The 72,089-nt window shown below is 46.7% G+C and overlaps 1 protein-coding gene across 1 annotated transcript; it reads left to right on the top strand.

Moving 5' to 3' along the window:
- Nucleotides 1-30,508: 30,508 nt before the first annotated feature.
- On the top strand, nucleotides 30,509-61,761 carry LOC115464291 (oocyte zinc finger protein XlCOF6-like). Its single transcript, XM_030194687.1, has 3 exons — nucleotides 30,509-30,523; nucleotides 32,267-32,380; nucleotides 59,031-61,761. Exons 1-3 carry the CDS (start codon nucleotides 30,514-30,516, stop codon nucleotides 60,746-60,748), a joined length of 1,842 nt encoding a protein of 613 aa, XP_030050547.1. The 5' UTR covers nucleotides 30,509-30,513; the 3' UTR covers nucleotides 60,749-61,761.
- Nucleotides 61,762-72,089: the final 10,328 nt, after the last annotated feature.

Below are 72,089 nucleotides of genomic sequence, written 5' to 3'. Positions count from 1 at the left end.
GAGAAATCGTTTGTCTTCTGGAAAAACGAGAAGTAACTAAAATTTTAACTCTTTACTTCCACACAGTGTATGATGATGTTTTGTAAAATACAATAATTATGGGGTTACCACCACATAATATTCTATTTCAGATCTGGCAACACTCTTTCAACCCCTTTACAACCAGGAGTTAAACACAGATCCAGAAGCTGAGACCATTTACCAGCCAGTTATTCCACTGCAATTGCTGTCTTTGTGCAATTTCAAGAAGCAGTTTGCACACAAAAAAAAAAAATTTACAGAAGTGCCTGAATAAACTCTAACAAGATATAAATGTAATTCTCCATAGTGAGAGGACCAGAATTTGCGGATAGATTCAGGTCTCAAGAACCACAGGGACGTAGATGCAAGAGGACTAAGGCTCCAATTACCAGGGCAGAACTGTGCGTTATAGACCGGTTTAGCAAGTACAGTACTTTGCAAGACATGCACAAAGGGGTCCTGTGGGCTCTTTTCTGTCCGTGAAGGTAGCCAGTGGGAACTGAATGCAAATCTATGCAAATGAGGTGATTAGTATTTAAATGTGCACAGCCATTTACGAGCGATGCACATGAAGAAACGCCTAGCTCTTACAGGGGAATATTTACGGGAGGTCAGGAGTTGTCGTAGCATGCTGGCGGCATCCCAGCTGTATATAATTTTTTTCTTGTAAGATGCAAAATTAGAATAAATTATTGAATTTTCCTTGATGTTTGCTCTTGTGCCTCTGCCGCCAGTGACCAGGAGGGCGGGTCTTGTAGCAGAGAGTACAGGTGGGGAGGAGGTGTGCACAGGTGTCCCATTTCGGAAGCTCGTGAGCGGACTGCTCCGGCTTCTTCTGGCTCCATGTGGGGGATGGAAAAAGAAGCCAAAACACTGCAGCATGAAGCCAAGGAAAGCATCAAGGTGGCGCAGAATTATGGCTGTGAGCTGCGGCAGGTACGCGGTGGAGTCCGGGGACTAGGGTATGCTCAGCGCCTGAGAACTCCAGGGGTTGTAGCAGGTGGGTCAGTGGCCCGTAGTTGTCTGGGACTGACATGGGCAGCGCTTGGGAGCTCCAGGGGTGCTCAGAGTAGTCTGGGAATTTTTCTTGTCATGAGCTCTTCAGTCAGTGCATCCTTTTGCTCCCCCTCCATCCTTTGAAACTGGCTCTTTTGAGGGGGAGGAGGTTAAGCAGCTATTCATGATGACAATACACATGGCTTTCATACACACAGCTCATATGCATGTGCAAAACACGTATGGGTAAGCACATAGCAGCCACACTTTCCACACTTTCCATACCTGAGCTGCACCATAAAAGTTCGCAGCTCTTTTGCATGCAGTTTCTTTTATTGAATCGCTGGTTATTTCCACCTTGGTAATTTTTACTGAGCTGGAAATAGGAAGCGTCTCTTTCCAGGGACTTTTATGCATCAGGCCCTAAATCATTTCCCTGATGTGTTCTCCCTGTGTAGGACCCACTGCCTGTTATCTACTACTACTACTACTACTAAACATTTCTAGAGCGCTACTAGGGTTACGCAGCGCTGTACAATTTAACAAAGAGAGACAGTCCCTGCTCAAAGAGCTTACAATCTAATAGACAAGTGAACGGTCGGTCCGATAGGGGCAGTCAAATTGGGGCAGTCTGGATTCACTGAACGGTAAGGGTTAGGTGCCGAACGCAGCATTGAAGAGGTGGGCTTTAAGCAAAGACTTGAAGATGGGCAGGAAGGGGACTTGGCGTAAGGGTTCAGGAAGGTTGTTCCAAGCATAGGGTGAGGTGAGGCAGAATGAGCGGAGCCTGGAGTTGGCGGTGGTGGAGAAGGGTACTGAGAGGAGGGATTTATCCTGTGAACGGAGGTTATGGGCGGGAACGTAAGGGGAGATGAGGGTAGAAAGATAGTGAGGGGCAGCAGACTGAGTGCATTTGTAGGTAAGAAGGAGAAGCTTGAATTGAATGTGGTATCTGATCGGAAGCCAGTGAAGTGACCTGAAGGGGTGATATGAGTATATCAGTTCTGGCGGAATATGAGACGTGCAGCAGAGTTCTGAACAGATTGAAGGGGGGATAGATGGCTAAGTGGGAGGCCGGTGAGGAGTAAGTTGCAGTAGTCCAGGCGAGAGGTAATGAGAGCGTGGACGAGAGTTCGGGTGGTGTGTTCAGAGAGGAAAGGGCGAATTTTGCTGATGTTAAAGAGGAAGAAGCGACAGGTCTTGGCTATCTGCTGGATATGCGCAGAGAAGGAGAGAGAGGAGTCAAAGATGACTCTGAGGTTGCGGGCAGATGAGACGGGGAGGATGAGGGTGTTATCAACTGAGATAGAAAGTGGAGGAAGAGGAGAAGTGGGTTTTGGTGGAAAGACGATAAGCTCGGTCTTGGACATGTTCAGTTTCAGGTGGCGGTTGGACATCCAGGCAGCAATGTCGGATAAGCAGGCCGATACCTTTGCCTGGGTCTCCGCGGTGATGTCTGGTGTGGAGAGATACAGTTGGGTGTCATCAGCATAGAGATGATACTGGAAACCATGAGATGAGATCAGGGAGCCCAGGGAAGAGGTGTAGATTGAGAAGAGAAGGGATCCAAGGACCGATCCCTGGGGAACACCAACAGATAAGGGGATGGGGGTGGAGGAAGATCCATGAGAGTGAACTTTGAAGGTGCGGTGGGAGAGATAGGAGGAGATCCAGGAGAGGACAGAGCCCTGGAACTCAAATGAGGACAGTGTGGCAAGAAGTAAGTCATGATTGACAGTGTCAAAAGCGGCGGATAGATCGAGGAGGATGAGGATGGAGTAGTGGCCTCTGGATTTGGCAAGGAACAGGTCATTACAGACTTTAGAGAGTGCTGTTTCTGTCGAGTGAAGAGGGCGAAAACCGGATTGAAGCGGCTCGAGGATGGCATGAGAGGAGAGAAAATCAATGCAGCGGCTGTGGACTGCGTGCTCAAGTATCTTGGAGAGGAAGGGTAGGCGGGAGATGAGGCGGTAGTTGGAGGGACAGGTAGGGTCTAGTAATGGTTTTTTGAGGAGTGGCGTGACTACAGCATGCTTGAAGGTGTCGGGGACAGTTGCAGTGGAGAGAGAGAGGTTGAGGATATGACAGATGGAGGGGGTGATAGTAGGAGAGATGGTGTTAAGTAAGTTGGTGGGGATGGGATTAGAGGAACAAGTGGTGCATTTTGAGGAGGAAAGAAGGTGGGCGGTTTCCTCCTCGGAGATATCAGGAAAGGAGGAGAAGGAGGTCTGGGTTGGTTGGTTGAGGGAGAGGGTTGAAGGGTGAAGAGGAGGAGGTGGATTGGTAATGAACTCAAGGTTGATCTTTTGCACCTTGTCGCGGAAGTAGTCAGCCAGTGATTGAGGAGAGAGTGAGGGGGTGGGTGGGAGCGGAGGGCACTTTGAGGAGGGAGTTAAGGGTGGCGAAGAGACGACGAGGGTTAGAGCTGAGAGAATTAGTCAATTGGGTGTAATAGTCCTGTTTGGCAAGGAATAGTGAGGACTGGAAGGAGGATAGCATGAATTTGTAGTGAAGGAAATCTGAATGGGTGCGAGATTTCCTCCAGAGGCATTCAGCAGATCGGGCGCAGGAGCGAAGGTAACGGATGCAAGGGGTCAGCCAGGGCTGGGGATTAGTACGCCTTGTGGGACGGGAGGTGGATGGTGCAAGGGTATCCAGAGCAGAGGAGAGAGTGGCATTGTAAGCGGAGACAGCCTCGTCGACAGACTCTGAGGACATGATGGAGGGGAGGAGATTAGAAATACTAGATGATAAGGTGGGAGGGTCAATACCCTGGAGATTCCTATCTACTTCCTATACATTACAGATCTACTTTAAGGAGGTGGGAAATCTTAGAATGACCTCACCCAAGGAGGTTTGATTGAGCATGCATGACCCCATTATCTGACCTGAGGTCAATAGGCGGAGCATGTCACCCTATGTTTTGGGTATACAAAGATGGCAGTGGCTGCTTTGGAGAGAATGAAAACTTCCTCGGTGAAGTGGCTTCAGCCTTGTGACATCATGCCATCTGCACTTCCTTGACCACACCAGGAGGAGGAGCTCTGCACGTTTCTGGGAAGACAGAAAAGACTCAGAACAAAAGCAGAAGCTTTCTGCCTTTGGGGCTGGAAATACCTGCAACACCCAGTCTCAGATCTGCAGAGAGAATTTATCTGAGACCTGGAATCAGCTCAACCTCCTCCTGTTTTATTTGTCTTTGCAGGAAAAGGGAACTCTCCAGCCTGAATCCATTGCAGCAGCTGCAGAATTCAGAGGGGAAACAGCAGGGAAATGTCTGCCCTGGTTCCTGATCAGGTAAGAAATTATTCTCTCTCCTCTTGTACCCAGGGTTCCAGCACTAAAAGGAAAATATTTCTGTGCAGCTTTTCCAGCTTTCTCTTCTCTCTCCTTATTTGTCTGTGTTGAGTGAAGCACTAATTATTAAAACAATATTCTGCTAAAGTAAACAAAAGATTACATAATCTTAAAACACACAGGAAAATTAGAAAACAACTCCAATATAAGACTGAACTGAGATCAAGACATCACAACGGACTATCAGTGTAGCCCAGCGTTTTTCAACCAGTGTTCTGCGAAGTCTGTGGGGATCCCGTGGGCATAGGTGTCGCTATAGGATGGCAAGCGCCAGGCCAAGAAAATACTTTGCCACCCCAAAATACCCCCTGTCTCTCCAGCCAGCCCCAAGGTCCTTCCCTATGTCACAACTTTCTGTTGCCATGTTGGAAGGAGGCAGCAGAGGGAAAGCTTCAGGCCAGCTGGCTGGAGAGAGCAAGACTGCAGACCCTACCTGCCAATGCTGCTGAGGAAGGGGACAGTGGGAAGTAGGAAGGCATGTGAGACCCCTAGGGGGGAACAGGAGAGGACAAGAAACTGCACATTGATGGAAGGGAGAAGAGGAAATTCTGCACATGGGTGGAAGGGAAGTGAAGTGGGGGATCCATGAGGAAAAGAAAGAGGTGAGGGGGAAATGCACAGGGAAGGGAGAGGAGCCAATTTTGAAGGATAGAAGGAAAGTGTTTGTGTGTGTGTAGAAGAGAAGGCAGAGGGAAAAGTGCATATGGATGGAAGGGAGAGGGGGAAATGCACATGAACATAAGTGTTGTGTATATTTCTTCCTTCTGCTGCTTGTGTATAGAGGGCATAAGCTTTGTGTTCCAGAAACTAAGTGTAAGTTTTGTTTTCCTTTAAATAATAAGTGTTATGCACTTACAGTAAGTCACATGATAAGCAGTAACTTATGAGGACATGAAACTCTATGACCCATATATGGTAAGCAGATGTGGTATAACATGATTGGTGAGCGAGGCTGAGGACCCTCCTCCCCCAAATAAGGAGATTTTTAGGTGATAAGGGAAGGAGGAGACAGGAAGTTTATGCTATGTGCATGCTGTAAGAAAGATGTATTGCACTTGTATTGGAATTGGAGAAGCTGGTAAGAATACAGGAAATAGCCTCTTATGTACTACTAGTAAAAAAAAACAAAACAGTTTCTGACACAAATGAAATGAGCGCTTGCAAGGTTTTCCTCAGAGTGTGTATGTTTGAGAGAGAGAATGAGTGAGAGAAAGAGAGACAGACAGACAGACAGAGTGTGTGTGTGTGAGAGAGTGTGTGAGAGACAGTGTATGTGTGTGTGAGACAGAGAGAGAGACTGTGTGTGTGTGTGACACAGAGAGTGTGTCAGAGAGAGTGTATGTGAGAGACAGAGTGAGTGTGTGTGGGGCTCCGAGTTACATGACCCCTTCCTCCCCTCCCCTTTCCTCCAAGTTCCAGGCCCCCCTTCCGTCCGAGGTCTATGCCTCCCTCCCTCCCCTCCCTCTCTCTCCTCCCTCTCTCTCTCTCCTCCCCTCCGAGTTCTTGGCCCCCCTTCCCTCCAAGTTCCAGGCCCGCATTTTCTGTATTTATTAACATGGCTACCGCACTACTTTATCCTAAACTTAAAATAAAATTCATTTTTCCTACCTTTGTGGTCTGGCTGTTTACTGTTTCTAATTGTGTTGGTCCCAGTCTCTTGTTTCTTTTTTCCTCGATTTTAACTTGCCCCCCCTTTCCATCCAGCGTCTACCCCCCTCTCCTCTTTCCTTCCAGCATCTGCCCCCTCTCTTCCCCCTTTCCATCCAGCATGTATTTTCTCCATCCATGTGTAGTTTTTCTCCTCTTTTCCCTTTCCCTCATCTCTGTCAGTATGCATCTCCTTCCTCTTTCTTCACTCCCCTCCATCCATATACATCTCCTTCCTCTCTCTCTTCTCTCTCCTCCATCCGTGTCCACCATTTTTCCTTTCTCTCCGCCCTGCCATCCATGTGCATCTCCTTCCTGCCTTCCCTCTCCATCCATGTCCAGCATTTCTCCTGCCCTCCCCTGCATCCATGTCCAGCAATTTTCCTCTCTCCCATGCCCTCCCCTGCATCCATGTCCAGCAACTCTCCTCTCTCCCCTGCATCCATGTCCAGCAACTTTCCTCTCTCCCCTGCCCTCACCTGCATCCATGTCCAGCAACTTTCCTCTCTCCCATGCCCTCCCCTGCATCCATGTCCAGCAACTCTCCTCTCTCCCCTGCATCCATGTCCAGCAACTTTCCTCTCTCCCCTGCCCTCACCTGCATCCATGTCCAGCAACTCTCCTCTCTCCCCTTCATCCATGTCCAGCAACTCTTCTCTCTCCCCTGCCTTCCCCTCCATCCATATCCAGCAACTCTCCTCTCCCCTGTCCTCCCCTGCGTCCATATCCAGCAACTCTCCTCTCTCCTCTACCCTCCCCCATCCATGTCCAGCAACTGTCCTCTCTCCCGTCCTCCCCATGCATCCATGTCCAACAAATCTCCTCTCTCCCCTGCCCTCCCCTCCATTCATGTCCAGCAACTCTCCTCTCTCCCCTCCCCTCCATCCATTCATGTCCAGCAACTCTCCCCTGCCCTCTCCCCCATCCATATTCAGCAATTCTCTTCTCTCCCCTGCATCCATGTCCAGCAACTGTCCTCTCTCCCCTGCCCTCCCCTGCATCCATATCCAGCAACTCTCCTCTCTCCCCTGCCCTCCCCTGCATCCTTATCCAGCAACTCTCCTCTCTCCCCTGCCCTCCCCTGCATCCATGTCCAGCAACTCTCCTCTCTCCCTTGCCCTCCCCTGCATCCATGTCCAGCAACTCTCCTCTCCCCCCTGCCCTCCTCTCCATTCATGTCCAGTAACTCTCCTCTGCCCTCCTCTCCATCCATTCATGTGCAGCAACTCTCCTCTCTCCCCTGCCCTCTCCCCCATCCATATTCAGCAATTCTCCTCTCTCCCTTGCCCATCCATACCCAGCAATTCTCCTCTTTCCCTTGCCCTCCCCTCCATGTTCAGGGACGCCCCAAACCCCACCTGCCCCCCGGGCCAGTTCCAGCCCCCACTGACAATTGCTGTCGGTCTGGGTTGCCTCCGGTTCTTGATAGCCCAGCGTCTGCTGGAGACTTTATTTCTTCCCCCCGAGCTTCCCCCCGAGCTTTTGGCTGACGCTAAGAGTAGATGCGTGAATACCACGTCTGAGGGGGACTCTTCACTCTGTTCTTCCCCTTGGTCTAGTTTTGGGGAGTCTGATGGGTCTGGCAGGCCCTCACAGACTGATGAGCCAGATGAGGGTGGCTGCTTGCCACAGGAGTTGGATGACCCTAAAGCGGTTCGGATTTTCCACTGCGACGAGCTGCCAGCTCTCATTTCTGATGCCTTACAGGCCCTTTGTATTGAAGATCCTGATGAGGACGCTGCCTCTTCTATTAATCCTAGGATGGCTAGCACTAAGAAGCCTTCTCGGGCTTTTCCCATGCATGCTTCCATCCAAGAGCTTATTTCAGCTCAATGGTCTGACCCTGCAGGTCCCTTGAAGGTGGCCAGGGAAAGTCAGTTGACCCTCTTTGGGATGCCTAAAGTGGATGCTTTAGTCACGGCTGTGACTAAAAGGACTACTCTCCCGGTGGAGGGAGGGGTAGCTTTGAAAGATATGCAGGACCGGCGGCTGGAATCTGCGCTGAAGCGGTCCTTTGATATCTCGGGCCTTTCCTTAAGGACGGCTATTTGCAGTTCCTATGTAGCCCGGGCCTGCCTTTCTTGGTTTCAGCAGGCGGTTGAGCAGGCCGCCGATGGAGCGGGTTACCTCGATGAGGTCGGCCCGCGTATGGAGTTTGCCCTGTCTTTTTTTTTTGTCTGATGCCCTTTATGACCTGGTCAGAGCTTCAGCTAAGCAGATGTCTGTGGCGGTTGCTGCCCTCTGCCTTCTTTGGCTCCGGCATTGGGCAGCTGACATGGCCTCTAAACAAAGGCTGGTGAGGTTACCTTTTTGGGGCCTTCTTTTATTTGGGGAGGATTTTGAGAAGATTGTTAAAGACCTAGGGGACTCTAAGTCCCAACGGTTGCCTGAGGATAGGCCAAGGCCTTCTTCCAAAAGTCCTTCTTTTCCCTCCTCTTCCAGGCCACGTTTTCGCGAAGCTCACAGGTATCACCCGGGGCGCTCTGCGGGGTTGGGTCAACGTATCTGTTTAAAGCAGAGGAACTGTATTCGTTCGGGCAAACGCACTGCAGCGTCCGGGCAACGTCCAGGAGTTCATGGGCGTCCTCCACAGTGATGGGGTGCTGGTCCACTCGTTGGTTCCTGCAGTGGGGGGGGGGGGTCATTTCTCCTTCTTTTTCAAGGAGTGGACCAAGATTACTTTGGATCAGTGGGTCCTAGACATGATCAGAGAAGGTTACCGGCTAGAATTTGCCGCCCCAGTAGGAGACGCGTTTTTGGAATCCTGATGCGGCACTGCTGTCAATCGGGAAGTGGTATACGAGACCTTGCAGGTGTTGCTGAAGCTTGGAGCGGTGGTTCCGGTTTCTCCCGCCGAACGCGGCTGCGGTCGCTACTCTGTCTATTTTGTGGTGCCTCGAAAAGGCGGGTCATTCAGGCCTATTCTCGACTTATGCAGAGTCAACAAGGCCTTAGGAGTGCAACACTTCCGCATGTAAACCCTGCGCTTCGTCATTGCTGCGGTACAGCCAGGAGAGTTTCTTACGTCTCTGGACCTCAAGGAAGTGTACTTGCATATTGCCATCTGGCTGCCGCATCAGCAGTTTCTCCGAATTGCGGTATTGATGAGCCAACATTTCCAGTTTCGTGCCTTGCCTTTCACCCTGGCGACTGCCCCTCGGACATTTGGTGATAGTGGCTGCCTTTCTCAGGCGAGAGGGTATCAGAGTTCACCCTTATTTTGACGACTGGCTCATCAGAGCGGGTTCGGCAGACGAGAGTCGACTTGCCACAGCCAGAGTTGTTACAGTTCTTCAGACTGAGCTGGGTAGTCAATATGCCCAAAAGTCACCTGACCCCATCTAAGGCTCTCGAGTATTTCGGGGTCCAATTCGACATGGCTTCGGGGTTCGCTTTTCTTCCCGACAGCAGGCGGCTCAAGCTTCAGAATCAGGTCCACCTGCTCCTGCGGATGCCTCGCCCTCGAGCTTGGGACTTTGTTCAGCTCCTGGGATCAATGACAGCCACCATAGAGGTGGTTCCCTGAGCGAGAGCTCACATGAGACCGCTGCAGCTTGCTCTGCTTCAGCAATGGTCTCCGATTTCCCAGGAATACCAACGCAGTCTACGGTGTCTTTCTGCAGCTCAGCGCAGTATGGATTGGTGGCTTTCCGACAGCAGGCTGCGGCAGGGGATGCCACTGGCTCTTCATAAGTACATAAGTAATGTCACACTGGGAAAAGACCAAGAGACCATCAAGCCCAGCATCCTGTTCATGACAGCTGCCAATCCAGGCCAAAGGCACCTGGCAAGCTTCCCAAACGTATAAACATTCTACACATGTTATTCCTGGAATTGTGGATTTTTCCCAAGTCCATTTAGAGCGGTTTATGGACTTGTCCTTTAGGAAACTGTCTAACCCCTGTTTACTCTGCCAAGCTAATCGGCTTCACCACGTTCTCCGGCAACGTATTCCAGAGTTTAATTACGCGTTGGGTGAAGAAACATTTTCTCCGATTTGTTTTAAATTTACTACACTGTAGTTTCATTGCATGCCCCCTAGTCCTAGTATTTTTGGAAAGCGTGAACAGATGCTTCACATCCACCTGTTCCACTCCACTCATTATTTTAATGATCTTTGAAGAATTAACACCTAAAGCAACACTATTACAACGATGCACTACAACATGTCTGCCTATCGGTTTCCTCTATCCCTTCCCATCCTCCCCCCCCCCTTTTAACTTCCCCCAACTCCCCCTCCCTCCCCCCCCCCCCCCCCCCTTTTTCTTCAATAGTCTACTATCAGTCTACAGGTATTCAAGGTCTCTCATCTACCCACACAGTTTCTCAATTTAAAATTTTACTTTTTGCAGCTGGTTGTAGGGTATCCCAAAATTTCGCCCAGGTGGTTTCCAGCTTTTTACCCTCCACAGAGGCGATATCTGTAATTCCACAACGTTCTAGTTTTAACAGTTCAATCATATTTGCCCTCCAAGCCCCAAACGTAGGGCCCTCGTTCTCTCTCCAGTTTAGCAGAATTATCTTCTTGCCGATCAGCACCGCCCTGTGCAGGAAGGAGTTGAGTCCCGGAGGGACAAGCCCCGTATAGCAGTGTTTTCCAAAAAGCAGTAATGGCTGCCTCTGTATTATACAGTGGGGGAAATAAGTATTTGATCCCTTGCTGATTTTGTAAGTTTGCCCACTGACAAAGACATGAGCAGCCCATAATTGAAGGGTAGGTTATTGGTAACAGTGAGAGATAGCACATCACAAATTAAATCCGGAAAATCACATTGTGGAAAGTATATGAATTTATTTGCATTCTGCAGAGGGAAATAAGTATTTGATCCCTCTGGCAAACAAGACCTAATACTTGGTGGCAAAACCCTTGTTGGCAAGCACAGCGGTCAGACGTCTTCTGTAGTTGATGATGAGGTTTGCACACATGTCAGGAGGAATTTTGGTCCACTCCTCTTTGCAGATCATCTCTAAATCATTAAGAGTTCTGGGCTGTCGCTTGGCAACTCGCAGCTTCAGCTCCCTCCATAAGTTTTCAATGGGATTAAGGTCTGGTGACTGGCTAGGCCACTCCATGACCCTAATGTGCTTCTTCCTGAGCCACTCCTTTGTTGCCTTGGCTGTATGTTTTGGGTCATTGTCGTGCTGGAAGACCCAGCCACTACCCATTTTTAAGGCCCTGGCGGAGGGAAGGAGGTTGTCACTCAGAATTGTACGGTACATGGCCCCATCCATTCTCCCATTGATGCGGTGAAGTAGTCCTGTGCCCTTAGCAGAGAAACACCCCCAAAACATAACATTTCCGCCTCCATGCTTGACAGTGGGGACGGTGTTCTTTGGGTCATAGGCAGCATTTCTCTTCCTCCAAACACGGCGAGTTGAGTTCATGCCAAAGAGCTCAATTTTTGTCTCATCTGACCACAGCACCTTCTCCCAATCACTCTCGGCATCATCCAGGTGTTCACTGGCAAACTTCAGACGGGCCGTCACATGTGCCTTCCGGAGCAGGGGGACCTTGCGGGCACTGCAGGATTGCAATCCGTTATGTCGTAATGTGTTACCAATGGTTTTTGTGGTGACAGTGGTCCCAGCTGCCTTGAGATCATTGACAAGTTCCCCCCTTGTAGTTGTAGGCTGATTTCTAACCTTCCTCATGATCAAGGATACCCCACGAGGTGAGATTTTGCGTGGAGCCCCAGATCTTTGTCGATTGACAGTCATTTTGTACTTCTTCCATTTTCTTACTATGGCACCAACAGTTGTCTCCTTCTCGCCCAGCGTCTTACTGATGGTTTTGTAGCCCATTCCAGCCTTGTGCAGGTGTATGATCTTGTCCCTGACATCCTTAGACAGCTCCTTGCTCTTGGCCATTTTGTAGAGGTTAGAGTCTGACTGATTCACTGAGTCTGTGGACAAGTGTCTTTCATACAGGTGACCATTGCCGACAGCTGTCTGTCATGCAGGTAACGAGTTGATTTGGAGCATCTACCTGGTCTGTAGGGGCCAGATCTCTTACTGGTTGGTGGGGGATCAAATACTTATTTCCCTCTGCAGAATGCAAATAAATTCATATACTTTCCACAATGTGATTTTCCGGATTTAATTTGTGATGTGCTATCTCTCACTGTTACCAATAACCTACCCTTCAATTATGGGCTGCTCATGTCTTTGTCAGTGGGCAAACTTACAAAATCAGCAAGGGATCAAATACTTATTTCCCCCACTGTATTGCATCTCCAGTATTGTTTGATGGCCGTTAAAATCTGGGACCAAAATCGCACTACTTGAGGGCAAGACCAGAACATATGCCCCAGTCCTGCTAGCGCCTGGGCACAATGAGGGCATGCGCCTGTGCCACCATACCCTGCCTTGAACGCCCTAGCTGGTGGGATGTGAAGTCGTAATGCAAATTTGTATTGTATCTCCCAGTGCCTAGAATATACTGAGGTGCGCAATGCCAGGTTTAAAATGTTCTGCAACACCTCCTCCGAGACTTCCGCCCTCAGGTCAATCGCCCATTTTTGTGCTCTGCCTCTGTAATCAATGTCCTCAGTGGAGTCCTGGAGATACCTGTGATGATATCGCAGGGGCACTTTGTTTTGAGCCCCCAATGTCAGTGCTGTGTTTAAAATGTCCTGTACATCCTCGCTCAGGTTGGTCCAGCCCAGCTCGGTTAGGTAATGTTGTATCTGCAGATGCGCAAACTGATCTGTCCCTGGCAAGTTAAATTCTGTTTGTAATTCCCGGAATGGCCGCACTTTACCTTCATCTGTCAACAGTTGGTACAAATACTGAATTCCTTTCTTCCGCCATATAGCAAACATCACTGAAGTTGTGCCTTCTGGAAAATCTGGGTTATTAAACAGTGGCAAGAAGGGCGTTGCGGTCCATCTAAACCAATGTCTTTTGCACAGCCACTTCCACGTTGCCCTTGCTGACAGAACAAATGGATTATGTCCTAAGTTTAGTTTGACTCTTCTGCCTGACGCGTGCAGCCACCATCCCAAATGTGTTGTAGGTGAAAGGGCCTGTTCTAGTTGTGTGTTTGAAAACTCCCCATGTCCTGTTAGCCAGTCCCTAATGTGTCTCATCGAGCATGCTATGGTCAGGTACCTTATATTGAGTAGGCCCATCCCCCCATGTTGCCTCGGCTTCTGAATGACACTCAAGGGGAGCCGAGGCTTCCGCCCTCTCCACAAAAATGCCTGAATCAATTTATTAAGGGCCTTTTCCTCTCTTTGTCTTAAGTATAGTGGTAGCATCTGAAAAAGGTATAGCCATTTAGGGGCTATCATCATGTTGACTAATCCTATGCGTCCTGATAGGGAAAGTGGGCATGTATTCCATAAATGTAATAGGCGTCTGGTCTCTTGTAAGACTGGGAGTACGTTTTTATCATATAGGAGCCCCAGGTCAGAAGGAACCACTACCCCCAGATACTTAATCTGATCTTCTGCCCATTGCAGAGGGAGTGAATCTCCCCATTCGTGTCGCAACCCCTGATCCAGGGGCAGTGCCAGTGATTTCGTCAGGTTCAGCTGAAAGCCCGAGAGCCTACCATAACTGTGCACCGTGTCTAGAAGGTATTCTAACGATGTTTGGGGAGTACTCAGCAACAACAGCAGGTCATCAGCGTATGCTAGTACCTTTATCTCGTGCTGTCCAACTCTGACCCCCTGTATGCCCTCATGCAATCGGATCTTATTCAACAAGGGTTCCAGGGACAGCAGGAAGAGCAGCGGGGACAGTGGGCAACCCTGGCGTGTTCCTTTCCCAATGTCAAATCCCTCTGTTCGTATCCCATTAACTAATAACATAGCCCGGGGGTCGGTGGATAATGTGATGACAGCCTGCAGTAGCCATCCCGTGATGCCCACCCACCGTAATGTTTTGAACAGAAAGGGCCATAGTACCCGATCGAATGCCCGTTCTGCGTCAAGGCTCACCGCCAATTTTTGAGATTTTGTGTTGGGAGCTACTAATGTGGCTAATATGAATTTACGCACATTAAGGACTGATTGGCGTCCCCTGACGAATCCAGCCTGATCCTCCTTCACCAACTGTGGCAGAAGTGGTGCCAGTCTGTCTGCTAGTATCCTAGACAATAGTTTGGCTTCCACATTAATCAGGGAGATTGGTCTGTAGGAGCTGGGTTGCAGTAAATCTCTCCCTTTTTTTGGAATTAAGCTTATCAGGGCCGTGTTAGCATGCAAAGGGAATCGACCATTGTCTACCACTTCATTAAGATATTCTGTTAGGGGTCCCAGAATTTTCTGTTTGAGCATCTTATAGAATTCGCTAGATAGCCCATCGGGCCCTGGCGCAGAGTGCGTTCTCAGTGCACCTATAGCCTTCTGGAGCTCTTTTGCCCCAATCGGTTTATTAAGGTGGTCGAGGTGTTCTGGAGATATTTTCCCCGTGTTAGCTTTGTCTAGGTATGTTCGGATGGCCTCCTGAATGTCTCCCGTCTCTTCCTCCCCCTTATATAGTGTGGCAAAATGTTGCTGAAAGATTTGCGCTATCTCATTTGGTTTAGTGGTGATCTCTCCCATTTGTCTGCGCACCGCTGCGATGTAGTGGGGCTTTCGCGTACCTTTGACTAACCTCGCAAGCATCCCCCCTGCCTTATCTCCATATTTGAACAGTCTGTATTTCCTAAACAACATAGAACGCACTGTTCGTTCCTGGAGTAAGCTATTTAATGCCACCCTTGTGGATGTGAGGAGCTCATAGGTGTGTTGTGTGGGGTGTCTGGAGTACTGCTTTCTTATTTCTCTGAGCTGCCTCTCCAGCGCCACTATACCTTGGGCCATACGCTTATTTCGTTTGCTCACATAAGCTATAACCTGTCCCCGCAGGACTGCCTTGGCTGTAGACCAATACAGAACGGGGTCTTCTACGTGTGCCTGATTATGTGTGTGAAATTCTTCCCAGTTCTGATGTAAATATTCTGCAAATTCTTTTGAAGAGTACAAGTATGCCGGGAATCTCCACCCCGGGGACTGCCGAAAGTATGCCTCTCCCTCCAGATCAACCCATATCAAGGCATGATCAGAAATTTCTTCGGGGCCTGTGACCGCCTCTGTTACTTTCTGAAATATGTCGGGGGAGGTTAGTATGTAGTCCAAGCGGGACTGGGTTCGATGTGCACGAGAGGTGTGAGTGTAGTCTTTCTCCTCGCCATGTAATATCCTCCATGGATTTAGCAGGCCCACTCTCTGACAGAACGAATCTAAGAGTGATGTGTCTGGTGAGGCTCCAGAGCTCGGTTGTCGCGTCCTGTCAAGGAGGGGGTCTAGCACTTGATTCATATTCCCGGCAATCACCGTGGGAAGGGCCGCATGCGTAAGGCACTGTGCTAGTAATTGAGCATAAAAACGTTTAGCCGATGTGTTGGGGCCATATGCAGAGATCAGAAGCATCTCTTTTCCTTGAAGGTTAAGCTGTATGCCCACGAATATTCCCTCCCCATCTTTAAATAGCATTTTCGTGGTTCCTTTCAGGGCTTTATGTAATAGGATAGCCGTCCCACCCCTTCTACCTGTTGCTGGGGAATAGAATACCTCTCCCACCCATCCTCTTTTCAATTTTTCGCTCTCTTCCTTGGAGAGTCTAGTCTCCTGTAAGCAGGCTATACCCACCCCGTGCCGTTTAAGAGCTGATAATATTTTAGTTTTCTTGATGGGGGATGTAATACCACATACATTCCAGGAAACTAGTCTTGTCCTATCCACCCCACCTTTGATTTTCTATTACTGCAAAGGTAAACATATTTGACCTGTGGCTCCCGGGCTCCCAGCCTAGCCCCGGAGACCCCTCTCTCCCCTCGTGCTTCTCCGTGTGTGTTTTCACCAAACCTTTTGAGCTCCTCTGCTGCCTTCTGAGACTGTGTTGTGTAGGTTCCCTCGTCCCCTGAGAATACCTCATGATGCTAACTTTAACTATTGCTAATCCCTTCCTACCCACCCTGCCCTTCCCGCTCTCCCCTCTCCCATTATCCGCTCTCCCCAGCATTCCCTTGACAACAAACCTATGGGAGCCCCTGCCATGCCCGAGGCCCCACCACCCGACCTATTAAGTTTACACCCAAGTCTGCTTTGTGTGAAATGTGTCCAGCAGCAACCTTCTCATCATATCTCACCAGCTAGAGTCCCAAGTCACTCTCCTGGTTGTCCTTCCATCGGCTGCTGTCTGTTCTGTTCCAGCTTGGTTATGTGTTCTTTAGCAGCAGCCTCCGAATCAAATGATTTCCATTTGCCACTTTGCCGAATCTTTAACACCGCTGGGTATATCAGCATGAACTGGATCTGTAGCTCTTGCAGTCGTCGGCATAATGGTGTGAATTTCTTTCTGCGATCTTGTAGGGACACCGAAAAGTCTTGGAAGATTCTTACAATTTTCCCCTCAAATTTAGTGTCATCTCGTTTTAAGCGGTAGCCTCTCAAAATCTCCAGCTTGTGCAAGTAGTTATGCACTTTTAGGATGACTGCACGTGGGGCCTGGCGACCATCTTGGAGTCGGCCCACTCGGTGCACTCTCTCTAAGCACAAGGCTCCCGCATGGTCGGACAACGCGAATTCGTCTGTCAGCCATTTTTCAATCACTGTGGCCAGCACCGAGTCGTTCACCGATTCTGGTATGCCGATCAGACGTAAGTTGCTCCGTCTGCCCCTATTTTCTAGATCGTCTACTTTCTGCTGTAGCGCTTCCATCGTTGTTTTCGTGGTTTGCTGCTGGCTGTGTAATGGGGCCTGCGAATCTTTGATATCTGATACTCGCCGCTCGAGCTCTCCGATGCGTTTTGTCGCGTCCGCCAAGCGGGAATCGTACTGTTCCAACTGCGCCGAGATTTTTGCTAGGCGCGGTTCCAGCGCTTGTGTCACCGCGGCGGTCAATTGTGCCAGCTGCGATGGAGTAAAGTTCTGTTCGCTTTGTGGCGGGGCCTTCTCTTCAGTGTGGTCCGCCGCCTTTGCCTTGTCCTTCGCCGTTTTTGCGTTGCGTGCCGGCATCGATTTAGTTGCTGTTTCCACAAACTTATCCATCAACTGCTTGTTCTTTCTCCGCTGTTGTTGTGGTAATTAGCGTGGTTTTTGCTATTTTAAAGGTGAAATCGGGCAGCGGGGCCTCGGAGAGCAAAGACGCACGTCTTCCTCTCTCACCGCATCACGTGACTCCACTCATTATTTTATATACCTCTATCATGTCTCCCCTCAGCCGTCTCTTCTCCAAGCTGAAAAGCCCTAGCCTCCTTAGTCTTTCTTCATACGGAAGTCGTCCCATCCCTGCTATCATTTTAGTCGCCCTTCGCTGCACCTTTTCCAATTCCACTATATCTTTCTTGAGATGCGGCGACCCGAATTGAACACAATACTCAAGGTGCGGTCGCACCATGGAGCGATATAACGGCATTATAACATCCTCACACCTGTTTTCCATACCTTTCCTAATAATACCCAACATTCTATTTGCTTTCCGAGCCGCAGCAGCACACTGAGCAGAAGGTTTCAGTGTATTATCGACGACGACACCCAGATCCCTTTCTTGGTCCGTAGTACCTAACGTGGAACCTTGCATGACGTAGCTATAATTCGGGCTCTTTTTTCCCACATGCGTCACCTTGCACTTGCTCACATTAAATGTCATTTGCCATTTAGCTTCCCAGTCTCGTAAGATTCTTCTGTAATTTTTCACAATCCTGTCGCGAGTTAACGACTTTGAATAACTTTGTGTCATCAGCAAATTTAATTACCTTGCTAGTTAATCCCATCTCTAAATCATTTATAAATATATTAAAAAGCAGCGGTCCTAGCACAGACCCCTGAGGAACCCCACTAACTACCCTTCTCCATTGTGACTACTGCCCATTTAACCCCACTCTCTGTTTCGTATCCTTCAACCAGTTTTTAATCCACAATAGGACTTTTCCTCCTATCCCATGACCCTCCAATTTCCTCTGTAGCCTTTCATGAGGTACCTTGTCAAACACCTTTTGAAAATCCAGATACACAAAATTATCAATCGGCTCCCCTTTGTCCACATGTTTGTTTACTCCTTTCAAAGAATTGAAGTAAATTGGTCAGGCAAGATTTCCCCACACAAAAGCCGTGCTGACTTGGTCTCAGTAATCCATGTCCTTGGATGTGCTCTGTAATTTTATTTTTAATAATAGCCTCTACCATTTTCCCCGGCACCGACGTCAGACTCACCAGTCTATAATTTCCCGGATCTCCTCTGGATCCTTTTTTTAAAAATGGGCAATACATTGGCCACCCTCCAATCTTCCGGTACCACGCTCGATTTTAAGGATAAATTGCATATCACTAGCAGTAGCTCCGCAAGCTCATTTTCCAGTTCTTTGTATTTTTGTTACATTTGTACCCCGCGCTTTCCCACTCATGGCAGGCTCAATGTGGTAGGCAATGGAGGGTTAAGTGACTTGCCCAGAGTCACGAGGAGCTGCCTGTGCCGGGAATCGAACTCAGTTCCCCAGGACCAAAGTCCACCACCCTAACCACTAGGCCACTCCTCCACTTTCAGTACTCTAGGATGAATACCATCCGGTCCAGGAGATTTGCTACTCTTCAGTTTGCTGAATTGCCCCATTACGTCCTCCAGGTTTACCGTGAAGTCAATAAGTTTCTCCGACTCGTCCGCTTGAAATATCATTTCCGACACCGGTATCCCACCCAAATCTTCCTTGGTGAAGACCGAAGCAAATAATTCATTCAATCTCTCCGCTACATCTTTGTCTTCCTTGATCGCCCCTTTTACCCCTCGGTCATCCAGCGGCCCAACTGATTCTTTTGCCGGCTTCCTGCTTTTAATATACCAAAAAAAATTTTTACTATGTTTTTTTGCCTCTAATGCTATCTTTTTTTCGTAGTCCCTCTTGGCCTTCTTTATCTGCGCCTTGCATTTGCTTTGATACTCCTTATGCTGCTTCTTGTTATTTTCAGACGGTTCCTTCTTCCATATTTTGAAGGCATTTGTTTTAGCCCTAATAGCTTCCTTCACCTCACTTTTCAACCATGCCGGCTGTCTTTTGGAGTTCCATCTTTCTTTTCTAATTAGTGCAATATGTTTGGCCTGGGCCTCCAGGATGATAATTTTGAACAGCATCCATGCCTGTTGTACAGTTTTTACCCTCTCAGTTGTCCCCCTAAGTTTTTTTTCCACCGTTCTTCTCATTTTATCATAGTCTTCTTTTTTTAAAGTTAAACGCTAACATATTTAACTTCCTGTGTATAGTTACCGCAAGGTTGATATTAAAACTGATCATATTATGATCACTGTTATCAAGTGGCCCCAGTACCATAACGTCCCTCACCAGATCATGCGCTCCACTAAGGGCCAAGTCTAGAATTTTTCCTTCTCTCGTCGGCTCCTGCACCAGCTGCTCCATAAAACTGTCCTTGATTTCATCAAGGAATTGTACCTCTCTAGCGTGTCCAGATGTTACATTTACCCAGTCTATATTTGGATAATTGAAGTCACCCATTATTATCACATTGCCCATTTTGTTTGCGTCTCTGATTTCTTTTATCATTTCTGCGCCTACCCACTCATCCTGGCGAGGCGGACGGTAGTACACTCCTATCACCATCCTTTTCCCTTTTCTACATGGAATTTCAACCCACAATGATTCAAAGGTGTGATTTGTGTCCTGCTGAATTTGTAATCTATCTGAGTCAAGGCTCTCGTTAATATACAGTGCTACCCCTCCACCAGTCCGGTCCACCCTATCACTACGATATACTTTGTACCCTGGTATGACAGTGTCCCACTGGTTATCCTCCTTCCACCAGGTCTCAGTAATGCCTATTATATCCAATTTTTCATTTAGTGCAATATATTCCAACTCTCCCATCTTAATTCTTAGACTCCTAGCATTTGCATATAGACATTTCAGAGTATGTTTGTTGTTCCTATTTGCACGATGCTTAGTACTTGACACTATTGATTTGCCATCTTTTGTCTGATCTTTAGTTGTATTTAAGGGCACCTGGCCTACCACGGTCTGTTGTGCAACCTCACTTCCTTTTTGGTGTCTGGTGATAACGGATGCAAGCCTTCTGGGCTGGGGAGCTCATTGCCGGGGACGCTATGCTCAGGGTCTGTGGTCCACCGCGGAAGTGGGATGGTCCATCATTCGCTTGGTACTGAGAGCGATATTTCAGGCTCTTCTGGCTTTCCACAGGACGCTGAAGGGTCTTCCTGTCCGAGGTCTGTCAGACAACACGACAGCAGTGGCCTACATCAAATACCAGGGCGGCACTCGGTGCAGGGCCCTGGCTGCGGAGGCATCTCAGATCTGCGACTGGGCCAAGTGCCACCTAGAGCTGCTGTCCGCGGCTCACATAGCCGGTCAGAGCAACATGCAAGCCGATTTCCTCAGCAGACATCAAATCGACCCGGCGGAATGGGAACTGGCAGACAAAGTTTTTCTTCAGATTTGTACCAAATGGGGGATTCCAGGCCTGGATCTCATGGCGTCAAGTGTAAACGCCAAAGTCCCTCGCTTTTTCAGCAGAAGGAGAGATCCTCACTCTGCGGGGTTGGATGCTCTGGCTCAACCTTGGCCCTCAGGCCTCCTGTATGTGTTCCCTACTTGGCCATGATAGGGCGAGTTCTACTTCGGATTCTTCTGCACTGAGGATTGGTGATTCTCATCGCCCCGGATTGGCCAAGGCGTCCGTGGTACGCGGATCTCCGGCGGATGCTGGTGGACGCGCCTCTTCCTTTGTCTCGGGTTCCGAACCTGTTCAGGGTCCAGTGAATATGGAAGATCCTTGCTGCTTTGGTCTTACGGCCTGGCTCTTGAGAGGGCGCAATTGAGGGACAAGGGCTATTCTAATAAGGTTATTGCCACGCTCTTGCAGGCTTGCACGCGGTCTACCTCTGCGACTTATGCTCGGATCTGGCGCACTTTTGAGGCGTGGTGTACGCCAAAGTCTATCTCGCCGACTCTGGCGACAGTCTCGCTCTTGCTGGACTTTTTGCAGGACGGGCTACAAAAGAGCCTGGCCTACAATTCCCTTCGAGTTCAAGTGGCAGCGTTGGCCTGCTTCTTGGGGAAAGTCTCCGGATTGTCCCTTGCTGCTCATCCGGATATTCTCCGTTTTCTCAGAGGGGCGCTTCATCTCCGTCCTCCTTTGCGGTCACCTTGTCTGGCTTGGAACCTGGGGCTCGTGTTGAAGGCGCTCCAGCGATCTCCATTTGAGCCCCTTAAACGGGCTTCTGAGAAGGATGTGACTCTCAAGACAGTTTTTTTTAGTGGCAATGACATTGGATAGAAGAGTGTCTGAGCTTCAGGCTCTTTCCTGTCGGGATCCTTTTCTGCAGTTCTCGGAATCTAGAATAACTGTTTGTACGGTGCTTTGTTTTCTGCCTATGTTGGTTTCAGCTTTTCACTTCAACCAGCCCATCTTTCTTCCTTCCTCCTCTAAGGAGGAGTTTCCGGACTCCTTTGGGCAATTGCGCCTTTTTGGATGTCCGCAGGTCTTTGTGGCAGTATCTGCAGATCTCTTAACGCCATTTTCTGGTGGTTCTCAATAGCTGAAGGCTGCTGAATTGGGGTAGGTGCCTGAATAGCTGTTGGCAACTTGACAGAAGTTAATGATGAAATTGCTTCTTCCACCTAATGAAGGTGCACCACCTGGGAAGCCCCTTCAGGCAGGAAAAGGGAGGAAGAGGTGGGGTCTGCTCCGGAGAGCTCAAAGAGGCTCCAAGGGGAGAGAATACCTGATTAATTGATGGTCCAGAAGAAATCAGATGTTTCTCCATAGGACACAGGACACTGTTGATGTCTTTAGTTTCACTTTACGCTTCCCCTTTGAGAATTATAGTATAGAGCCAAAACCAAATGAAGCTCCTCCGGTGCTCCCAAGGGGCAGGGCATTCACCTTAAGTCACACCCCTTTTACCACACCTTGCAGCCTGACACCTGTGGCGCGACTCTTCAAGGCAACAGGACCCTTGATATCTGCATGTGTCCAATAGGGTGCCTGTTGGAATTGACAGCGATTTAGGACAACTTACTACTCTGAGGAAAACGTATTCCGTTGTGACAGTTCCTTTCTGCGCATATGTTGCACACACTGGCATGTTTCTAAATATAACTGAGCTAAAATAACAATTTACAATGACAACGTGGATACAGCAGCTGAGTTCGATTCCCACTTCAGGCACAGGCAGCTCCTTGTGACTCTGGGCAAGTCACTTAACCCTCCATTGCCCCAGGTACAAATATAAGTACCTGTATATAATATGTAAGCCGCATTGGGCCTGCCATGAATGGGAAAGCGCGGGGTACAAATGTAAAAAAAAAAAAAAAAAGTTTTGTGTACTTTGTTTTGGGTTTTTTTTTTTGTTTGTTACATTTGTACCCCGCGCTTTCCCACTCATGGCAGGCTCAATGCGGCTTACATGGGGCAATGGAGGGTTAAGTGACTTGCCCAGAGTCACAAGGAGCTGCCTATGCCTGAAGTGGGAATTGAACTCAGTTCCTCAGTTCCCCAGGACCAAAGTCCACCACCCTAACCACTAGGCCACTCCTCCACAATATGGCAGCTGTGGGGGGGGGGGGGGGGGGGGGGGAGAAGGAGAAGGGGGTCCGGCTTCAGCTTTGTGACGTCATGCCGTCTCGTTTTTCCTCCAACCTTCTTGCACTAATCCACAGCCTCTTTATCTCCCACCTCTTCAATTGTTGCTGCCTCCTCCTTCCAACTGCTACATCAGTCAACGTGACAGATTTCCAGTGTAAGGACCAGGAAGTCTGTTCAAAATATTGGAGATTTAAGGGGACAGAACTCATACTATATACTATAATGTACTGGAGCTCTGATCTTACTGACTGAGGTTATATAACAAAGTCTGTTACACAAACATAGTAACATAGTAGATGACGGCGGATAAAGACCTGCACGGTCCATCTAGTCTACCCAACAAGGTAAACATAATGAAATTGTGACTGATGCTGTCTTGTCTGTTGTTCCAGGCCTTGTTCAAGGATGTTGCTGCTTATTTCTTGGAAGTGGACTGGGACATTCTGGGAGAATGGCAGAAGGAGCTGTACAAGAAGGTCATCAAGGAGATTCATGACATCCTCAGATCACGAGGTAAATGTGTCTTCTCTATCATGTACCACATTATGGAATCAGTGGTAGAAAAATCACAGGTACCTGGTCCCATAGGAAATTGGGCACATGCAATTTATTGCATAATTAGCCAATTAGCACCGATACTTGGGCACTAATGATCAATTATCATCACTATTTGGCATTAATTTAAACTTGTATGTGGATCCAGAAAGGGGGTGCGGACAGGGGAGGTGCATGGGTTGGATCAGCGGCGTCCCTGGAATTTGCAAGCAGTGTTACACAATAAGGTAAACTCACGCCTCATTTAGGCATGAGAATATCCAGTTGGTGTAGATCCTCACACCTGAAATTGGTTGCAGATCCCGGCACACAACACTATTTTATAAACAGTGCCTAACTCTGAGAACTGTTTATGTTTAAATCATCTTTATTAAAACAATCGATGATCGCCAACAAACATCAGTTGCGTTGATATACAGCAGTTTAATTCCTGTACACAGGATGTTATCTAACAATAAATTTTAAATTAAGATGAAAACTCCCTCCCACAACCACCCCCCTTTTCCCTTCTCCCTCCCCCCTCCCCCTTCATCAAACCTTCCATAGTCTATACCTTGTACACCATTGGGAAGTACACTACATTATAGGAAAATTAAGCCTGATTTAATAACCGGCTGCGAGCCGTGGGGTGTAATGTGTCCCAGAATCGCTCCCAGGTGCGCTGAAATATCACGCCTTGTTTTGAGTTGATGTTGCTAATTCCAACGCGCTCTAACTTAATTAAGTCAATCATATGAGTACGCCACATTGCCAAAGTGGGCGTACAAGGTTGCCTCCAACACAACAATATCACTTTCTTCCCCATGAGCATTGCCTGACATAAAAATGACATGAAGCCTGGCGGACTGGACTTTTGACATTGGGTTATATTGAAAAGAAGTAACAGGTTTTGTGCCACTGGACATTTCCAAAGATTGGAAACGGCCTGCAACAGTTGTGCCCAAAAGTGGTTGATTACCGGACAATTGCAAAACATATGTCTTAAATTCACTAGTCTCTGATAACATTTTGGGCAGTTTCCCTCTCTGCGAAATGTACAGTCTCAGTGCAAACTTGTATTGTAATTCCACGTAACGAGTGAATGGAAGATGTTTCAAGGTGTTCAAAACGAATTCTTGAAATTGTTCCATTGTCAGTCAGTACTGTTGCAAGTTCTGCCGACCAAATCTTCGCAAAGTGGCTATAATTCAGTTCTTCTGTAGAGTCCAATAGGTATTGGATATTGTGTATCTGGATTTTCAGAAGGCGTTTGACAAAGTGCCTCATGAAAGACTCCTGAGGAAACTGGAGAGTCATGGGATCGGAGGTAGGGTATTACTAAGGATTAAGAACTGGTTGAAAGATAGGAAGCAAAGAGTAGGGTTGAATGGTCAGTATTCTCAGTGGAGACGGTTAGTTAGTGGGGTCCCGCAGGGGTCTGTGCTGGGACCGCTGTTTTGTAACATATTTATAAATGACCTAGAGATGGGAGTAACTAGTGAGGTAATTAAATTCGCAGATGACACAAAATTATTCAGGGTCATCAAGTCGCAGGAGGAGTGTGAAAGATTACAGGAGGACCTCGCGATACTGGGGGATTAAGTGGCAGATGAAGTTCAATGTTGACAAGTGCAAAGTGATGCATGTGGGTAAGAGGAACCCGAATTACAGCTATGTCATGCAAGGTTCCGCGTTAGGAGTTACGGACCTAGAAAGGGATCTGGGAGTCATTGTTGATAAGACGTTAAAAACGTCTGCCCAGTGTGCTGCCGCGGCTAAGAAAGCGCACAGAATGTTGAGTATTATTAGGAAAGGGATGGAAAACAAACACAAGGATGTTATAATGCCGTTGTATCACTCCATGGTGCGACCGCACCTTGAGTATTGTGTCCAATTCTGGTCGCCACATCTCAATAAAGATATAAAGGAATTAGAAAAGGTGCAGAGAAGGGCGATGGAAATGATAAAGGGAATGGAACGACTTCCCTATGAGGAAAGGCTGAGAAGGTTAGGGCTCTTCAGCTTGGAGAAAAGGCGGCTGAGGGGTGATATGATAGAAGTCTACAAGATAATGAGCGGAGTAGAGCGGACAGATGTGAAGCCTCTGTTTACACTTTCAAACAACAACAAAACCAGGGGACACAAGGTGAAGCTGGAATACGGCAGATTTAAAACAAATAGGAGAAAGTTTTTCTTTACTCAGCGTGTAGTTAGACTCTGTAACTCGTTGCTGGAGAATGTAGTGACAGCAGCTGGCCTTACGGAATTAAAAAGGGGTTTGGACAGATTCCTGAGGGAAAAGTCCATTGAACATTATTAAATGTTTATTTTTTTTTGGGGGGGGGGGGGGTTGCCGGGTTCTTTAAGCCTGGATTGGCCGCTGTCGGAGACAGGATGCTGGGCTTGATGGACCCTTGGTCTTTTCCCAGTATGGTGGTGCTTATGTACTTATGTATCTATGATGATATCACAAAGGCACTAATGTTTGTGCACCCAGCGTTATCGCTGTGTTTAAGATGTCTTGAACGTCTTCTGTCAGGTTGGTCCATCCCAAAGCTGGGACATAGTGGCGCAATTGCACATATGCAAAAAGGTCTATAGCCTGAGAACTGTTTATAGAATAGGGATTAGCTCCAATTTTTATCAGAGTCAGTTTTTTGGCACCATGTACAGAACTTAGTCTTCTATGTACACAGCCACACTCATGTACTGCTTATTCAGAACAGGAAACAGATGGAACCTCCCCAACACCTTCTACAGATAAATTTAACTGCCATTTTCCTACTTATTTACAGGTTATTCAATTGTTAAACCTGATGTTATATTCAAGATACAAAAGGAAGATGAGAAATATTTTACCCCACATTTTGAGTGGGAGGGAAAAGAAAACCCAGATGATCCCATGAAGAGTAAGTAAATATTTTGGATTTGAAAGACTCTGAATTTTCAGATGAAAGTCTCCTGACATTTAGAGACTTAAAATCCATTTTCTAATTTAGTATTATCGTATCCTTGCTGAATCCTTCTAATGTGTTTTCTCTTAACAGACATTCCAATTATAACGTCTGTGATCTCACTCGGTGTTAAACAAGAGGAAGATCTCCCCTTGATGGATCCTCCTAAATCAGAGACGTCTGAACAGACTCACCTTCCTGTAACAAGTAAGTATAAAATTCCTCCTGCACCTTTTACTAAAGTCAGCCGGGATTATTTAGGAATTGAGATCTGGTGGGATAAGAAGCCATAATCCTCTCTGTAAAGCAGATACTGCCAGGGTGTGTGATTGAGCAGCATTATTACTACTAGTAATTTCTAAAGTGTCCCGTAGCGCTGTACACAGACATGTAAGAGACAGTTCCTGCTCCTCTACTACTAGTACTACTACTTATCATTTCTATAGCGCTACTAAACGTACACAGCACTTTTTCCATCTCTAGTCTCTGGGGAGCTTGGCGGTACGGCTTTTGTTGTGCCCCTTTCAACTACATCACCAGTTATCAGCCGAGTCGCTGCACTGCGAAGGCACGCTGCTTCTGAGATGTGCCATGCCCCTTAGTCTGCCCCTTTGTAGCCTATTGTAGGTGTTATTGGCTGCTGTTTTTGTTTTTTTTTTACTATATTGAATATCTACCTCATAATGATTTAGCAGTTTTCCAGTTTTATTTGTTTTTGGCACTTGATATAGGCAACTATGCAGGTACTTTCTGTCCCGAATGAGCTCACAAGTATTAGTTGTATCTGGGGCAATGCAGGGTTAAGTGATTTGCCCAGGGTCACAAGGAGCTGCGGTGAAAATTGAACCCAGTTCCCCAGGATCTCAACCCACCACTGGTGTCCAGTAGAATTTGATTTCTAATCTACAGAAACTAGATGAAGAACAGCCTATGCCAGAAAAAGTACCTCCTGATCACAGACATTTCCATTATATTTATGCAGTAGCAGTGTGTATAACAGAGCTGTTTGTAGCTGTTGAGAAAGGAGTTGCTCACCACAGTATGAAAATATTGGGGTATTCTAGAATACATTTCTGATGATGATCAGTACAGCAGTACCCTTCTTTTTTTTGGTTCTGTACCAGTGAACAAGCCTGTGAAAACAACATAATTCTGCACCCTTATAGGCTCTGTGTTAACTTTTTTTTTTTTAACTAATTGTACAATCTTTATCTTTTCATAGGCTCTCACAATGTCAGTCCTGACATTTTAATCCAATTTGAGCAAAAAGGATTCAGAACTGAGCCTCAGGGATCTGAGGAAACAGGAAATCTGACCACAACAGGCAGATGTGAGGAACTGCCTGAAGCATGCGATGAAGCTTCGATTAAAGCTAGTAATGAGGTGATAACAAGGTTTTTCTATAAGAAAGATGCCTCCTCTGGACCAGGGATAGTGAGAATGAGGTGTTATAATCACAGAACCCACACTATAAACCCTAAGCCCTGAAATAAGACTCCTAAACTCCTCAGCAGTTTATATGATGGAGGGTTCACTCACTCTCACGGACAACTGAGGCAGGGGCAATCAGGGAGCTGTTAAGTGCTATCTCTCAAGAGGATGGGCAGGGTCCGTAGGCAACCAGCAGGCAGGCAGCAGGCCATGTTTAACGAGCTTTAGATGTCTTCGTGGTGCGGCCAGCTCGGAGAAGGGTTGTTATGTGGTTTACTGACGGCAGTTCCTCGGATAACTACTCCAGATAACCTCATGTTTCTGTAGAGGCTTCTTATACCATTTCTTGGGTGACTCAAGCCTCAAAGTCTGGAACAGCAAGTTTGAGGATTCCCATTTTTGTGGCTTAGGGAACCACAACACTGGTCCACAAGAGCCCTGTAGCAAAGTCAATCTGACCATGACATTCACTGTTCCAGTTTAAAAAAAGTGTTGTTGTTATTCTCATTCTCTTGTAGCCTTGGCCATGTTTAGCAATGTTCTTCTCTGGCTGCATGTAAGCTTGAAGCCTATTCAGGCAGCCGGCCTCAGCATGAAAAATGATCTTAGCCAGAGTCTATATTTCTGATGTCAGGTTTTATTTATTAGGATTTATTTACCGCCTTTTTGAATGTATTGCTGCACAATGCTATAATATTTCATGAAGGACCCTTTTGCTCCCACAGTGAGAGGTTTGCCACCTTCATCCCATCCTTTCCCTTCTCTCCATAGCAGAAGCTCCTGGAAACACATGCTCAGTACGTGAGGATATTACTTCCTTTGGAGGCTAGATCCTGGGTACTGGATCACTTCCTGCCTCACCAAAGTGATAAGTACATAAGTAATGCCATACTTGGAAAAGACCAAAGGTCCATCGAGCCCAGCATCTTGTCCCTGACAGCGGCCAATCCAGGTCGAGGGCACCTGGCAAGCTACCCAAACATTTTATACATGTTATTCCCGAAATTGTGGATTTTTCCCAAGTCCATTTAGTAGCAGTCTATGGACTTTTCCTTTAGGAAACCATCCAACCCATTTTTAAACTCTTCCAAGCCAACCGCCTTCACTACGTTCTCCGGCAATGAATTCCAGAGTTTAATTATGCGTTGGGTGAAGAAACTTTTTCTCCTATTTCTTTTAAATTTACTATACTGTAGTTTCATCGCATGTGAACAGATGCTTTACATCCACCTGTTCCACTCCACTCATTATTTTATATATCTCTATCATGTCTCCCCTCAGCCGTCTGTTCTCCAAGCTGAAAAGCCCTAGCCTCCTTAGTCTTTCTTCATAGGGAAGTTGTCCCATCCCTGCTATCATTTTTGTCGCCCTTCGCTGTACCTTTTCCAATTCTACTATATCTTTCTTGAGATGCGGCGACCAGAATTGAACACAATACTCAAGGTGCGGTTGCACCATGGAGCGATACAACGCCATTATAACATCCTCATACCTGTTCTCCATACCTTTCCTAATAATGCCCAACATTCTATTTGCTTTCCTAGCCACAGCAGCACACTGAGCAGAAGGTTTCAGTGTATTATCAACGACGACACCCAGATCCCTTTCTTGGTCCGTAACTCCTAACGTGGAACCTTGCATGATGTAGCTATAATTCGGGTTCTTTTTTCCCACATGCATCACCTTGCACTTGTTCACATTAAATGTCATTTGCCATTTAGCCGCCCAGATTCCCAGTCTTGTAAGGTCCTTCTGTAATTTTTCACAATCCTCTCGCGAGTTAACGACTTTGAATAATTTGTGTCATCAGCAAATTTAATTACCTCGCTGGCTACTCCCATCTCTAAATCATTTATAAATATATTAAAAAGCAGCGGTCCTAGCACTGACCCCTGAGGAACCCCACTAACTACTCTTCTCCATTGTGAATACTGCCCATTTAACCCCACTCTCTGTTTCCTATCCTTCAACCAGTTTTTAATCCAGTTTTATGTGATCTGACCTCCAAGACAGCACAGAGGCTGCCAGACTAGAGATGGGACTTCTCTACTGTGTCCTTGTTGGGCTCCTCTATATAACTCTGTCTGCTTCAGTGCTTCCAAATCGGGTATTCTATCCTTGAGAAATCAGATTCAGTCTTTGAGAACCAGGAGCTCTTTGCACTGAGTACACACATATGATCTCTCACCAACCGGGAGATAAGCATACATGTGGCACTTAATTCAAAAGATTGGATAGCACCCATCTTGCTACTAGATCACTGTCTGCATCTTAGTATTGGTGAGTTGTTTAGTTATTCAAACACGCTAAGAGAGTAGGGGTACCTAAATTAATATAAAGGGCCTTAAGATTATTTGGTATATTGTATGCTTTTATTTAATGTTTGTTTCTCAGTGAACTGCAAATAAATTACACTTGCTCTCTTTTCCTCAGGGCTGATCCCAGCACTCTCCACTTTCCTGCCTTTAGACAGTATTCAACCAGCTTGTCTCTCCCCTGCCTGTTCAGCTGCTGCTGCCTCTCCTTTCATCCACCCTTAGCAGTGCTGTGGTTTATATAACTTCCATGAGACAGTGTGTGTTTTCACTATGATGTACACTGCTGGAACAGTTTACCCTTGAAGTTGCGGTGGGAGTAGCATTATTTGATTTTTTGGAAAAAAAAAATAAAGCCTTAACTGTTTTTCTTCTGCTTAACAATTTTATTTTGAATGATTTTCTTTCTGTTATTTCTTTTTATGTGAACTATTACATATGTTTGTTGTAAACCATCTTGAAGTATGTTGATAGGTGTATATTTAATAAAATGGAAAAATAATGACACTTTGATGTAGGGTGTCCTGTTTGCTGTTCTAGGCATTGGTCACATTCAAGGATGTTGCTGCTTATTTCTTGGAAGCGGACTGGGACCTTCTGGGAGAATGGCAGAAAGAGCTGTACAAGAACGTCATCAAGGAGATTCATGACATCCTCATGTCACGAGGTAAATATGTGTTTTCTGTCATCTACCACGCAAGCACATAACAATCACAGGAACTGTAGGTGTAGATAAGCTATGCTATGGGAAAAGATACCCACAGATTACTTATGACAAGGTTCCGGTGTAAGAAGCCTGCCTAACAAACTTCCTAGCTCAGTCTAGGGGAATAATATACAGGAACCTTGCTTCTGGCACCTGGCCAGGTGTTCCGTTAGACTGGAAAGACAAAGCCACAGCTGATTTATATATAGATAGATTTATTATAGGAAAATATAGATATAGTACACTCTGCAATAAAGCTTAGCAGTTACAAAAATAAATCTCCTGCTGATAAGATAACTACAACATATATTGTCACTAAACTAAACACTCTGATTCTCACTGGGTTACTAGGTAAATTAGACAATCTGATCTGTAAAAGAACCGTTACTACTTCTTATGCACAATACCAGTTAGCAGCTTCTTACTTGAACACGAGTTATGACAAAAACCAATCAGTCTGAGATAAATACCACCCACTAATCCCCGACTAAGAAATAAATCACAATGATCTCACCGCTGTCTTGAGGCAGTCTTCCGGTGAGGCAGGAGCAGATTTCTTCTCAGACTCGAGCTGTGTCTTAGATTAGTGTAGGTCTCTCTGCAGAAAGCAGGTGTCCGTCCCTCCGTGTTGCTTCTCAGAGCAGGTATTTGTACCAGTTATGCAGATCACAAGGTTAGTAACACAGTCTCTGGCTCTCCGAGCCTTGCTGGGTTTCCTCAGGTCTTCTTGCCACTTATCCCTCTTCCTATGGTCTCCGACTTACTAACTTTCTTCTGTTCCCGCTTTCTTAGTACCTCTCCGTCAGGTGACCGTCAGGAACCAATACTGATCTTATCCAGCTCATTCCATGGGCAAGAAAAGTCCTTTGTTCGGGACTCTCAAATTGTTACATTGTGGTATGCATCTCGGTCTCCAGCCTGGCTTCTCAGGGTGATAAGAGAGGGTGTTTGTAACACAGAATGTGCTTGGAGGAGACATGCCTGTCAGTACTTTTCCACAAGCAGGAAGCTGAATCTTTGCTGACACACAGAATGCTCGGGTCAGAGGTGGCAGACTCCATCTTGATGTATGATGATGAATTAGGCTTGTATGAACCAAGACCAGCTTCAGTGAGATCACTGGGAAATACCCCTACAGAACTAGATACCATGGGCACCTGAAATTTAGATCCTGGCTTCCCATATTCAATACGAGCCTGTGAAAGACTCCACTGCTACAAGATCTGCAAAAGATGCTGCTCTCTCTTGTAAGATAAGATGTAGACCTTAAACTAGAGACTTCACACAACACCAGCTGGAGTCGCTCCCATTCCTATACAGAAGACCAGAGAGAGATTTCTTCTGAGACTTCTGCATAATGTCATGACTTATCAGTTGCTCACTAGTTAACTATATTGTACAATATGTAACCCCTTTAAATGGTAACCAGAAGACTGGCACCTGCAATGCCTCCACCTAGGAGAGTTATGAAGAGAAAATCTCTTTACCAGAAAACCTCTATGATATAATCTTAATCAAGTGTTGGGCCACTGCTGCCTCTTCTCTCTAAGCTTTATCTTGAGACGTGTGTATTTGTCTGACAGCTATACACAGACCTCCGTGCACACATCACGCACTGCTCCATCAAAACATGAAGCAGAGGGAACCTTCTGAGGGATTCTACAAATATAATTTAAATGTAATTTTCCTACTTCTTATCAACAGGTTATTCAATTCTTAATCCTGATGTTATATTCAAGATTAAAAACGAAGATGAGAAATATTTAATTCAACAATCTGAGTGGGAGTGGAAACCCCCCCCAAATGACTCCACCAACAGTAAGTAAATGGTTTAGATTTAATGGGCTTTGCATTTTTAGATTACTACTACTACTTAACATTTCTAGAGCGCTACTAGGGTTACGCAGCGCTGTACAGTTTAACAACAAAAAAAAAGGACAGTCCCTGCTCAAAGGAGCTTACAATCTAAAGGACGAAATGTCAAGTTGGGGCAGTCTAGATTTCATGAGTTAGAGGTATAGTGGTTAGGTGCCAAAGGCGATATTGAAGAGGTGGGCTTTAAGCAAGGATTTGAAGATGGGCAGGGAGGGGGCCTGGCGTATGGGCTCAGGGAGTTTGTTCCAAGCATGGGGTGAGGCGAGGCACAAAGGGCGGAGCCTGGAGTTGGCGGTGGAGGTTAAGGATACTGAAAGGAGGGATTTGTCTTGAGAGCGGAGGTTACGGGTAGGAACGTAAGGGGAGATGAGGGTAGGGAGGGGCTGCAGATCGAGTGCATTTGTAGATTAGTAGGAGAAGCTTGAACTGTATGCGGTACTTGATCGGAAGCCAGTGAAGTGACTTGAGGAGAGGGGTGATGTGAGTATATCGGTCCAGTCAGAAGATAAGACGTGCAGCAGAATCTGGACGGACTGAAGGGGGGATAGATGGCAAAGTGGGAGGCCAGTGAGGAGTAGTTGCAGTAGTCAAGGCAAGAGGTAATGAGAGAGTGGATGAGAGTTCGGGTGGTGTGCTCAGAGAGGAAAGGTCAAATTTTGCTAATGTTGTAGAGGAAGAAGCGACAGGTCTTGGCTATCTGCTGGATATGCGCAGAGAGAGAGAGAGGGAGGAGTCGACGATGACTCCAAGATTGCGGGCAGATGAGACGGGGATGATGAGGGTGTTATCAACTGAGATAGAGAGTGAAGGGAGAGGAGAAGTAGGTTTGGGTGGGAAGACAATAAGCTCGGTCTTAGTCACAGGAGATGGGTCATTAACGTCAAACAAAATAACCGACAGCATCTCCTAACAGAATAAATTAAGAACAAGTGTACATTTTTTACATAACGAACTGCCACCCACCCCCAGTAGTGACCAAGTGTTGGTCTTGCTACGGTCATCCTCGTGACATGAGGATGTCATGAATCTTCTTGACGATCTTCTTGTAAAGCTCCTTCTGCCAATCAACCAGAATGTCCCAGTCCACTTCCAAGAAATAAGCAGCAACATCCTTGAATGTGACCAATGCCTAGAACAGCAAACGGGACATCTGTCACAAAACGCCTAGCCATCCACGTGGGGTTAACCCGCGGCCACTTTATCCCCAGCACAGCTCAGGTCTGCCTGCACCTGCCACTTGTGCTCTATACTAGCACCCTCCTCCCAGTGGCTGGGTCACAACTGCCTCTGGGCAAGTCTCCCACTCTCAGAGTATCTCCAGTGATTTCTAGGTTACTGGGGCCACACTCCCAGTGGTCCCACAATTCCAAGAAAGTACTCACAGACCCAACACATAAACCACCAGGATTCTTTATCAGTCCAGACAAGCAGAGTCAATAAACAACTGTTCATTGTCTTAAAAATATATTGAACAATAAAAAATGTGCAATCATCAAACAATAACAGGTAACTGAAATATGGATCATTTATATCAGAAGCTAAACATTTGTTTACTTTCTAAAAAGTACCTGGGGAGATCAGGAGGTATAGCTGCTGACCAGTTATCAAATATAGCTGTTTTTTACAGGGCTTCAGCAAAGAGCTTTCTCTCTCTTTTCTCCCAGACTGAAACTGAAGCAACAGCCAGCAACTGCTGGGTAATTTCAAACTCCAGGCCAATCAGAACCGAGAACAAAAACATTTGAAAAAAGCTGGCTTCATCCCTGCAAGGCACTTCCTATTACCTGTGTTAACTAAAGAACAATCATTCACTTATCTGTAATAGCTTAAAACATAACAGGCACCTCCTGGCCAAAATAGAGAAATGCACCTCAAGATTTAATAAAGTCAGTCTTTTTTATTTATTTTTTTTTTTTAACAGGCTTAAAACACACTGTTCTGTCACAACACCCTACATCAAAGTTTCATTATTTTTTCATTTAATTTTTTTTTTAATATTTTTAAATATACACCTATCAATATACTTCTAGGTTGTTTACAACAAACTTATGTAATAGTTCACATAAAAAGAAACAATAACAGAAACAGAAAATCATTCAAAATAAAATGAGTAAGTAGAAAAAAACAGTCAATAATGAAAAACTAAAAACAGACCTTCGCATCCCTTACCTCCCCCCATTCCCCAAAACTCAATGTCTTTCTAACTGGCAAAATCTTCCCCACATTTCTTGATAATATTTACATTTAATAGATTTTAAGGCAAACAGTCTATATCATTTGCATATAATATACAGTCTGTTTTTAACCATCTCTCTAGTTGGTATGTCCCGTGTATGCCAATGTGAAGTAATCAGCAGTCGAGCTGTTCTAAAAACCAATAGCATTAATTTATCCATAGCTCCTGTTATCCCTTCCACTCTCCCACTTAGTAGGGCATTTTCCATAGTATGCGCTGTATGAGTCTCGAGTAACTGTTGCCCATATGCAGATACCTCCTTCCATAATTTCTGGACCTTAGGACATTCCCACCAGATGTGAGTATATATGTCCCCCTCCGGCTACACCCTCTCCAACATAAACCATCCCCTTTCCTCATAATGGCTTGCAGTCTAGATAGAGAGTAATGTCATCTCACCAGTACCTTAAGACCATTCTCAATAATGTGAGGTGCAAGTGACAATTTATGAGATCGCAAGAAGATATCTTTCCAGTTCTTCATAGAAAACTCTCTCGATCCCTCTCCCATGCCCCCCTGTAGGTAGCCTTCCATTTATCTAAGCTGTTGAGGAGCCCATAAACCAAAGATATATAACCCCTACTGTTACAAGAAATTATTTATTTTGGGGAAAGAGCTCTAGAGCACTCGCTACTGTTTATAATTTAAGAGCAGGTGCTGTATTTATAAGTTTTAGGATATTAATTTCTCCACCAATCACCAAAGGTGATAATTGCAATAAATTAAATAAATTAAGTATATATAAAAAATACCATATACTCAGAACACAAAGAGACCGTATTTTTAGCTTCAAAAAGGTTGATTTAATATACAATTGCACACGAGAGGTAGGTTTAAAAAGATCTTTACAGATAATCTGTGCTTAAGTAAGGTAAAGTAGAGTAGCAGGTCTAGATCAAAAGTTATAACTTACAAAGCAGTCTGTTGCAAAGCATTTTGTGGTCCCTTGAAGAGCCATGAGGCAGGTGGACTGCAGATCAGGAGCAAGGCATCTGGATTGGTGCTGAAGAGAGAATCTCCTGGAGGGAGAGTCTTGAAGAGAGTCTGCTTCTTGGGGAAACAGATTGTCCTTTTATACTCTTATTTTGCAGGGAAACAGGCCATGTGCATCTGGTTGCTGGCTTCCTGGTTTTTTGCACACGACCCCTGAGTCCTGGTCTCATGTTTGCACACAACCCCTGAGTCTTGGTCTCATGTCTTATGACATCACGAGACTTGCTGTCTGGATTTTGCTGACAAATGGTCTTTTGATGTACAGGGCTTCCTGCTTGATTCTCTGTGATAGATATTCCTCTGATAAGATTTGTCTGGGGCAGCCAGCAGGTGTCCTTTGTTTTTAGTAGCTGTATTTCATACCTTTCCCACCTGCTTGTTTCCTTGCCTCTACTGGATACCTTTTATATTTGTTGTGTTGATCAGAGGAAGAGAGTCAATTTAACCTTGAGGCAGTCTCTTACTTGAGAAGTCTTTTGTTAAAGAGGGAGGGAAAGGGGGAGGTCAGTAGTACCTTTGTCTTTTAAATGTCTTTTAATTAACTAGTCCTACTACCAGAAATTCCCAAGGAAAAGGGGAAAGAAGGTACATCTTTTAAAAGCTGCATTTTTATATTGATAAAATAATTCTGACAATTGGCTTATACCATAACACTACCAACTTGTCCACCCACTAAAGTTTCAAAAGCCGACCTAAGGCCTCCACCCCCTACTATTAGTTGTTCTACCTGAATGAAATGTTTATCTTGAAGGTAAGGGAATAACATCTCTAGCTGCTAGTTCATAGTGAACTTGTAACGTTCCAAAATGTAGACTTTGGTTATGTCCTATAAATTGACCAAAATAGAGAAGACCATCCAGCTTATTTTCGAAAGAGAAAGACGCCCATATTTCGACCCAAATCGGGAGATGGGCGTCCGTTTCCCGTGGGCGTCCAAATCAGTATAATCGAAACCCGATTTTGGGCGTCCTCAACTGCAGTCCGTCACGGAGACGAACAAAGATCACGTGGCCGTGTCGGAGGCATTGCGAAGGCAGGACTGGGGTGTGGTTATCGGCCGAGGAGAGATGGGCGTCTTTAGCTGATAATCGAAACAAGAAGGGTGTTTTTGACGAGAATTTGGTCCGCTTTATTTGGACCCATTTTTTTCAGGTCCAAGTCCCAAAAAAGTGCCCCAACTGACTAGATGACCACCGGAGGGAATCAGGGATGACCTCCCCTGATTCCCCCACTGGTCACTAAACCCCTCCCACCAAAAAAAACCCCACCTTACAAACTTTTTTTGCTAGCCTGTATGCCAGCCTCAAATGCCGTACCCACCTCCATGACAGCAGAATGTGTTCTATCCTCTGACAGGCTTTCCCTGGTTCTGATGTGGGTCTCGGGTGAGTGTGACACCTTTTCTGTTAAGGGCACTGCAGAGTCACATCAACAATGCATTGTGGTGGGTGTAGGGTATTGGGCTCCGTGATTCCACTAGCTTGTGTTAAATGCTCACGATGTTGGTAGTTGGTAGGCTCTTCTCCCATGGTGCTTTTCCCTCTGCTTACTGGGTCAGAGTGTGCCCTGTTTTGTTTCCGGTAGTCCATGAGGTAGTGGCCATTTGTGTAAGACACTTTTAGATCCCTTTCATGTGTTAGCCACGTTACAGCACTTAGTTCTTACCTTGAATGTTGCTGAAAGAGGGCATTGTACACCATTCTGCCAGCTCGGACCTACTGCTAATCTCAGTACCAGCGAGACTCGTTGCCAGTGGGGCACAACCTCTGATCTGCAGTTAACTGTGAGTAAAGGTTCTTATTCAAATAAAGGACGTTTTCAGCGAGATTAGTCTTCAGGTGTCAACTGCTGTGCCAAAGTTATACACCAGCAACTGGGGCACTTTTATTGGGTATTGCAGTGCACTTCAGACAGGCAGACCCAGGCCCATCCCCCCCACCCGTAACACTTGTGGTGGTCAATAGGAGGCCTCTAAAACCCACTGTACCCACATGTAGTTGCCCCCTTCACCCCTAAGAGCTATGGTAATGTTGTACATTTGTCCCTCCCACGACCAAATGGCTTGGATTGGGACGTTTCTGAGCTGGGCGTTTTTAGTTTCCGTTATCGCAAAAAAAAAAAAAAAAACGCCCATCTTAGAAGGAACCAAATCCATGGCATTTGGTCCGTCCAACTGTATTTTCAAAATGAAAGATGGACGCCCATCTTTTTTGATAATACGGTCTGTCCCACCTCTTCACATACCCGTTTTCGGACATAGATGCCCATGGAGATGGGCGTTCGCGTTCGATTATGCCCCTCATGTCTTTCCCATCTTTGAAACAAGCTATTGCCAAGCTCGGGTACAAACTTATCCATATGTCCCATATCTTATTCTTCAATAAATGGGGATGTGTCTTGAGCCATAGGTTCGTAGTGGTCCTTGTAAACGGGTTTTGGACCTCTTGAATGTGTTTGAGCATGCTAGCTGCCCAGGAGAGAAACTTCAACTGAAACGTACTAGTCTCTTGTTCTGCTAGCACCCATTGTTTGGGTTGGGTTGGGGGTACCTGCTACTCTAACACTGCCTTAGGTTGTGCAGCTTGGTAGTATTTTTCCAGATTGGGTATATCATAGTAACATAGTAGATGACGGCAGAAAAAGACCTGCACGGTCCATCCAGTCTGCCCAAGAAATGTGCCACTTTTTTGTGTATACCTTACCTTGATTTGTACCTGTCTTTTTCAGGGCACAGACTGTACAAGTCTGCCCAGCACTATCCCCGCCTCCCACCATCGGCTCTGGCACAGACCTTATAAGTCTGCCCAGCACTATCCCCGCCTCCCAACCACCAGCCCCGCCTCCCACTGCCGGCTCTGTTATCCATCGTCCCATTCCCTTTACGTTGGAACACAGCCTCCAGGACTACTCTGGATCTCTTTCTTCCCTATATAAAGCAAAATATCTTTCTATGAGGTAGTTCAACAGGGAGAACTTGGAATAAATATAAAAATTTAAGGAGAACCATCATTCTCACTGCCTTCATCCTTCCTATCCTGGACGGTATTAATTAATCCCACCTCCCTAAATCTCTGTACCAACTACAGAGTGTCTCCCAGTCCGCCCCAAGTTTGATACCGAAATACTAAACCCATTGCAAGGGGAAACATTTCCTAAGATTCGTTTCCTCCCCTTTTGGAAGGGATATATTCAAAACTAGTAAAAGAGGCCCATTTCTGGGCGAAATGAAATGGGCGCTAGCAAGGGGATTTGAGGGAAAGGTTTCGAGTGTCCGCACCGACTGCACCCCCTTTCCACCCCGATGCAGGTCGTGAATACCGCTGCTCCCCCCTCGTGTCCCGGCGACGCACCTAACATACCTGGGGAAACAGGATGAGCAGGTTTTGTTTCGTCACATTTTCAAAGGTCGTGGTGGGCACCATTTGTATATCGGCGGCACACTGGGAGGTCATTGTGAGGCAGGGGGTTGCGTCCGCGACGTCAGGCGTTCAGCAAAATGGCTCCGCCTGCCTTCCTGTTGTTCCTCTGGCTGTTGTCGCAACGTCACGGTTTTCGCGAAATGGGTCCGCCCCCGATGTAACGCGAAATGGCTCCGCCTGCCTTCCTGTTGTTCCTCTGGCTCTGGTCGCGACGTCACTCTTTTGGTGCAATAGCTCCGCCCCCGACGTAACGACGTTGTACGCGTGGGTGTGACAGACAGACAGAGGTTTCACCACCATGAAGTTACGAACCCTTCACGGAAGTGGCAGGAGCTTGTGGCCTCAATGGAACGTTGAGGTAGAGAATTATGTCCGGAAGGGGCATGGCTGGGGCGTGGCTGAGGGCGAGTGTATGAGTGACACTGAGAGTGAGTGGTGCTGACAGGCAACAACAGTACAGGGCTTCAGTGTTTCCCTGCCACACTGTGAGCTTCAGAATTGGAGGTGAGAATTATTAATATAGATCTCTGTCTTAGTGGGGTTAGCTCTGAATCCCAACAAGCTTCCATATTCTGCCATTTGCTCCTGTAAAGCCATTTGGGCTTTTTCTGTACCTTGAGTCAATATCAAAAGATCATCTGTAAACAAGGACACTCTATGTTCCTTACCTCCTATTATAAGTCCTTTAATTTCCCTAAACTTTTGTGCCAGAGGTTCTACCTCCAAGGCAAGCAACAGGGGCGACACTGCTAATGCTATCATAGGTATCCACTCTTGATGTGCCTTCCAATAGATAACATGACATAATTGTGACGAAACACTGGGTTTCTAAGCCTGAGAACTGTATTTTAATTTCATGAAATGTTTTTCTACTAGTTGGCCAGCAGATGGCTCTTGTTTTGAGTTTTAAAGCTGTAGCAGAAAAAAAAGGCTCTCTCTTTTAAGCTTATGGAAAGGCAATCATTGGCCAGATACTTTCAAAGTTGATGCCCTGGGGCTCTGATTAGCCCTGGACTTCAACTAGCCAGGAGGTACTGGATTTTTCCTTATTTTCAGTGTGGGGCTACAGAGGAGGAACATCTGTGTCCTGTGATCCTGTTCAATTCTTGTGAACAGTTAAGTTCCTGAACTCCCCAGGTGCTACCCAGGTAGTAACAACTGTTAGATAGTTTAAATGTAGGCCCTTGTTTTGGTGGTTAGCTATTGTTGCTTGCTGTACTTTTTCATCTGGTTTTTCAAACATTCACTGTTCATTTTCATGATAATAAACCTATAGTTTATTAGTTCTGCTGTCCTGGACTGACTAAGAATCCTGGTTTTTGTTTTTGGGTTTGCTTTCTAGAAACTGTGGAACTCCTGGAGTGTGGCCCCAGTGTCCTAGAAATCACCAGAGAATAATCAGAGAGTTGGAGACTAGCTCAGAGCAAGCAGGACACAGTGTGTGGGAGGAGGGTGCTAGTATAGAGCACATGCCCAGGTGCAGGCGGTCCTGAGCAATGTTGGAGACAGGCCCTTCAGGTGGCCACAGGGTTAACCCCAGGCGGGCGGTAGGCATTTGGTGACAATAACACTTTGTTTTTTTTTTAGAGTTTAATAGTTTTTATTGATGAATGCATATATGAAACAATTCCATACCAATCAGTATAACATTGGTAATAAGCATTTCAAACCTGTACTAATACAGCTAAACAGCTATCATCAACATTTTCTTTTGTTTCCCCCCTCCCCCCTTCCGTATTAATATATTGATTAACATTAGCATATATATGCAAAAATGCTGTACATAACTATTGTCAAGAAATCTATATATTAACTTTGAAATGTATCAAGTAGCAACCTGGGCATTATTCAACAGAATTTAAAAATAAAATATAGACTGCTGGCAACATTCTGTGGTCTTGGTTTTGTGTTTCATTGCTCTACTAATTTCATTTCTTCCCCGCCCTATACTGTAATTCTGCTAATCAACTATTTATCACCCACTAAGCAGGAGAAACACATCGCATCCGTGTGGTGCCACTATCCCTGTCCCACCCCCATGAGCTTCCCCCCCCCTATACTGTGCCTACCCTCTCTTCCCTCCCCCCTCCCCCCCTAAGGTATCTTCCAGAATTAACCAACCTATACCCGCCTTCTTCAAAATCAAAGGGAATTTAGTACCAGACTTCTACCTCTTGTATGTAGCGACTGAATGTATGGGCCCCAAATGTCCAAGAAAGTCTTCCTCCTCCTAGAGGAGCCTCTTACTCCCCGGCGTTCACAAAGCATCAGCTCATGAAATCTATTTCTCCAGTGCCAGAAGTCCGGGAGAGTACTGCCTATCCATTGACAAAGTAGCAACCTCTTACCAACCAAACAGGCCTTACGGACCAGGTGCCTCCCAGATGTGCTCTGTAAGACAAAGACCTCATGTCTATCCAGCAGTACACCCATCGGAGAGCATACAATTTTAGCGCCCAGCAAAAATGACAAATATTGCAGAACAGCGGTCCAAAAATGCTGTACCTGAAAGCATTCCCACAAACAGTGAAATAGAGAGCCTGGCAATCTCCCACACTTTTTTCACACAACAGGTCTTCCACCCCTCCCATCTGAAAAAGCTGGGTTTTTGTGAGGTATGCTCTATGAAGAATTCGGTATTGACATTCATAGAGGCCTGCATTACCGGTCATCTCCGGAATCCGAGAAATCAGCATATCAAAATCCAAGGATAGTCCCAGCCTGGCTAAGTCTCTAGCCCAACGCATTCTAATTAACTCTCTGTCCTTCTTAAGTGGCAGTTTCCCCAATAACTTATATAACTTTGAGACTGAAAGCCGATCCGTTCCCTCTCCTTCCAAGAATTGTCTCATCCGATGACAATGCCTGTCTCCCAAAGCCTCCAAATCTAAGGACCTCACATAGTGTGTTATTTGATGATAGACAAAAATGTTGTTCGTATCGTAACCGATACCTAAAGCTCCCAAATTTAACAGCATCTCTTGCTTATTTAACAGATGCTCCAGATGACTAATGCCTAAGTGCCCCCAAACCTGAAATGTCCTATTATCCATCCCAGGCTTAAAAGATAAGTTTACACAGATGGGTAATATATCCGATGTGTTTTTTTGATAGGCCCCAAATACCCATCAGGTCTTTCCAGAGAGACCGCAAAGATGTCAGCAACAAGCTATTCCTCAGGTGTTCCGGAACGCTATCCCTAGGCGCCTGTAATAGAAAATAAAAATGACAAGGGGCAAAGAACTGACCCTCTATTTTACGGGGTGTATAATCTTCATGGTCAAAAAACCAGTCACCAAAGTGCCTCAATAGACATGCCCTATTATACCGTTTCAGGTCTGGTAAGCCCAGTCCTCCCTCCTTCCAGTGGCCCATCAACAGAGGCAGCGGCAGTTTGGCCTCCCCCCCCCCCAACAATACCGTCTAAACAAACGATATAGTACTTTAAAATCTCGGTAGTAGATAAGGATAGGCAATAACCTTATACAATAAAGCCACCTGGGGAATTCCACCATCCGAAATAACTGAATTCGCCCATAGAGTGTAAGAGGCAAGGAGGCTCATTTTCAAAGCACTTAGCCTCCCAAAGTTCCATAGAAACCTATGGAACTTAGCCTCCCAAAGTGCTTTGAAAATATGCCTCAAGGTCACCCAACTCTTCAGCCGTGTCTCCGTAGCGCCTAGCAGTCTATTCACATTTAATCGATATATATCAGCCGAGTTCATAGACAGCCAGAACCCCAAATAACAAAATGACCCTTGCACCCACCGGAGTGGAAACGTCTGCCCCCACTCCCCCCTCTGCTCCTCTGTGGAGGCCAGTGCCAAAGATTTCATATAGTTAAGCTTGAACCCTGCATAATCACCAAATTCTTGAAAGAGTTCTAACAAAGCTGGGAGTGACTGGGAGGGCTGTGTCAAATGTACCAGTAAGTCATCCGCAAAGGCCGACAACAAGAACTGCGAGACACCTATCGGCACTCCTTTGATCTCTGGATGGGTTTGTATCGCTCTAACCAGTGGATCTAAGGACAACACAAACAATAGAGGAGAGAGTGGACACCCCTGCCTGGTGCCTCGAAAGATGTTAAATGAGCAGGAGCGAACCCCATTCACCCAGACATATGCCAAAGGCTCCAGATACAACACCTGAATCGCATCTAGAAAGAACCCCTGGAAACCATATTGCTTCAAAGTCTCAAACAAATAGGGCCATCTCACCCTGTCAAAAGCTTTTTCTGCATCAAAACTGATTAACAGAGAAGCCAGACGCTTATGTTGCACCGTCTCTAAAGAGGCCAATATAGCATGGAGGTTCCGAACCGCTGTCCTCCCCTTCACAAACCCCACTTGAGCTTCTTCTACCAACTCCGGGAGTACCCGAGCCAGCCGATTTGCCAAAATCTTAGCATACAATTTAGCATCCACGTTGAGAAGGGAAATTGGTCTATACGATCCAGGATCTGCCATATCCTTACCTGCCTTCGGTATAACGACAATCTGAGCTACCTTCATCTTTTCCGGCACAGTCCGCTCCTCTACCATGGAATTAAACAAGGCCAAAAGCAGTCTCAAGATTTTCATAGAACTGCTTGTAAAACTCCATACGATAGCCATCCGTACCTGGTGTTTTATGAGAAGCACTTTGCTGCAATGCTAACATAAGATCTCCCTCCACAATTGGGCTATTTAACCTCTGCAACTGCCGAGGGGACAATTTAGGGAGCTCTACGGAATCTAAAAACATTTCAGCATTCAGCCCCTCATTTTCCAGCCTAGCATATAGGGTCTCGTAAAACTGGCCAAAACGGTCTGCTATGCTCTGATCTGTTCTCAATAACTGTCCATTTAAAGCTTTCAGTTGTAGAACTCTGGAGGCTCCCCTTTTACTCCGCACCATATTCGCCAACAATTTCCCTGCCTTGTTGCCATATTGGAATAGTTTATATATATAATAAAGCTGGGACTTGACTGCTCTCTGATGCAACAATTCGTTGAGTTCTTTCTGCGCACCCAAAAGCAGTGACTTATTCTCATCAGTAGCATTCTGGCCATATAGCTTCCTATATTTGCGAACCTGCAACTCTAAACCTAAAATCTCCTTATTTCGAAGCCTCCGAGTTCTAGCACAGTTAGAAATAATGTTCCCTCGCAAGACAGCTTTCTCAGTTTCCCAAAAAAGAGTTGGCTGCTGTCTGTGAATATCATTATGAAATTCATAATCCGCCATCCTCTCTGTTAAAAATATCTGGAATTTCTGATCTCCTACTAAATCTAAGGGATATCTCCAAAGGTGCATTCCACCCCACTTCATGGGTCTCATCCATCTCAACCATATCAGGGCATGATCTGAGATTGGTCATTAGGACCAATCTCTGCCTGCACCATCTGCGAGAAGAGAGGGCCCGAGACAAACAAGTAATCTATGCGAGATTGGGACGCATTGGCTCTGGAAAGATGAGTAAAATCTCTATCCGATGGGTGTAAAATACACCACACATCCACATGATCCAATGCCTCACAAAGCAGGGATAAGGCGCGAGCACCCCCTCCCGAACTCCCAGCACCAGAGCCTGATCTATCAAGCCGGGGATCGACCACAAGGTTAAAATCTCCTCCCATGATAATATTCCCTCCTTTGAACTTGGTTAATTTGGATATCAACCCCTGAAAAAACTTTTTATCAAACACATTTGGGGCATACACATTGCAGAGCACCAGTTGCTGGCCCTCAGTTTCCATCTGTGCCACAATATAACGGCCCTCTGAACTCCTTAATGTGAAGGTGATCTTTATTTGTAAACCTTTCCTAAAGAGAATTAGTACTCCGGCCTTCCTCCCTACCATTGGTGCCTCTAACAAAGATCCCACCCATCCTGTCTTAAATTTTAAATGTTCCTCTGATGACAGATGCGTCTCCTGCAATAGAACTATATCCACTTGTTGTCTTTTCAGCGCCTGAAGCACTTTTGTCCGCTTTATGGGGGACGAAACTCCCCCAATATTCAAAGAGACAATTTTAAGTGACCCCAGTGCACCAGAAATCTAATATCATCATAAAAAAGGTTATACATCTGAACAACATGAGAGAACCCCCCCCCCCCCAGCCCATGGGGTTCCCTTCTTCAATCCCCTTTGACTCTGTCCCTGAAAACGGAACTCTTTCAGATACCTCCCTCTCACTCCTATCCCCCCTCCCCTCCTTCCCTACCCTTGAACTTCTCCACAGTGCCAACATGGCCTAGGTTCACGTGCGCTCCCCCCCGACACCTCCCTCTATCTTCTACCCAGTATGATACTTTCTTAAGGAACCCCCCTCCCCACTATTTCGCAGCATTGACCTCTCTATTAACCCGTTGCCCATGTCAACCCACAATTACACTATACAATCCTCCAACCTTAGCATAACAGACCCCTCTTTCCCTGACATGGGGATCCCACCATCAGTTTTTTTTATATTTAAATCATTTTTGTTGATGTGACAAGCAGTATAAACAAAATTGCATAACTTTTACAACTGTTCACCAACCATTTTCTTTTTATCTCCTCAACAAGCCCTCCCCCCAACTCCCTTCCCTCCCCTTCCCTTTCCCTTGTTCTTAACAGTCTGTCTTCTGAGTTTATGTGTTCATTACAAGTTTAAAAGATAACTACGTGCTTGAGGAGTTAGAGTGTTCCAAAAGGGGGTCCACCGTTGTTGTAATTGTACTCCAATTTGTGAGTTAATGTCCGTTACTCCCGTCCTTTCTGTGCGCAATGTCTGTAGCATTTGCGTCCTCCACTGTTGCAGTGTCAGACCTCCAGTTGACAGCCATTCTGTCAATATAACATGTTTGCCCACAATTACTGCGCGCTGGGTAAATGCTGTGAAGCCTTTTACTGTAGGTCGACTATTTATTAGTTGCCCAAACAGAAGGGTCGAGTGATAAGTCCAGCCTTGCTTCCAGATTGAATTTACGTATTGGATTATTTCTTTCCAAAATTTCTCCACCGTTTTGCATAGCCAGAACATATGTCCCAAATCTGCTCCTTCTGCTCTACACTTCGGGCATTCTCCCCAAGGGGAAAGACCCATGTAGAAAGCTCTTTTGGGAGGTATATGTAAGCGCAGTGCAAATTTGTATTGTAATTCCCAGTGCTTGGATTGATATGTAATTCGTCTGATTGTCAACACATAGGTCTTGATCTGGCCTGCACTTATCTCTGTGTGCAAGTCTGTTGTCCATTGCCTGGATAAACGTTCATAGTCCGGTTCCTCCACCGTGTCTTTTATATGACGGTGATGGTAAGATAAAGGCACTTTTTGTTGGGCCCCTAGGGAGAATGCCGCTGACAGCTCTTCTTGGACATCCTCCGCCAAGGACTCCCAGGGCAGTGAGGTCACATAATGTTTCAATTGTTCATAAAAGAACTGCTCTTTTTGGGGTATCCCAAATTCTGCCTGTAAATCAGGAAAGGATTTTATACGCCCCTCATTGTTAAGTACTTGTAATAAATACACTATTCCCCGTCTCCTCCATCTGTGGAACACTGCATACATCTGTCCTGGGACAAAAGTTATGTTATCACATATCGATAGGTATGGAGTTACTTTTGAAGAAAAGTGATGTAGACGGCAAATCCACTTCCAAACCGACACTGCATATGGCATGATTTTTGTGGTTTTCAAAATGTTAGGCATCGGGGTCTCTGCAGAATGTAAGTAATTGCTAAAGTGTATTTCCCCAGTAAGTTCGAGCTCCATGGGAGTGTCTGTGAAGTCTTGCGTACCTCGAAACCAATCATTAATGGTTCTCATCCCGCTTGCAATATTTAAGTATCGTATATTCAATAGTCCCAGTCCACCATATTCCACTGGTATACTGAGCGTAGTAAAAGCCAGTCGGGCCTTCCTACCCCGCCAGAGGAATCTCTGTATCATGGACTGTAGCTTTTGCATAGTATTACTTTTCAAATATAAAGGGAGCATTTGTAAAACATACAACCATTTGGGTGCTACAAACATATTAAATAAGGCAATGCGGCCTAGCAACGAAAGAGGGAGACCGGCCCATGCTTCTAAAGTATGTTTTGTCTCTCTTAAAAGTTTATGAACATTGCGGTCATATAATTTAGATAAAAAACAACAAAGCAGTGGAATCAAATGCATTTATTGGAACACTGCTTTGTTGTTTTTTATCTACTGTTTTGTAAGCAGTTGTGTGCCTTTTTGTTTTTTTTTGTTTTGGTCATATAATTTATCCAGATCTGCTGTAATTTCAACTCCTAGATATCTAATATGCTCTTCAGCTCTCTGAAAGGGGAACCCTTCTCCCCATTTCCCCCCTCTGCTTGGGCCAATCTCCATCACAGTAGACTTAGTCAAATTTAATTTAAAACCCGAGAGCTGTCCGAATTCTTTAATTTTCTCTAACAGTACCTTTATGGACCGCTCTGGATTCGTAAGGGTTAACAGGAGGTCATCTGCGTATGCCAGCACCTTGACATTTCGGGCCCCCAGGGGAATGCCACTAATTTCATTCTCTTTCTTCAACTTTCGCAGCAACGGCTCTAAGGATAATACAAAGAGCAGAGGGGAGAGAGGGCAGCCCTGTCTTGTGCCTCTCTCTATCCCGAACCTTCTTTCTCGGACTCCATTAACTAATACACTTGCCTCAGGGTGACAATATAATGTTTTAAGTGCTTGTAGATACCATCCTGAAAAGCCCACATATTCTAGCGTACTAAATAGATAATCCCACCGTACTTGGTCAAACGCTTTCTCTGCATCTAGTGCTACTACCACTGCGGGATACATGTTTTCTAAACAGGTTGCCATGGACATTAATAACCTCCGTACGTTTTGTGTTGCCTGTCTATGTCGCACAAATCCTACTTGCTCCTGCCCTATCAAGTTAGGTAAAATTTCTGCTAAACGTTCTGCAAGTATTTTAGCAAGTAGCTTGGTGTCTACATTTAGTAATGATATTGGCCGGTAAGATTCTACTTTATCTGGCGCTTTCCCAGGCTTAGGGATCAGTGTAATCAATGCCTCATTGGCGTATTTAGGGAACTGGCCCTGGTTAATCACATCTTCATAGTAGTCTAATAATGCCAGTAATGCCTGTGGTGGTAATAGTTTATAGTACTCCCCTGTAAATCCGTCCGGGCCAGGCGCTGATCTGAGTTTTTGGGTTTTGATGGCCTGTTGTAACTCTAGCACAGTTATTGGGGCGTTTAGCTTTTCCATCTCCTCCTCTTTTAGTTTATCTAAACCTAATCCCTCTAAGTATGCGTGTATTTGTTGTTTAGTCACCTGCGATTGGGCTGCATATAATCTAGCAAAATACTCAGTGAACCGATGTCCTATTTCCTCTCTACAGTTAGTTAGTCTTCCTTGTGCGTCCTGTAAAACAGGTATCACCCGGGGTCCTCCCCAGTTTTTAATAACTTTGGCCAGCAGAGCACCCGTTTTATTCCCAAATCTCTGCAGTCGGTATTTATAATACAAAGAGGACCTGGTTTCTCGCTCATGTAATAACGTGTTTAGTGTGGTCTGAATCGCTTTTAACTCATCCAACGTTGCTTGTCCAGGTCTATTTGCATACTTCCTTTTTGCTTTTTGCATCTGCTTCTCTAAGTTTATGATACTTAACATTCTACGTTTGTTCCTCATATTATTGTATGCAATAATGTTTCCTCTTATCACTGCCTTTGAGGTCGCCCAAAATAAACTGGGCTGGCTCTCTGCGTGTTCTTTGTTATTTTCAATGTATTCCTCCCATTTGCTACTCAGGTATGCCCTAAAATGGTGGTCGTTGTATAGATATGCCGGAAATCTCCAGCCCCCTCCACCCTGCCTATCTGCCGGTATCTCCAGGTCCAGCCAGATTAAGGCATGGTCCGAGATCTCCTCAGGTCCTATCTCTGCTGTTTTAACCTTATCTATTAAAGAGCTATCTACCAACGTGTAGTCTAAACGGGCTAATGTCCCATGGGCTCTAGATCTGTGGGTATACTCGCGTTCACTTGGGTGTAAGACTCTCCATACGTCAACAAGGCTTAACATTCTTTGGAATGCAATAAATTCTTTATGTCTCTGCCCTGTATAATGAGAGGAGGTCGTGCTCGTGGTATCCTGCCTTGGGTCCGAGACTAAATTAAAATCTCCCACCACTATTACTTTTAAGGCCTTATGTTGTAAGCAAGCATTAACTAGTTTTGTAAAGAAACCTGGGATATGCTCATTTGGGCCATATAAATTTACTATCATGAATTCCAAACCTTGTAACCATATTTTTGCAATGATATATCTTCCCTGCTTTCCTTGCGCGAGCACTTTAACGTTACATGACAGCCCTTTTCTTATTAGTATTGCTAGGCCCCCCCTCCGCCCTCGTGCTGCTATTGAGTGGCATTCTCCTACCCAATTCCTACACAATTTGGCATGTTCAATGTCATTCAGGCGTGTTTCCTGCAGGCAGGCAACGTCTGCTCTGTGCCTTTTTAATGCGCTCAGTATCTTTGCCCTTTTTATGGGAGTACTAATACCTCCCACATTCCATGATATTATCCGGGCTGGCATATTACAGTTTTATTGCTATTATCCAAACTCCCAACACCATCTGTGTCAATTAGCATATGGAGCATTTGAATCTTTCTCCTGGGTGCTCCACTCCCCAATTCTAGTCTATCTTCATTTACGTATCGTAAAACTCTCCATAACTTATGCAAAATTCTTGAACTTCGGGATTCCATTACCCCACCCCAACTGCCCCCCCTCCCCTTCTTCTTAACCCGCCCCGTCCCCTTGGACCTCAGGGGAAGGAGTAAGGCCACTCGTCGTGCCTGGGGTCCCCATCCCGCCTATAACATTGTCGGTTATCTACCTAGAAACTTACATTCATATATCAAACCTCTTGGCGTTTCACTTAATTCACTGGTCACCAACAGGAGGCTCCTATAAGTCAATTATCTTATGTTCCAATAAGTGGTGCTTGGCTTCCGCCATCATGTTGAATGTCTGCCAAGTGTCCTGTATCTGTACTCTCAGCTTTGCTGGATATTGCATTGCGAAGCGTATCTTTTTTGCAACTAACGCTGCACAAAGTGGATGATATTGTCTCCGCCGCTCCTGCACTTCAGTTGAGAAGTCCTGAAAAATTAAAATGTTTTTCCCATTGTATTTGAGCGGGTCTCTCTTTAATCTGAATCCTTGCAATACTTCTACTTTATGTCTATAATTTAAATTTTTCGCCACCACAACGCGCGGTCTGTTTTGGTTCTCCATTTTCCGGCCTACGCGGTGAGCCCTTTCTATCATCAAGGCGCCCATGGTATCCGTTGTAGCTAGTTCTTTAGACAGCCAATTTTCCAGCCATATTTCCAAATTTCGTTCAGGAAGGGATTCATCCAAACCCACAATGCGTATGTTGTTACGGCGAGCGCGGTTTTCCAGATCCTCTAACTTGTTCGCCTGCTCGTTTAACTGTTGTTTTGTTGCGGCGAAGTCTGGTCCGTAACTTCTGGTATCATCCTCTAATGCTGATATTCGGACCTCCGCATCCGCCACTCGCGTTTGTAATCCTTCGAGCCGTGAGTTAAAGCCCTCTAGTTTGCGGTCTAAAGCCGCCCACTTGGGTTCCCAGGCCTTTGCGATGGCTGAGGTTAGTTGGTCTAACTGTGCATCAGTGAATTCTTTTGGCGCCATCTCCCCCTCGTCGGCCATCTTGGGCTCTCCTCCACTCGATTTTGTTTTTTCTTTTTTAGCGGTTCTCTGCGCCATTCCTGTCGGGGTACTTCTCAGATATTTGTCCATAGAGATGAGTTAATTGGAGCCAGCGATAAAGTAAGGTAGATTTCTAAGTTTTCCTCGTGTGGCGGGATGGGGGCTCCGGAGCTCTCGCCAGCTGCTGCTATCTAGCTCATGGCACCCACGTGACCTCCCCCACCATCAGTTTTTAATAGCACAAATTGTAAAACAATGCCTCTTTCCCTTAAAGTGTAGGTCTTATGCCCCAACCAAACAGTTAACATTTGAAACACTAACAACAAACACATTTGAGCTTTTTCTGCCACTCCACGGTCTGTAGCATGCTACCACACTCTGGATCACGAAATTACCCAACTTTGTCTCGACCGCAAGGTATGCATGCTCCATTGTGGCTCTCAGGGATCACTATCCTCAATGTTCCATCAAGTCTTCCTTGGACGCCTGTTCCATTTGGACCTTCCGCAGCCAAGTCTCGTTTTACAAATTGCATAGCCTCCACAATTCCCCAGTCTTTTAATAAGCTGCAGCTCCCCGAGCCATTGAGTATACAGGTCTCTGTCAGAAAAACATCCTAGTTATTCAGCTCCACTGCAGTCTCCAGGAACCGCCATCCTCAGCGCGCCTCCAGCAGCCCATCATACGCCAACTCACGCTGATCCTTCAGCCGCCAAATCTCGCTTCACGAATTTCAGAGCCTCTGTCGCCGAGGAGAACATGGTCTGCTTCCCATCATGCCAGATCTTTAAACGGGCCGGGTATAACAAAGCAAACTGTATTTTCTTGGCAAATAACAGTTGACATACCTCCCAAAAATCTCGCCGCTGCATCGACACCCCAGCCAAAAAGTCCTGGAAGCAATGCACCGTAGCGTTCTCATATTGCACAGACCCAGCTTTCCGAAAGGCTCTGAAAATTTCTTGCTTATGAGCAAAATTGAGGACTTTGAAGATAACCACTCGGGGGCGCGGGTCTTTTGGGTTTCCAGGCCCCACCCAGCTGGTGAGTGCGCTCCACTCTTAAGGGCCCAGCCAGCGATTGCAACTTTAAAGTTTTAGGGAGCCAGCTTTCCAAAAAGTCTCTCAGTTCTGAATCTTTAATCTTTTCAGGCAGGCCTACCATTCTGATGTTACTTCTGCGGGCCCGGTTCTCCAGATCCTCTAATTTACTTTCCAATCTTTGCACTTTGCTTTTCAAGTCCTGTTGTGTGGTCTCATGCTGCTGGACTCGATCCTCCACATCTGAGAACCTCTGCTTATAGAGGGAGAACTCCGATCGTATATTCTCCAGCTTTGCATCGATGCCTCCTAACTGCTCTGTGATCTTCTGCAGCTTGGTGTCCACTGAGGTGCCCAACATAGCTGAGACCTCCACTGCCACCTCCGCTGCCCACGCGGAGCTTACAAATTTCGGGCACTCTCCATCCGCCATCTTTGTTTCAGCAGCGCACTCCGTGTCGTGTCTTTCTTCGCCGATTTAGCGGCCATCGACTGCATTTTTGGCTTCGCACTTTCCTCCAGCGATTCTCCACGCTATCCTCTCTCCCATGGTTTGCGTTCCGCTTACCAAAGCGGCGAAGGTAAGGTTTATTTGGGCGAAAACAGATGTGAGGGAGGCGGGACCTCAGCACGACGACACCCGCTCTCTAGCCGTGCATCACGTGACCCCCCCACACTTTGTTTTTATAGTCCGCAATACCTCACAGTTCTATGTGGTTACATACAACGAGACTAGACAAACCAGAAATTACAGCATAACATTATCATGAATTGAAACTAATATGTTCATTTCCTTCCATAATTCTGAAACAAATCTGTTTTGAGCTTGATGCCTGAACTATCCAAGAAGAAATTTCCTTGTCTATTTTAGCAGTCTGATACGAAAGCAAAGAGTCTATACACCTCTTTTGTATTTCACCCTTCTTAGATGGAAAGTACTCTTCTACCATCTGCTGTTTGCCTTCCAGTAATAAATCCTACCTGATCAGGGTTAATTATAGTGGGCCGTGAGAGAGGGAGTGACATAGAGGCAGAAAACACTCCCTCACTGGGATGTATCCTATCCGGCTCCATAGCTTTTTCCACTTTCAGGTGTTCAAGCCGTTTAGAAACGCTTTCTTCTATGAACGGCGCAGGATCCACTCCATTCTCCGTTATTCCCTCCTCAACCAACTATGATCCTTCTCCAGTATTTTCTTCCGTGAACACTGAAGAGAAGTATTTGTTTAGCACATTCACTTTATCCTCATCACTCTCCACTCTCTTTCAGTCTTGCAATTCCGTTCCCCAATATATCTAAAAAAGGTCTTGTCACCTCTCTTTACATCTTTAGCCATTTTTCTTCTGCTTCGCTGTCACTAGCTGTATTTCCTTCTTCGCTTCTTTAAGTTTAATCTTTTCCGTGATCCTCTCGTTGCGTTCTTTTGTATTTCTTGAACTGAGCCTCTTTTGCTCTTATTTTTTCAGCTACTTGTTTGGAGAACCACATAGGCTTCCTGTTTCTCTTGTTTTTGTTTACTTTCCTTGTGTAAAGATCGGTTGCCCTATTTATAGCAGTTTTCAGCTTGGACCACTGCACTTGCGCTTCACCTATCCTGACCCATGCCATCAGCTCCTTCTTCAGATACTAGCCGTTAAGTCCGTTAAAACGGGCGTTTTTTTTTTTTTAAATTTCACTTTCATGTGCAGCAACTGTGCTCTGTCCCCTGCTTTTCCCCCATGTCCAGCATCCGTCCTCTGTCCTCTTCCCTCACCCCATGTGCAGCCACCCTCCTCTGTCCCCTGCCCTCCCCTCCATCGATTAATGAAAAAAAGAAATTAAATAAGGGGGGAAAACATTTAATAATTGATTTTTACATTTGTCCGTGTATTTTGAAACAGTATGGTCCAAAACCTCTAGGGACATTAATTTTTGCTCCCACTGATACAAATGCTAATGCACTATTATATGATCGTATATTTTTCATAAATGTTTTTGAATCTGGATCTTGTGCAGTCATCAAGTTCTTAATGTATTCATTTGTAGTTATAGGCGGTAAATGTATAGACCCTTTATTGCAGCAAACATTAAACTTCTTATCTGTTGGTCTCTCATTTTTAAAGTGTTTTGCATGACAATGTTCACAGATTTCGCAAAAGTTGCCAAGGCTGCTACTGTTTATATTTTTTTCCTGAAACTCTTGTAAAGCTTTGTGTCTTGTCATTTGAAGGTCCATTAAGTGTTTGTTGATTCTTGATTGTTGACGTCTGTGTCTTTCTTCATGTTTTTGTAGTTCACTGCGATGTTTTCTGTAATTGCGTACTCTTTCCTTTTCTGCACGTTTTTGTGTTTCTGTTTTATTTTCATGTCTAATTCTATCTCTTTGAGCTTTCCTCCTCTTCAATTCTAAATCATGAGCTGCCTGCTCAGTTCCTGTGGTGTCTAGTTTTCGTCGTGGCATATTAGTTGTTTTAGGTTGCTTTTTTAATAGTAGTGTTTCTGTTTTGTTACAGTCCTTTTCTTGTTCTGATTTGTCACAGTAGTTCAAATCAGTTGTAATGTTGTTGTAGCTGAGTGTGTGTGAGAGAGAGAGCGTTAGAGAAAGTGTGTGTCTGTGTGAGAGTGAGGTGGTAGTACTCCTTGTCACAGTGGAGGGTCAATGGTTTGATGTTTTTTCTGTTGTGTGGCCCCCCTCCTTGTAATATTTTGTGTGTGTGTGTGTGATAGACAAAGAGGCATATTTTCAAAGCACTTTGGGAGGCTAAGTTCCATAGGTTTCTATGGAACTTTGGGAGGCTAAGTGCTTTGAAAATGAGCCTCTATAGTGTGCAGTGTGAAAGTGTGTGTGTGTGTGCGTCTGTGTGAGTGAGAGACAGAGCGTGTATGTGTATTAGAGAGTGAGTGTTAGTTGCTCCTTGTAGCCGGTGTTTGTGGGCTTTGAAAAGTGAGTTTGTGTGTGTCAGTGAGCTGCTAGGACTCCCTGTCACAGTGGAGGGGGTCACTGGCTCCTTATAGCAAGTTATTTTAGGGTACAAATTAGTGCTTTTTTTTTCACTTGCCTGCCCCCACCCCTTTTTGTAATATTGTGTGTGTGTGAGTCAGCGAGTGATAGATAAAGTGTGTCTCTCTGGGAAACAGACAGAGAGCATGAGAGTGAGGTGTCAGAGTGGAGTGGGTCAGTTGGTCCTTATGGTTTTTTTTTGTTTAGGTTAAAATCAGTGCTCGTTGTTGTTTCGCCTGCCCCCACCCCTTCTTCTAATACTGTGTGTGTGTGCTTGGGTGAGAGAGTGAGTGAGTGAGTGACAGAGAAAGTGTGTCTTTCTGGGAAAGAGACAGAGCATGAGAGTGAGCTGTCACAGTGGTGGTGGTTAGTGGCTCCTTATATCCATTTGTTGCAAGGTGCAAATCAGGGTTTTGTTTTTATTTGCCTTCCCCCACCCCTTCGTTTAATATTGTGTGTGCCAATGTGTAAGAATGAAAGAGAAAGTGTTTTTATGTGGGAAATTGACAGTGAGTGTGACCTCTCCAGTCGGTTCAAAACTCTGCTGCCCGTCTCATCTTCCGCCAGGGTCGCTTTACTCATACTACCCCTCTCCTCAAGACCCTTCACTGGCTCCCTATCCGTTTTCGCATCCTGTTCAAACTTCTTCTACTAACCTATAAATGTATTCACTCTGCTGCTCCCCAGTATCTCTCCACACTCGTCCTTCCCTACACCCCTTCCCGTGCACTCCGCTCCATGGATAAATCCTTCTTATCTGTTCCCTTCTCCACTACTGCCAACTCCAGACTTCGCGCCTTCTGTCTCGCTGCACCCTACGCCTGGAATAAACTTCCTGAGCCCCTACGTCTTGCCCCATCCTTGGCCACCTTTAAATCTAGACTGAAAGCCCACCTCTTTAACATTGCTTTTGACTCGTAACCACTCGCCTCCACCTACCCTCCTCTCTTCCTTCCCGTTCACATTAATTGATTTGATTTGCTTACTTTATTTATTTTTTGTCTATTAGATTGTAAGCTCTTTGAGCAGGGACTGTCTTTCTTCTATGTTTGTGCAGCGCTGCGTATGCCTTGTAGCGCTATAGAAATGCTAAATAGTAATAGTAGTAGTAGTAGCTGCTAGTGTGTGTGTGTGTGTGAGTGAGACAGTGTGTGAGTGAGTGAGTGAGTGAGTGAGTGAGTGAGTGAGTGAGAGAGAGTGCTAGTGAGCTGTTAGTACTCCCTGTCTCAGTGGAGGTTCAGTGTCTCCTTGTAGGCAGTTGTTGGAGCAGTTTGAAAGGCAGGCTCGTTTTGCAGTCCCGTGCCGGTCTCTTCCCCCCCCCCCCCATACATGTTGTTGTTGTTCCGCCCCTTCTGCTGACTGGTGCTGTTCAGTAAGCTAAAGGGGCGTGACAGGTTTCTCGTCGGCCAGGTCTCCGCATTGGCTCCTCCCCGGATGGTAGCGGTTCTGGCCGTTGGTTATCTTTGTTCCACGGTTCCTCCCTCTGCTGCTATCCTAGTTCTTGTCCAGTCTCCCCCTCCCTACCCCCTGTGATGTCCACGCCCCCTCCTGTCCTGCCTCCTGCTCCGATTTCCATGCCCATGTCCAACAACAGACCTCCTTCCTGTTGTCTGAGTGAAAATAGTAGTGGTCCTGCTGTCCCTCCCTAGAGCCTGCCATTTCCCAGCGATTTACACTGCTGCTCCCCATGCGATTTCCAGGGCTCCTCCCTCTGCTCCTATCCTTGTTCTTGTCCATCCTCCCTCCCTCCCCCACAGATGTCCACGCCCCCTCCTTCGCCCCTCTCCCTCCGATTTCCACCAACTGTCCTCTGTTCCTGACTTGTTCTGTGTGTGTGTACTGCATCACCCTTGTCTCCCTCCCTCCTCCACCGTCCCTCCCGTTGCCGAGTTCCATGCCCTCCTCCGTAGTTGCAGATTTGTTGTGCACCTCCGATGTACATGGTTCCTCCCCCTCAGATTTGCACGCCCCCTCCATGCCATGTCGAACAACAGAGCCTGCCATTTGAGAGCGATTTCCACGGCTCCTCCCTCTGCTTCTTCCTTGTGCTTGTCCATCCTCCCTCCCTCCCCCACGGATGACCACGCCCCCTCCTTCGCTCCTCTCCGTCCGATTTCCACCAACTGTCCTCTGTCCTGTGTTCCTGACTTGTTCTGTGTGTGTACTGCATCACCCTTGTCTCCCTCCCTCCATCCTCCGCCGTTTTGCACGCCTCCACCGTCCCTCCTGTTGCCGAGTTTCATGCCCTCCTCCGTAGTTGCAGATTTGTTGTGCACCTCCGATGTACAATGGCTCCTCCCCCTCCGATTTCCACGCCCCCTCCTTCCCTCCCTATTGGCTGCATTACGTCCAGAACAGGAGCTGCTGGTTGAGGCGGGGCTTGGAGTGTTGCTCCTTGAAAGTTCGGTCTCTACTGCACATTTGCGTCACTCGCAATTTATATGTTTGATTCCCCCATTTTACCAAAATCAGTACATCTGTATCTTAAAACACCTAGCACCTGCCTGGGGTTACCCTGCGGCCACCTGAAGAGTCTGCCCATCACTTTTACTCTGTTCCCCTCCCCTCTACCTATACCCTCTAGCCCCATCTACCTTCTGCTCCTCCCCCACTGCAGCCCCATCTTCTACTTCATTCCCGTCCCCTCTACCCATAACCCCTAGCCCCATCTAACTCCTGCTCCTTCCCCCAGTCCTATCCATCTTCTTCTCTGTTCCCTTCCCCACCCACACCCCGTAGCCCTATCTCCTGTTCCAACCCCCTCCTTCACAACCCCTCTACCCCTAGCCCCATCTGCATCCTGCTCCTTCCCCCCCCCCCCCCCCCCCACCCATCTTCTGCTCCTTCCTTCCTCCCCCCAAACACCAGTTTCATCCATTTTGTGCTTTCCAGGATTTGTCTATTTGACTTTTTTTTTCCGCCATCATTTCCTCTGTGTCCCTGTCCCTATTCCCATGTTCAGTATCTGCTTTCTGTGTCCCCATTCCTCCCCCGTCCCATTTCTCCCCTTCTTTCCTCTGCACTTCCACCCTAGCCTCTTCTCAATCTCCCTGTACCCGTTGCAATGCAGCCTCTTCACTCACGCTCTCTCTCTCTCTGCCCCCTGCAGTAAAGCTGCTTCTCTCTCTCTATACCCCTTGCCATCCAGCCTCTTCTGTCTCTTTCTCTGTCTGTCTGACCCATGCAATGTCTCTTCTCTCCCTCATTCTCTCTCTGTTCCCCCTGCCATGCAGCCTACTCTCTTCCTGTGCCCTTGCCATTTTTCATCTTTACTCTCTCTCTCTCTCTCTCTGTTTTGTTCTTACCAAAGTTACAATAAGTAAGTATTTTGCAGCAAAAATAACGCAGGGTAATTGGGCTACACAGGCAAAAGGGAGAAGCCGGCAGGAGGAACACCTATATCTCATTGTTTGGTGACGTTCTCAGGAACCAGTTGGTTTTACTGTTCCATCTTTTCTCTCTGGCCTTAAGGCACCCAGGTCTCTTCACCTGCCCTGTTCCCTCCTCCATAACCCTCCAGCCATAATATAGCGCTGTGCAAACACTGGCCACCTGCTTCCTTCTCACCAGCTATTTCCCTCTTTTATCAAACATAGTCGTGGACATAATTATACTGTAGCAGAGTTCCTCTCAGGGAAAGGGGGAGGTTTCTTCTGAGGTAATTTAATTGCTTTGGCCTGAGTAGTGCAGGGGAATGTTTTTGTGTTTTGTTTAATCCACAGTAAGTGAAATGTATTTAATATCTTCACGCCTGTAAATCTGTACCCTTCATATTTACTAGGCCATATTCTCAAGAATCCCCTGGGGTTGCCTAACCCCCAATGTTCAGTGGTATTAAAGCAGGTAGTACCGGTTCCCTGAATATTGCCTCTGATCGCTCACAAAATAAGGGGCGGTTATGAGGGGGAGGCATATAGGAGGAGCCTAGGGTTATGCGGGTGCCGGCTGGCTCACATAGGACATGAACTACTGAATATCGGGCTGGAACCCACATAACTTTTATTTTCATTATTTCAACCCCCCCCCCCCCCCCCCGCGGATCTCCTGACAATGTTTCATCCTTTCTCCCCCCCCCCCCCCCCAGGTTACCTCTAGCCCAGGTGCTCCAGTGGGTTTTCTGGTGTAGGAGCAATTTCTCCTTGCTCCTGCCCACCTTAAGTGTATCCTTTTCCATAGCTGTAAAATTAATGATCGTACTCTTCTATTTTATCCAACAGATGATGGATTTGGGAATGAGAGTGAAAGAGTGAGAATTTGCGATGAGCAGCAGAAACAGGAATGGAAACACGAAGACTCCTCCAGGGACAGCACAGATCCTTCAGCAGACTGTGAAGGAGGAATCGGTAGCATAATACCAACTGTTGAGAAAGCAGCAGCTCAGAAAGGAGAAAGATTAGAAAGACAAAAGAGAAAGTGTAGCTTTTCCCCAAGACTTGTACAACCCGAAAGACTCAATGGTGAGAGAGATTTTAAAAGTGCTGTTGTTTGGGATACCTTTACTACCTACTCCAATGTTATTCAGCACCACATAAGTGGGCTTAGGACTGAAGTTCATGACTGTCAAGGTATGCACAAAACTAACCCATCTGGAAACTGTGAAAAACCATGTAAATGTTCCAGAACGAAGATGAACCTGGAAAGCCAGAAAATAACTCATACTGGAGAGAAACTATTTCAATGTTCAGAATGTGATAAACGGTTCAAATGGAAGTCCAACCTAAACGTTCATGAAAGGACTCATACGGGAGAGAAACGATTCCATTGTTCAGAATGTGATAAATGTTTCAGAACTAAGGCTGAGCTGAAAAATCATGAAAGAACGCATACAGGAGAGAAACCATTTACATGTTCAGAATGTGATAAATGTTTCAGAACCAAGGCAAACCTGGAAAGCCACAAAATAACTCATACTGGGCAGAAACGATTTAAATGTTCAGAATGTGATAAATGGTTTAAATGGAAATCCAACCTAAATATTCACAAACGTATTCATACGGGAGAGAAACTATTCGAATGTTCAGAATGTGATAAATCCTTTAGCTCGCAATGGCGTCTGAAACGGCATGAATGGGTTCACACAGGAGAGAAAACAATTAACTGTTCAGAATGTGATAAATATTTCAAAACGAAGGCTGAACTGAAAAATCATGAAAGGACTCATACAGGAGAGAAACCATTTCAATGTTCAGAATGTGACAAAAGTTTTAGAACCAAGATTAACCTGGAATGCCACATAATGACTCATACTGGAGAGAAACCATTTCAATGTTCAGAATGTGATAAACGTTTCAGAACAAAAGTAAACCTGGAATACCACAAAATGACTCATACTGGAGAGAAACCACTTCAATGTTCAGAATGCGATAAATGTTTCATAAGGAAGGCTGAGCTGAAAAATCATGAAAGAACTCATACAGGAGAGAAACCATTTAAATGTTCGGAATGTGATAAATGTTTCAGAAGCAAGCAAGACGTGAAACGCCACAAAATGACTCATACAGGAGTGAAACCATTTCAATGTTCAGAATGTGATAAATGTTTCACAACCAAGGTATACCTGGAATGCCACAAAATGACACATACTGGAGAGAAACCATTTCAGTGTTCAGAATGTGATAAATGTTTCAGAACCAAGGTACACCTGGAATGCCACAAAATGACACATACTGGAGAGAAACCATTTCAGTGTTCAGAATGTGATGATTCCTTTAGCTTGAAATGGCACCTGAAAAGGCATGAATGGATTCATACAGAAGAGAAGCCATTTAATTGTTCAGAATGTGATAAAAGTTTCATAACCAAGGCCGAGCTGAAAAACCATGAAAGAACTCATACAGGAGAGAAACCATTTAAATGTTCAGGATGTGATAAATGTTTTCAAAGGAAGGATCAACTGAAGCAGCACAAAAGGACTCATATGGGAGAGAAACCATAAGTGTTGCAAATGTGATTAATGTTTCAGAAGGAAAGCCAAGGAGAATGTTCACGAAAATTCATACGGAAGAAAAAACATTTAAATATTAAGTATGTGATAAATGTTTTAATAAGAAGGTCCAATTGAAATAGCACAAAAGGACTCATATGGGAGGGAAACCATTTAAATGTTTAGAATGTGATAAATGTTTCAGAGGGAAGAACCATCTGACTCGGCTTGCAATAAATCACAGTAGAAAACCCACTTAAATATTCAAGATGTTATACATGTTTCAAAAAGAAGGGGCTACTGTCAGAGAGGAAGGTCAGAGCAGGCCAATGGCTTGGACAAACAACTAGGAATATCTGAAAAAAGGGATTGCGTAGACCTGTCACATAGTTTAAGGCATTAAGACATGCTTAAGAACAAGGATCGTGGACCAGTATGTGTGAACTGTGTGGTAGTTTGGTAGAGAGTGTTCAGGAGTTCATAGCACTTTAAGCATTGTAAAAATGGTACCATTATAAGCTTTTCTGGACAGGGAGTTACATATATGAATTATATTAGCTTTACTTATATAAATTACATTAAGGTAAGCCTGTATGGAGATATGTACTTTAACATTTATTCTGTTCATTATTTCCACTGCTTCTAAGCTTGTATTCTAAGCAGATAAGGAAGGTACCAGGAGCAAACTGTCTCTGCAATGTTAGGAATTTAGAGAAAAAACTGTAGCTGGACATGACATAGAAACAAGTTAGAAGATGGGAAAGATGGTTATGGAATATGGGAGGGATGGAAACTAAGTGGAAAAGACAGATAAGCAAATGATAAGGAGAGCACAGATAGACAGATAGAAGACCTGTATAAGGGGATCCACCCTTAGCTTGAGAGGAGTCTTATCTTCCCTAGCTGAGCTCCCCTCCTGATCTTTCTCTTTTAATGTTTCAGTAGCTGCTTGCACTCTGCTCTTGCTTATGATTTTTGTCTGCTGCTTGAATTAAGAAAAATAAAGAGAATCTTGCTGAATTTGACAGCTGGATGTGTGAGAATTTTTTGGGTAAGACGTCCCCATCGCAGAGGTGGTGTGAAGAGGTTAAACCTCACAGTGAGTATATGGTGGGCTGGTTACGGAGACAGAGATACAAATGGCATATAATGAATCATACAAAAGAGAAACCATGGTTGAATTCACTTGTCCGCAGGAAGTGTGGGATCAAAATAGATTGTTATAGGAACAGGGGGGAAGGGGGGGGATTTAGAGGGGGGAGAAAATTGTTAAAACACGATGTAGAAATCATCACAATGTTGGAAATCATTTGTTTTGCTTTATAATGAAAGATACATAGAGTGTTGATTGTCTATTATATATGTTTATTAATAAAAATTATTGAAACTAAATGTTCCTGAATTCCATATTGAGCTGCAATGACATGAAATGACTTATATAATAAAGCAGTTATATATTCTAAATGTTTTAGAAGTGAAGCTGCAATGGTCTATAGGGTCTAACCGGAGAGAAAAATGGTTTAAAACAAATGTATAAAGGGACCTATTGCAGGCTTGCTCCGTGGCAATTCGGAAGTACCGCTGGTCTGTAAGGTGTGTTAAGCCACTGATCTTCAGAGCTTCTACCGATCCTGAGGTCTTTTTCCTCCATTACCACAGATAAAGTGTGTTGATTGGGGTGTATATGTATTTTGATTTGTAATGTTCAAAGTAGGGTAACAATTAAGGTGTTCATCACTCCGGTTTCTGTTTGGATATTCCTAGTTTTTTTGTGGGGACTTTTCATCATCTTCTGTGTAATTGTCACATGTGACATAAACCATTGAAATGTTCTAAATATGATAACTCTTTCAAAAGAAAAGCTGAACGGAAATGACATGATACTACTCACACAGCATTTGGAGGCAGCCACAGGAAAGGTTTCTCATTTGGGTGTTTTGATCTCTCTCCTATCATTTTTATGGAGTTCCTTTCCTGATTCTATTTTGTTTCTTATTTGTAATTTTACCATACAAGTAGAGAAACATCCAAGAATAATTCCAAAATTAGAAAAATAATAATAAACAAAACGATACATAGGCTTAGTCCACATCTAGGAAAGTGCAGTAGGCTAACGAGGAAGCTGGAAACTCAAGAGGAAAATGGGAACACTGTAAAGCAGAGCAGGCGATGCAAATATATTCATCTACTACTACTACTACTACTATTTAGCATTTCTATAGCGCTACAAGGCATACGCAGCGCTGCACAAACATAGAAGAAAGACAGTCCCTGCTCAAAGAGCTTACAATCTAATAGACAAAAAATAAATAAAGCAAGCAAGTCAAATTGAAGGAGTGGAACGCCGGATACTACTCGAATACTATGAGTACTACCCGAATACTACTGAACAACAGGACAACCTCATGTTTTTGTGCCTACTGATGGACTTATACTTATGCACTCTACCTCTGCTTTTGGCTGTTTAGCCACACTACACTGAACATTTGTGCCTTATCCAGTTTTACTGTTTACTAACGAAAGAAGTTTGCTGTTTACTAATGTAAAGATAGAATGCAGGACATATAGCTTGTAACAGTAGTTAGCAAGGCATATACAAGACCAGCTTGCATGTAGCAATGCCATCTGAATAGACGACCTTGGAGGGTGCTGACACCCCCCTGCATTCCTGAACCGAACCTTATCTCCTGTGTTAGAAAGGAGCATTGTGTGTGTGTGAAGAATAAGCTGCTAAGTTTCGTTTTTTCTTGCCAGTATCATTTCACTGTTATGACGTGTATACGTACCGGGACTACAATTTTGCACTGTAAGAACTACAACTGTTTACTGCGCATGCCAAATGTGATGTGTAAGGGCCTAGTGCGCAGGCCCAGTAGGGAAGTATAAATGTAAGTGTCAGGTGATTCGCGACACACAGTGTCCCGAGACTACTCGGTACTGTATACTTGCTAGCAATAAAGTTGCCTTGTTTGGAACCAAATTTGGCCTTTTGTCTTCTGATTCACTAGCCTGTTTCATTGGCGAGCCAGCCAGGAGTGTTATCAAAAGGGAAATCGGATTATATTCTTCCCCTCCCCCACTGCGGTCGGATCGGGTCATCGATCCCCTCCCGAGAAGGTGGTGAGTGGCCACCGCTGACTTCAGCGTCCATCTCCCGGAGGAGGGCCGATCAACTCCGCCTGACTGTAGAGGGGGCTGTGTGGTTCCGGCAAGGCACCTTTTTCTATTTCAGGGAGAGGCGTACGACGGCGCGGCCTGCGACCCCGGCGGACAGGCGAGTATACTCTACGTAGTGACCGGCCCAGTAAGGACCGAAGAAGAGGCGTGATCACCCTCTTTTAGCCAGTGACTAATACGGACTATTGGTATACGACTAGGTCCCGAAACTCACTAGGCTCCGACGACGAAACCGAGCGGCGAATGGGAGGGTTTCTTGTGGCGTATGAAAGTGTGTGACTGGGCTTGCAGTTCCAGGCCGGGCGACCGCGTCCTGGTCAGGCCGAGTGTTGACCCTTTTGTGTCTGGTGGAACGAGACCCCTTACTCTTCCACCGCCCCTTTCCCCCTTTTGTCCATCACCTGTCCTTTGGCACTCAGGTTAGGATGGGCGGGGGTGGGTCTTCACCGTTAGATTTAATGACGGAACACTTTAGCGAAGTGTTCGACCTAGATAAATGTAGCAGGGCCGGGATGATACAGAGATGTCAATTTATGTGGCCAGGGCTAGGAATTGCCGAATGGCCCCCGGAAGGGTCATTCGAGTATGAAAAAGTGGCGGCGGTCATGAATATTGTTATAGTTGAGGGAAACCCAGGCTGTCCCGGGGACATTCCATACATAGAAGCGTGGTTGGATGTAGTCCGGAATCCGCCGGCCTGGGCCCAACGGAAGGTAGAAAAGGCCGCCCTCATGTTGGTAAAGCAGAGAAAAGGCCGGAAAACTAAACTAAAAACCCTGCCCACCTATGCCTTCGCTCTCCAAAGCTCGGCAACCGCTGCCGTTCCGAAGGCCGCAGGGACCGCCCCCATACGGCCTACCGCCCCTAGCGCTGAAGCCACTGAGACCACGCCCCCTGCTACCATTGGGAAGGTAGGAGCCACGCCCCGTACGACCAACACACTTCCTAAAATGAAGCCCCCAAAGATAACACCAGGGAAAGTTCAGGGTTGGCCCGAGAAGAAGACTCCAAAGGCCCCGATACTTGCGACGGCGGAAGCATACGAAGATGACATTGCGCCACCGCCATATGCCCCGATATACCCCGACATCGCGAGCCTGGAGGAGGGCCCGGATAACGCTGAGGCTTCCGGGTCAGAGTCGGATGTCGGAGAGATGTCCCGTCCGGGCTCACCTGAGTCACCTGGCCCCGCAACCATACGGAAGAGCAAACGGGTTGTGAAGAACATTACTCGGTTCCCCCAATCGAGTCCGCGCAGTGCCCTTCCTTCGAGCAGGAAAGCGGGAGCCACCAACTTATTCCCAGTTCGACAATCTACCACCTATACCCCTAACTCGGCGGAAGGGGGGGGCCAGCCCATTGAATCAATAGTTTATAGCCACGTTCCTTTCTCAAGTGCCGACTTGTATAACTGGAAACTGCATGGGCCGTCCTACGACCAGAAACCCGAGCAGTTGGTAGAGCTGGTGGAAGGCATTATATACAGTTATAATCCGACTTGGGGAGACCTTAGGCAGTTGAGCGCCCACATCTTGACCACGGAAGAACGCCGCCTTTTACAACAAAATATGGAGCAAGCTGTCCGGGATGCGAACCCCGCCCATGCCAACTTACAGAACCTAATAGAGACGGAGGCGCCCATCGCTGCCCCTGCGTGGGACTACCGAACCGCTGAAGGCCAAACCTTTATTCGCCGATACCAGCAGGCGTACCTGGCCGCCTTAAAGAAGGGGAAGCAGAAGGTTACCAATATGGGGAAAATCCACAGTGTAGTCCAACAGAAGGACGAGAGTCCAGGGGACTTTCTTGAACGACTTATGGAGGCATTTAGGAGACATAGCCCAATAAACCCCGAAGACCCCAAGAACCTCCCAACCGTGGTTATGAGTTTTGTTAGCCAGTCAGCACCGGATATACGAAGGAAGCTACAGAGAACGGAAGGGTTCGAAGGGATGAGCCTCAGTCAACTGAAAGCTATAGCTGATCGCGTGTTCGGATATCGCGACCAGGAAGAGAAGACGGAGGCCCGAAAGGAATCGACCAGGCGGATGCGGGAGAAAGCCGATGTGTTGGCCACGGTGCTGGAAGAACGAATGAGGTCTAGACCAAAGGGGAGGGGCAGAAGAACAAGAGGAACGCGGTCCCCCATAGGACGCAACCAGTGTGCAAATTGTCGACAAGAAGGACACTGGTGGGCTGATTGTCCAGAGGAGATACGGGACCACCCGAGAGAAGAGGGATCTTGGGACCACCCGAGAGAGGAGGAGTCCAACGACCGCGCAGGGGGCCCCAGACGAGGCAGGGGCCGAGGCCGAGGAGGTCGAGGACGGGACGACCAAAGAGAATGGCAGATGGCTGTCGACGCTACCCGGGACAGTACCGCATGAAGGGACCGGGAGGGCAGAGTCCCCACTGACCCTCTGGTGGAAATCCGCGTGGGGACGCAGTTGATGAAAGCCTTACTAGACACGGGGGCCCAGCGATCTGTTATCACCACTGCCATAGCCCCGGCCACGAGAGAAACTATACCAATTGTGGGGGCCTCGGGAAAATCACTTGCAGCACCCCTTCTCAAGGAACGCCAAGTCCAGATCGGAGGGACGATGGTGTCTCATCAGTTCATACACATCCCCGGGTGCCCAGTCCCCTTGATTGGTCGAGACTTACTCTGTAAGCTTCAGGCCACCTTGAAGTTCAAGACCACGGGGGAAGTGGAAGCCAGCTTTGAAGATCGGCCAGTAACACTTATCTGCCCAGTAAGAGAAGAATGGAGATTACACGTTCCCCCAACTGCCGGGCCCGGCGACTGTCGATACGACCAGAACACCCCTTTTGCTCAGCAGAGACGGGCCATAATGGATGAAGTGCCTGATGTATGGGCAGAAGTGAACCCCGGAGGACTGGCCGTTAACGCTATCCCCATCTGGGTTGAACTCAAACCAAATGCTCAAGTCGTCAACCAAGGACAATACCACATCCCTTATGCCGCTCGGCATAGTATGCAAACTCATCTACAGAAACTCCTTCAACAAGGGGTCCTTAAACCGATCAGATCCGCGTGGAACACCCCCTTACTGCCCGTTAAGAAGCCAGGAACATCGGAATACAGACCCGTCCAGGACTTGAGAAAAGTCAACAACCAGGTGGCCGACATAGTTGCTCTCGTACCGAACCCTTACTCCATTCTAGCCCAAGTGCCAGCCCATAGCAAGTGGTATAGTGTCATTGATCTGAAGGACGCCTTCTTCTCCATCCCCCTTGCTGCTGATAGCCAAAAACTGTTTGCCTTCACGTGGGAAGACCTACAGACGGGAAATAAGCAGCAATTTACATGGACCCGGCTCCCCCAGGGGTTCAAGAACTCGCCCACCCTCTTCGGCGACCAACTCGCTCAGGACCTGAAGACGTATCAGGACGAGTATGGGCCGGTCGTCCAATACGTGGATGACCTGTTGGTGGCCCGTGAAACGTACACGGACTGTGCAGAAGCTACCCTTCACCTCTTGAAGACCCTGGAAGCCCAGGGGTACCGGGCCAGTCGCAAGAAGGCCCAGATATGCGAGATCGAAGTCGAGTATCTGGGGTTTCGTCTCCGAGAAGGAACCCGGAGGCTCGGTATCCCCCGAACCCAAGCCATCCGCAGCCAACCCACTCCTGCAAATAAGAAGGAATTACGAGCACTCCTCGGAGCCGCTGGATATTGCCGCATTTGGATCATCAACTTTGCCATCCTGACCCACAGTTTGTACGCCAAACTGAAAGGACCTGAACTCGAAGGCCAAAGTCTCCAGTGGGAGAAACCTGAACTGAAAGCCCTTCAGGACCTCAAGGAGGCCCTTGTTGCCCCACCAGCGCTCGGACTGCCAGATGTGACTAAGCCGTTCCACTTGTTCGTCGACGAGAAGAAGGGATTGGCACTTGGAGTCCTCACCCAACTGGTCGGCACCTGGCAACGCCCTGTAGCATACCTCTCCAAGGGCATGGACAACGTGGCACGAGGATGGCCGGGCTGTCTCCGAAGCATTGCGGCGGCCTGTCTGCTGATACACGAGGCCAATAAACTCACGTTTGGCCAGACACTCTTTGTGACTACACCCCACACCATCCGCGGCCTACTCGAGAGCCACGGACCCAGGTGGATGACCAACTCCCGATTGGTTAAATACCAGGCCCTCCTGTGCGAAAATCCGGAGGTGCGGATCCTGGACACGACCAATCTCAATCCTGCCACCCTCCTCCCGGCCCCTGAACCACCACTCCACGACTGTGAAGAGGTAATGGCCACAGTGCATTCTAGCAGACCTGATCTCAAGGACCAACCCTGGCAAGGGGGCATCACCTTGTTCACCGATGGAAGCAGCCAAGTAATAGAGGGAAGTCGAAGAGCTGGCTATGCTGTTGTGTCTGAAGACCATGTGATTGAGGCTATGGCCCTGCCGCCCGGAACGTCAGCCCAGAAGGCAGAACTTATTGCCCTCACCAAAGCCCTCCTTTGGGCCGAAGGGAAAGTTGTTAACATCTACACCGACTCCAAATACGCCTTCCTCACCCTCCAGGTGCACGGAGCCTTGTACAAGGAGAGAGGATTTCTGACAGCTGAGGGGAAAGGACTTGCTAATGCCACTGAGATCTGCCAATTACTCGAGTCAGTATGGAAACCGAAGAAGGTGGCTGTGATGCACTGCAGGGCCCACACCGGGAGAACGGACCCTATCGCCCGGGGAAATCAGCGGGCAGACGACGCTGCAAAAAGAGCAAGTCAACTCCCTTACCCTTCTTGCTCCTCTGACTCTGTACTCGTTGTTCACCTCCCCACAGAGATCCCCATCTACACCTCCCAAGAAACGGAATGGGCCCGACAAGAGGGCCTGGAGTCACGCAATGGTTGGTGGATACTGCAGGATGGGCGCATATGGATACCCGAAGCCTTGGCCTGGACGGTGGCCAAGGAGGCTCACGATCGCACCCACCTGGGCAGGGACGCTCTGGGGCACTTACTCGAGAAGACCTACTACATCAACAAACTGTCCCTGTGGACCAAAAATGCTTCCAGCCGATGCGCAACTTGTGCTCGGAACAACCCTCGAACGGGGCCCGGTCCTATGCCAGGGCATGTCCTCCGAGGCACAAGCCCCTTCCAAGTCTGTCAGATTGACTTCACACACATGCCCCCGGCCCGGGGCTACAAAGCTATCCTCGTCGTCGTGTGTACCTACACCGGATGGATTGAAGCCCAGCCTACCAGAACGGAAATGGCTAAGGAAGTCACCTCCCTCTTGCTTCATCAAATCTTACCCAGATACGGTCTCCCCAAGCAAATAAACTCTGACAACAGGCCCGCCTTCGCCAGTGAAGTAACACAACAGCTCAGTACCAGACTGGGCCTCGATTGGAAGTTGCATTGTGCCTGGAGACCCCAAAGCAGTGGAGTAGTGGAGGGGGCTAACCGATCCCTGAAGAACCAGCTAGCCAAGCTATGCCAAGAAGCAAAAGCCAAATGGCCCGACCTGCTCCCTCTGGCCTTGCTGCATCTTAGGTGTACCCCTAAGGCTACCGGCCTTACTCCTTACGAGATGATGTATGCTAGGCCACCACCACTACCCTCTTATCCCGACTCCTTGCAGATACAGGGCGAGAGTTCCTTAGTGAGACAGATGAAAGCATTACACGAGGTAGTGCAAGACATCCAGCAATACACTGAAAGAGTAGCTCCCTTGGTTCTCACCAGTCCCACACATCGGTTCAGGGTAGGAGATGAGGTATGGGTAAAAGAGTGGGATGACTCCGACTGTCTGAAACCCAAATGGAAAGGGCCCTCCCTTGTTCTCCTAACAACCCCAACCGCTGTTAAAATTGCAGGAAACCCAGTGTGGATACATTGGACCCGACTGAAGCCTGCTGCTTCTACTAGCAGCGCCCCGAAGCGTTGGACCACACATCAACATCCAGACGCTCCACTACGGCTAACCCTAAGAAAGACGTGAACCGACAGATTCATGCCTGCCCAGCAACAGACGCCCAGCTTTTGGACCCACTGCGTCTTTGGCTCTGCGTTCATTGCAGCCATCATCGTGGGCCTCATAATCTTCTTGCTGCAAAGGCTCGGATACCTCCCACCCAACATATAATGCTAACTCTACTCCTCCTCCTTTGCTCAGTCCCGAGCTATCCTACCACCCTGAGCAACAATTGCACTGAATGTTTGCGCCTGGTGCGCCATCGTATAGAGGGCGGATATCACCTAGTTACCACCCTCATCCACCAGACGCAGCCCCCAGAAGGCGATTGCAAGCTTTTACCGGCGTGTGCCATCATTACCCCGGATGGCCTCCAACAGTTCCACAGATGCCTTCAAGGCAACCTCACCGTCTGCCATAGCCCCACCAAACCAAGATATTACAATGTCACCCTCAGTGTAGGACTCCCTGCGTATGTGGCTGGGCCCCCTGGAGTTGAAGGAGATGGCATTCTGTATTACGTCAATTCCACTCGCATTCTTGTTGGCGGTATTCAGACTGTGGCTACACTCACCTTCGATGTTTGTACCGCCATGGACAAGCACCCTTGGTCTCGTAAGTGTGGAAGCCAAAGTTGGCGTCAGGCATATGTGAACGACCACAAGTATGTCTGCCCCTTCAGTCCAGACATGAGATGCTGCTCCCCTTGGGTTTGGCTCCCATGTGCTGGCGACACTCGAGCCTCGGGATGGGAACGAGTATGTGCCTATACAGGAGGAGGATATACCGGATGCACTGGCCTGGGCGAATTTCGTCGAGGTGTGGGTAATTATGTGTCCCTAGAGTGGCCCATCCGAGGCCATGACATGCCATGGAGAGGGACATGGGGTCTTGGCATTGATGGTGGAGGAATGGATCCGCTGACGTATATTACCATATACCAGAGCCTTGAAACAAAGCCACCCACACACTACCAGACCACGGTTGTCGGGTACCAGAATGTATTCGACGAAATTGCTCGCGCTGAAGACGCAGCGACTAAATTCCCCATCTCCACAGAAGCTCGGAACATGTTCCTCAATCTGGCTGAGAACATCGCCTTCACCCTGGGAATTACCAACTGTTTCGTCTGTGGAGGCACGGATATGGGAGAGCAATGGCCTTGGGAAGCGAAGGAGATCCGACAGCAGATGTGGGACGCGCTCAACACTACCAACATTACTTTTCCCCAACGCCCGAAGCCGTATGAATGGGCTCTGAGAACTAATATCATAGGTACCCTCTGCGCTAGTCGAGCGCCATCGAAGCGTTATTCTGTACCTGTGGGAGATTCCGCTTGCATGGGGGTCCTTCAGTTTAACGGTAGTCGACATACCTGGTGGCAGACGGACCACCTGCCCGCACCGGAGCCCATCTGGACTGAACCCACCTTGAACGCAACGTGGACACACGGAGGAAACGCCTCCCTTAAGTGGGTAGCCCCGGAGGGCTACTACTATATTTGCGGGCGAAGGGCCTATGAACAGCTCCCGGCCCGCTGGTACGGTACCTGTCTCTTGGGCACCGTCCGACCTAGTTTCTTCCTTCTGCCTCTGCGACTCGGCGAGACACTGGGCATTCCCTTGTACACGGAGAAGGGACCTGAGAACCGTGTCCGACGTAAACGGTCCTTTCTCGACACCAAACCCAAAGTCCAAATTGGAGACTGGAAGGACAACGAGTGGCCGCCGGAACGCATTATCCATTACTATGGACCGGCCACGTGGGCCGAAGATGGCACCTATGGGTACCGTACTCCTATCTACATGCTGAATCGCATTATCCGCTTGCAGGCAGTACTCGAAATCCTTACCAATGATTCGGCCTTTGCCCTCAACATTTTAGCCCGACAGAACACTAAGCTCATTACCGCAGTGTATCAAAATCGCTTGGCACTTGACTACCTCTTGGCCCAGGAGGGTGGGGTGTGTGGCAAGTTTAACCTCAGTAATTGCTGCTTACAGATTGATGACCAAAGCCAAGTCATCAGCGAGATAACTGACCGCATGGTCAAATTAGCCCACGTCCCTGTCCAAACCTGGAACAGCGCCTGGGATTGGACTTCCTCCCTCACCAGCTGGTTGCCAACTTCCGGGAGCCTGCAAGGCCTCCTCGTCATGGGTGGCCTGTTTTTGCTGTCCTGCCTAGTAATTCCTCTCTCTCTTCCCTTAGTTTTCAGA

This window comes from Microcaecilia unicolor, chromosome 1 (genome assembly GCF_901765095.1).
Source record: "Microcaecilia unicolor chromosome 1, aMicUni1.1, whole genome shotgun sequence".
In the NCBI taxonomy this organism is placed as follows: Eukaryota; Metazoa; Chordata; class Amphibia; order Gymnophiona; family Siphonopidae; genus Microcaecilia; species Microcaecilia unicolor.
Note: the sequence above shows the minus strand (reverse complement) of the source record. Positions and strands in the feature narration are given on the sequence as shown.

Bases quoted from the DNA above. Each gene is read 5' to 3' on its own strand.
- LOC115464291 (XM_030194687.1), top strand. The intron at 32,381-59,030 runs GTAAGTAAATGG...TTTATCCAACAG, and splicing joins CCCAAATGACTCCACCAACA to ATGATGGATTTGGGAATGAG.